The 67,198-nt window shown below is 31.9% G+C and overlaps 2 protein-coding genes across 5 annotated transcripts; one reads left to right on the top strand and one right to left on the bottom strand.

Moving 5' to 3' along the window:
• The first annotated feature begins 11,113 nt into the window (after window positions 1-11,113).
• LOC132725073 (deoxynucleoside triphosphate triphosphohydrolase SAMHD1-like) lies at window positions 11,114-24,633 on the top strand. The gene is made up of 9 exons (XM_060710066.1): window positions 11,114-11,207; window positions 13,858-14,018; window positions 15,813-15,928; window positions 16,264-16,334; window positions 17,590-17,775; window positions 19,053-19,235; window positions 21,194-21,289; window positions 22,077-22,181; window positions 23,616-24,633. The coding sequence occupies exons 1-9, from the start codon at window positions 11,118-11,120 to the stop codon at window positions 23,763-23,765; spliced, it is 1,158 nt and encodes a 385-aa protein (XP_060566049.1). The 5' UTR covers window positions 11,114-11,117; the 3' UTR covers window positions 23,766-24,633.
• An 11,719-nt stretch (window positions 24,634-36,352) lies between these two features.
• LOC132725083 (deoxynucleoside triphosphate triphosphohydrolase SAMHD1-like) lies at window positions 36,353-59,648 on the bottom strand. 4 transcript variants are annotated; one of them, XM_060710087.1, is made up of 15 exons: window positions 59,592-59,648; window positions 46,438-46,524; window positions 45,115-45,275; window positions 44,712-44,827; window positions 44,263-44,327; window positions 43,775-43,954; window positions 43,349-43,396; window positions 42,671-42,901; window positions 42,300-42,391; window positions 41,521-41,574; window positions 40,863-41,070; window positions 40,350-40,445; window positions 39,406-39,510; window positions 38,591-38,731; window positions 36,353-37,854 (listed from the first exon to the last, which is right to left on the bottom strand). In XM_060710087.1, exons 1-15 carry the CDS (start codon window positions 59,619-59,621, stop codon window positions 37,822-37,824), a joined length of 1,647 nt encoding a protein of 548 aa, XP_060566070.1. In that variant the 5' UTR covers window positions 59,622-59,648; the 3' UTR covers window positions 36,353-37,821. The 4 variants fall into 4 exon arrangements, with proteins under 4 accessions (XP_060566070.1, XP_060566073.1, XP_060566072.1 ...); XM_060710090.1 differs by lacking the exon at window positions 59,592-59,648 and adding an exon at window positions 57,569-57,654; XM_060710089.1 differs by lacking the exon at window positions 59,592-59,648 and adding an exon at window positions 49,817-49,964.
• Between the last annotated feature and the right edge of the window lie 7,550 nt (window positions 59,649-67,198).

Below are 67,198 nucleotides of genomic sequence, written 5' to 3' on the forward strand. Positions count from 1 at the left end.
AAACCATAAGCAAACAACAAATAATAACGTACCAAAATATTTATTGATATATGTGTAGGTAAACATGCATAGGTAACACAATATTACTTAAACATGGATGCCTTGTTGATCTTTGTTCTCATTTTCTTAATGTAAGAAATAACAGTGCAGGACAAAACCAATGACATACTGTGGACATAAAATCTCAATATATACATAAATTAAAGTCCTCATATAATCCAATAGCAAAAGAAAACAGTTAACCTTAAGCGGGATAATAAAAATGCATAAAATAAAAAAATAACAAAATAAAACAACAAAATTAATAAAAACAAAAAGAAAACAGGAAAAAACATATACAATGTACCTGAACAACAAAAAAAAAAAAGAAGACAATTTAAGGGGAGTGCAGGTGCGGCAAAATTGAAACATTTCACGAAATGCGTTTCTTACAAACTGCACAAAACTCGGGAAACGACTTATTTATAACATCCGCGGATGGATAAAATAAAACCTATCAAACCGGTCATAACTTTGCAAGCATGCATTATATGACTATCTGCCATTATGAAATAATTTTACAATATATAGTGAACATGTGTATCACGTTTGAGGTAAATATCTTTGAAAGTTTCTGAGAAATAGACTAATCAAATCAAATGATTAATCTGGGCTAAAAATCTGAGTTGAAACCAACGCCGACGCAAACACCGGGCGAAAACAGAGCTAAATATCACATATGCAGAAAAAAGTCTTTTTTTCCTGAATTTACCATTATATAACATGAAACATCCATTTTAATCACAAAAACAAAATTGCAAATGTAAATGAAATAATCATTGTTTTTTTATTGAAGAGCTTAACATCTTAGAGAAATTACCATCTGTGTTCAAAATATAATCCCATAATGTTTTATCGAAGTGCTCATACTTAAAGACTAGTACCTGAAATACCTTAAAAAAAGATTGTTTGGGTCTCTTTATCGAGCGATCATTGCAAACTACTTTCCCCGACTCCACCTGTAGTACAAGCTGGACAAGCCCAATACGAAATTGGGCAGCAAATATTATCATCGCTTAAAGGAATAGCGTTAATCTCCCTTATTTTGTCTTGTTAAAATTAACGTCTAAGTTTTACATACCACCCAACCACTGCCTTTGGTATTCATGCTTTGTAATTTGATTTCGTTAACATTATTGACAGCAAATTTGTCTTGTGCTAAAACACCTTCATCTTTTTTGAACAGATGTGAAGAGATCACGAACGATGTTGCTAGGATAATGACCAGGTAACTATAATCACCATAAAGTACATTAAACATCATACTCATAATACTAACTTTAGTTTAATAATATTTTATTGTATAAATATACACACAATATACAATTTCATAATTTTACAGACATAATCAAGTGTACATACAAAAGGGTTGGGCCAAAAGTTCTAACAACATTATCGTGGGCCCTTCCCTGAGGTTAGTCAGAAATAAGTTTATACTATTTGAATAAAGTTGTGTGATATCAAATAATTATCAATTTCAGTTTTAAGTTATTTTCAGGAACTAATTTTCATGAACTAATTTCAACAAATGTTTATATAAATTAATCAAATGAACATTTAACAGAGAAAAAAAATGGGGTTTATATTTAATGTAGGGCATACATAAGACATCGCAATTCTAGTATGTTTAAAATGACGTAGGGGGGTGCATGCTACCCTTCTAAAATAGTGCCCGTAAGCCGGTTTTAATAGTTAATGCTATATGCACCACAAATGTATATATTTTTAATGGGGTTTTATGTTTCATGTCAAAATGTTTTGACCTATTGTAAAATTAAATATATAGTTGATATATATAACTTAGTACCCCTTAGTTCTGTTGTTCGGAAATGTTCATTATATGCCTACATAGTGGCATATATAAAAACTGACTGCATGAAATAATGCCACTCAAGCCGGACTTATATATGGGCCCCGTAAGTGATGGTATGTGTGAATACGAGTATATATATATATATATATATATATATATATATATATATATATATATATATATAAGCGCGAACAAAAGAAATTCGTGTATATAGTCATCGTTGCGATGTAACATTTATCTATATAAGAGCAGTAACAAGTTAAATGTTGATGCTGCACATCAAAGACGCCGCCAAATGATGTGAATATTCACAGTTAATGTACAAGATCAGCCTTGTTACAGTTGAAAATCCGAAGCACTAATAATTTTTTCTTCATTTTCTTGGTATGTGCTCGTTGTTTAATAAATAAGTTGCATCTTTTTGTCAAATGCATAGTCACAAAGTAAATTAATGCCATGTATGAAATTCTGAAAAATGTTTGTCTGTTGCGACAAAGATTGAAAGGTCTTGTCGAAGCAAAATAAACTGGATAATAAGTAAAAATGAAAAAAATGGTATACTTAAAATAAATTCAAGACAAATACAGAGATAAAGAAAAATATTTCCGTTGCGCCGAGAATATGTCCATTTTACCGGCCTTATACGTTTTGTCGAACATTAAAGAATACGTTGGTTGCTGTGGTAAGAGTTTTCCACTTCCACGTTGAGAGAAGGTAAATGGGCTCTATTTAAAAAGATCCAGCATTTCTTAAAAAACACATTTACAGGTAAATCAAAGAAAAACTGTCTTTATCTTTAATAGACTGTTGCTGCACGGATTCATTTTTGTGCGCTACTGCATAGATAACCTTTCTAAAGGGAATCCACATTTGTAAAAGCTAAATCTTTTTCTTTTAAAAGTGTTTTATCTTTAGTGTCCTCTTTAAATTTCCATAACAGTGCAGTTCTCATAGGCTAAAACATGACTCATCTTCTCCTTTTTAACATTCTGGGAATGGTAAGCTATTTAAGTTGGTCAGTATGTCACATCAACACTTTACAGGTCATATTACAACTTTCAATCTTTACTGGTGAAGGAATACCTTAAGTGTCTCTTAGGTATTATTTTAGGCGCGTAAAACCACCAATATTCAATACGCTAGTTGGGGATAGCTATTTCACATAATAGACTCCAAAACCCCGGCAGGACTCGAACCTACAGTGATAAGAAGCAAAGTTTTGAAGTCACAGACCTTAAACACTCATCCAAACTTGCAGATTTAGTTATTTGTATGGATATTTAAGTGCCATTTTGTTCAGTTTTTCCTACCTATATGGCACATTATACTGTTTTACAGTCAGAGCTTTTTTAGGCAATTTACACGCTTTAAATCCGTTATAACAATATATCATCATATATGGTTTCTTAGAAAGAAAAATGTATTAATTGCTGAGGCTAAACGTGTCTCATTAATTATGACTTATTTGTAGATTATTCAATATAGAAGTATAAATCTAAAAACACAATCCTAGCTTGCTTTACACTATACCTACATTTTCTGTTTGTCATACAATTGTTTCATTTTAAAAGCAGAATGCAAAGCTCGCGTTTCTAATTATCATATTATGTTGTGACAATTTTTACGGAAACAATGTGCCTCTGTGAGAAGGGCAGGCTAAAAGGATCAACAGCACCAGCTGCAAAAGTGGGGATATAATTTCAGCATTGTACATGGGCAGGGAAATGTTTACACGTGTACAGTACTGTTGTCCGACTTTATGGATAGTCAGGCCTTGATCACAAAAATGATGAAAAAACATTGTGTTATTAGTGTCTTAACGTTCAGACGATTCATTTCATTTTAAAATGTTTTTGTAATAACTTTATACAAAAATTCTCTGGTAAAGTAAGTGCAATTTAACATTGCTTAGATATTTACCCTTTGCGAATGATTGTTTTTAGAACAGTTATTTTATAATATGTAAATACAATGTATATAAATCATATTTATTTGTGTAAAATATACTGCAATTTTAAATCATAATATCAATTAAAAAAATAATCATACAACTACTTTTCTTTATAAAGCTAAATCATAAGAACATTTAATGAAATCTGACTTAAAGTAAAAAATGATGTTATCATAAGTGGTTGGGGTTATATCTTTTACTTTTTATCAGTCTGAATTATAATGTATAGCTTATACAGTGTTGCACCTTTTTGAATGTAATGAACTTTTGTTTAAATGATTTAGATTAAATAAAGCATGTTTTTGTATAATGTATTACTTTGTTAATTATGAACATATTTGTGTAGGGTAACAGGGGAATTAAAATTTTCTAATTGATAACTCACATGATTTCAATATATGACATTTTTAGCATTTTATACTTCGATTTTTTTTGAAGACTTTCTTTCCTGTTGCAACACATATTTAGTAGATAACAAATATGAAAAAATCTTTTCTTAAGGAATTTGTTTGAGCTTGGGTCTTATTTTTGGCTAAAATACTTAGCCTATATAAATATCTATAAATCATCTCACAGTTGGCATGGATTACACTTGATAAATTTTGACGTTTTAAGTATAATAAATGACGGACAGATAACTATCACAAAATCTCTGTGTCATTTCTGTCAATTCTCCTAGAATTAAGGAGATTTATCTAAAAAAAATAACAAGCGCTTAATCACCAAAATTGGTTATCATTATATAAATATCGAATATCTATATTACCGTTATGTATAACTTGTCAAAGAAAATAGTACACTAAATAACATGTAACATGTAATGAAGCCCAGCCAATTTATTCACTTGATATATTGTACCTTATATATATATATGATAAATGTGAGGTGCTGGTAGAGGGTTATATTTATATCGACAAAACTTTATTCTCTCATGCAATTTTGACTGTTTTCATTTAAGCGCAATCAAAAAGAAATTCGTGTATATTGTCATCGTTGCGATGTAACTTTTAAACTATTTGATTAAACACAAGATTGCATACATGAATTTGCAAGGAATTAAGTTATAGAATCACTAAATGTAATCAAAAAATCTAGGCAAAAGAAAATCACAGAATCCTTCAAAATATGCTATTGCAAATATTTGTGATACATTTAAAACAAACTTACTGTTTTCATTCAATTAATCTGTTTTATACCTTAAATATTTATTATTTTAATGAATATACGTTTTGCCCGTTTTGAAAAAAATATTTCCGTTGCGCCCGTAGCACCAAAAAACTCTGTTGCGTTATACGCCTTATTCCCTGTCCGAATTTGGTTCCCGTCATTAGATTTAGTTTGGCTTATTGGCATGTTATTTATTAGGTAAATCAATAACTTAAAAAAAATATGACATTCAAACATGGCATAATCGCTTCAGTTAGACGCTTTTTTAATTCCCTAAAGCCCTTTGACCTGATGTCAATCAGAAAAGCTATTTTATTAGAAAATATGAAATCAGTGTGATTTGTTAAAACAAAGAAAATAAAAATTAAAATTAAACAAAAGCAAGACTATTTTTTTTGCTGAATGTCGATTCTCTAGCTCAACATTTGAAATTTTGAATGTTTAGCTGATTTTTGTTTGTCTAGCTCAACATTCGTTTGGGAATAACATTGTTAAGACACGATTATCGAATGTTGAGCTGAATGACGAGTGTCTAGCTTGACATTTGTATTTTGAATGTCTAGCTAATTGTGTCTAGCTCAACAGTCTTTTTTTAAAATTGTACCGAAAAAGTACGAAAATATCAAATGTTGAGCAGAATTTTGATTGTCTAGTCTAACTCGACTTTGAATGATGATTGCCAAATGTTGGTTGTGTTGCCAAATTATTGCACATAAATAAATAATAATTTATTTTAATTAAATAAAAAATACATAGAGGACCTTAAATGAGTATCGTTTTAACTTGATTTTAAATAAAGTTTTAGTATATAAAAATCTGGAAACAAAGGGATCCCTCGGAAGCATTTATTACAACAAAATTACATGAAAATTGCACACTTGGTTTGATTTGGTCTGGACATGAGGGATAATGAATAAGTTTAACATCCCTCACGCCTCCTTATCCCGGCTTGAGCGATACTCAATTCTCAACACTGAAAAGTGCTGGCATCAATGATCCCGAAGGACCAGAAAAATATAACAACACTGAAGTGAGGTACGGGCAACTTTTAACAACTGCCACACAGCACTTGACACCTGCTGTTGTGGAGTATAAAAATCTGGAAACAAAGTGATCCCTCGGAAGCATTAATCACAACAAAATTACATGAAAATTGCAGACTCGGTTTGAGTCTGTAAATGAGGGATAATGAATAAGTGCAAGATCCCTCACGCCCCCTAGCACCGGCTTGAGCGGTACTTAATTCTCAACACTTAATAGTGTTGGCATCAATGATCCCGAAGGACCAGAAAAATATAACAACACTGAAGTGAAGTACGGGGCAATTTTTAACAGCTGCCAGACAGCACATGACACCTGCTGTTGTGAAATATAAATATCTGGAAACAAAGGGATCTCTCAGAAGCATTAATCACAACAAAATTACATGAAAATTGCAGACTCGGTTGGATTGGGTCTGTACATGAGGGGTAATGAATAAGTTTAACATCCCTCACGCCCCCTTATCCCGGCTTGAATGATACTCAATTCTCAACACTTTATTAATAGTGCTTGCATCAATGATCCCGAAGGACCAGAAAATATAACAACACTGAAGTAAAGTACGGGGCAACTTTTTAAGCTGCCACATGGTACTTGACACCTGCTGCTTGTCCTTGTTAAAACAGTGAATATCAATTTATACAATACATAATATGATTGCAAACAATTTCTTCCTCTAAATGTCATTTTATATTCTTCATTATCAAGACAAAAGTTCAATTTAATCAAGCATACCACAAAACATTTTTTTTTGGTATATACTCGTTATGATTTGTGTACAATAAATTGTACTTTTTGGTATTTATTTCTTTAAATTTATTTTACTTTTAAATATGTCAGTTTAAAATTGCTTCAATATAAATAAACAGTAAAAGTGGCAATCTGAATTTTGATAATAACTTAACTTTATGAATGATTTGTTTCACATTAATTCACATTTATTAAGACAGTAGGTTAAAAGAATCATGCTTGCCTACTTTGTCTCTGAATTATTTTGCCCATTTTATCATACTTATCAGCACTTATTTCCTAAATTGTATATGATGTAGGCCATAGAAAGGACATTTATAATAAAAATCATGCACTTATATAGGCCCGAGAGAGGAATTTTAATATAACCATTAATAATGAAATAATATAATCCATATACCTTCATTTTTTCAATTATCCCCCTATACAGAAAGAGTCATTTACATAAGTTTTGCATACATGTGTGATGTGAGTCCCTGCGAGGGGTTGATATTTCGGGACAAGCAGTAGCTCATATATAGATTGATAGACTTAAAGCAGGGTTTTTATATTGAAAATATCGAAATATGCTTTATCATAATCATTATAACGAATGTCTTTCACAACGTTCTTTTCGCGCCATTGCTATGGTTAAAGTAAACAAATAAACTAGTAATCAATAAAATTTTCCTTTATCATACTGCTCACGGCCCTAGATAATGCAATAACGATTCACAATATAACAAATCGCCACATAGTAATATCTTTTGGTTTACCTTTTTTTTCCAAAAAAGTAGGGTGGGAGGCGGGAAAAAAGTTTTTATATACTAATGTCTGGAAGGTAAGATACTTTGTAAGCATATCTTCTTTTATCAATTGGTCCATCCCGATTCTGATAAATGTAGTGCGTACATAGTACTTACTAGGGAAATTAAATGAAATTCATCGCCAATTGTCTATATCCCACTATGCTTAAATACATAAAAACATTTGCCCACATGTGTGAAAACAATATAGCAGCCGCAAATTAATAAAATATCACGTTGCAATTGTTTAACAACACATGAAATCTACGCAAGGGATGAATTCTGGCGAGTGTCAAGCCGACCTTTGAAATAATCTGTCAATCATACATTCAGTCCCTGATATTTAAACATCAAAGGTGTCGAAACTCAACTACACTCATTTCTTTATAGATCAAAAGTTAAAATCTGTCAAGAAAATATTACACGGGTTAGATTATTGCCCATGCTGAAAAAATATTTTATCGCATAATTATCGCATGGTTTCGAACGTTTTCTTTGTCCTTACTAACCCATTATACTCAGTACACTTCAATGAGTATTATATATAGCAGTGCAGTTTTTTCATTGATTCATATAGGGAATAAAATTCAACTTATATATAGAAGTTGAGTTTTTTCGCACCTTGTATATATCAGTGCAGTTTTTTCACAGAGGCTCCAATGGGGCAAGGGTAACGAACATTCCCAGTAGCAAAATAAATAAATAAATGAATAAATGAATAAATAAATAAAAAAGATAAATGTATGTAAATAAATAAATAAATGAATAAATAAAATGTAAAATATAAACAAAAATAGTGAATTAAATTAAATTTTCTCTCATATAATCAAATGGTACATCCGCTGACAACAACAACAACAACAACAATAAAAAGAAAACATTATGCCATTGCGATAAAACAGTTATAGTATATGAAACTCGTTAGTTACGAGGATATAACACTGGCTGTGCGACATCTCAGATTGTTTCTGCAAAAATATTTTCTCCGCCTAACGGCCTCCCCTTTTTTTCTCAGAAATATCCCTGGATGTCGCCCCAGCCAATGTTAAATCCTCGTAACGAACTCGTTTCATGTACTATAACAATTTCATATGAAGATCACTGTCTGTACAATCACAATCATTTTGTTATACTTAAATATATTGATTCATTTGCATTGCGGCTTATCATTAATCTGGATTTATCATATAGATAAACGCAATCAACATGCATCGTTCCTGCACTTAAACCTAATGTCATAATATAAAGTTTCAATTTTATAAATGACATACAGGCGTCTTTACTTGGGGAATTTATAAGAATTAAGGTAATATAATAAGAATATTACACTTTGGTAAATAAATATAAATATTAATTTCAAATTTTGACAGTTATTAATATCAATTTATGATAAAAAAAAGCAGTTATATGATATTTTAGATAGAGTTTTATGAATTGTATATTATATCTGCAGTCTTGACTGTAAGAAAGCTGTTTCTCTTTATTACATTAAGTAAATTTTTCAGAAAATTTCAGGAAGCCTTCTGTTGGATGTACATTCACTTGTTCGGAAATAGTAAGATACAATCTGCCTTTCAAAAAGCCCTTATTTTAAAATACACAAGTATAGACTTTCAAACAACATGGCCTGTTGTTATGCAAAATCGCCCAGATGAAGTACTTTTTATTTCGCGCATGTGCAAACTGCGTAAGACAAAATATCATTCCGGAACATAGAAATGTGAAAGAGATTCAAATACAATTCAACTCATTATGGCGGTACATATAAATAGCATATCTTTAAACATAAAAAAGCAAAATACTCCTAAAGGCCTTGTCACACTAGACTGCGCTTTCATAGCGTTGCACGGATTTGTTAAATTTTACAAAGAGCCGTGAGATCGCAGATAAAATGTGGTATTTTTCATGACCTGGAGACTTCACGGCGTTCTACGGCGATTAAGGCGATGCTACAAAGCGCCCACGGCGTTTTAATTGAATGGCTATTTTCTGCGTTCAGACTGCGCTTCTGAAGTTAGCCACAAATGCACTAAAACCTTTGCCTCAACAAACAACAATTAGGCAAAATACTTTAAATTTATCGTCAGTATTTATAGTTCCCTCAACACCATATCAATCTTATATTCTACTTAAGTATGTGATAGGGGGCTTTGAAAGTTACTTAGAATATATCAGTGATATCTAAAGACACACATACTGAAATGAATACCGAGCTGAAAGTCTCAAATTTATTATTGTTTCACGATAAAGATACGGAACATGTGCATTTTATGCCCGATTCAAGTATTTTTTTTTATCAGTGATCACACAAGTCGAGCTTATAATTTAGAAGTTTAGACCACATTTTTACAATATCAAGTACTGTTTGAAAACATCGAGATAATATTTCGACCAATCTATATTTTGAACAATGAGAGTTAAAATATCATATGCCATTATACAAAGCATCTCTTATGGTTTCTGAAAACTAGAACTTCAAACCGTACAATGTTATCTCATAGGTATCCCTGTATTCGAAATTTGTGTTGCTTTAAGGGAAAAACACGATATATGAGCAATATTTCATATAAATAACATTTGATCAGAATAAAAACGACGTGCTCCGTATCATCTTAATATAGCTTTAATATGTCAAAAAACTGCAATTCATAATTAGACAAATTGGCAATAGTAACTCTATAATAGATCTACTTATTACATATATCTCCTTCAAACGACAAGAAAGAACAGAGGACTTGCTTTAAACTTCAGAAGTGTATCGCATATATGAAAAATAATTGAACTCAAATATTTTCAGAAATGATGTTGGGGTTTTCTTAATTTATAAAAAAAAAACGTGGGTAGTTTGAATATTTACGGATATCTCGTAAAAATCGGTTGGGTAACATCAAAGATATTGATAAAAAAAACATACTTGAATTGGACAATAAGGCGCGTTTTCTGTATCTTAAAGGTCCCGTGGTATCGCCACATTGCTCCATCTGATTACAGTAGATAATGATAACAAATTCTTTCACAGAATCAGTCAATAAATAATAGCTTAACTTACAACAAATTGAAACATCCTCCGTATCTTAATATTATTTTCGAGAGAAAAAAATCATGTAGCTTTTTCTTAACATATATTGATTTCTAGGTATTGCGCTTATATCAGCTTAAATATATTTTCAGTCATGAAACACAAAATAGAAATACACAATTATATATAGTCCAGTTGATTGAATTTCATTGTGAAATATGTAGTCATGTTAATGAAACATGTTAAAGACCCAATATGCCAAGATATGCGTTTATAATTATTTCTCGAAAGCTTTTCATTTCTAGTGTTTTATTACAGTTTCAAAAAAAAACACTCACTGGCCAATAACCTGAATCATCGTTTGTTTCTGTTGGTTTTTGGCAAGTGGAACAATTATACAGATTAAGTATTTTGTATGGAAGTAAAAATACCACTTTGTTTAAATTTCGCAATTTTTATACATTCAGCACTACTTTCTTCAGGTAATAAGAATCTAACACGTTCTTTAACCAATGCATTATGTGCTTTAATGTTGACGTTACAGACAAAACTATGGCAGCTGAAGGGGATGAAAACAGTTCAGTGAATCTTGAACAGCAACATCAACCAGATTGGCCAAATAACATATTCATGAAAAGAAAGGTATTTTAGCAATTGGGAAATTTACAAAAAGATATTTATGAAATTGTCGCAATAACTGTTCATTTATACAATTTCCTGTTTATAGAATGCTGCAAAGGTGAGCAAGGTTAAGAGGGTGTGAGGGAGGTTACATTTTGTCATTAATCATCAATTTTCATTATTGCTGCGCGCCCACAGGCGCGGAGCTATTTGTGTTTACTATATTTTTTGTCCATGGACCCGATTTTTATCAATAAATTTCTTCGATTTACAGCTAAGAATAAATTCGGAATCAAAAACTCCTTCCGATTTATATTATTTAAGTCAAATATTGGTTTCCCCTTCGGCGATTTGCAGCATGTCATTCTAATGATTGAGAACGAGAACAAATTCACGCCGAAAGCAGTATTATAGACAAAACAAAAAATCAACTTAAATTTGGTAATTTGTTTCTTGCATTTGTATCATCTACAGGAAATTATTTATTATTTTGTATTACACAGTGGATTATGTATGCATTGATTGCTTTACATGAATTTGAATAGCTATTAACATTGTGAAAGTCCGAAATTCTATTTATAGAAGTAGTTTTAGTCTTAACGAAACGGCCATTCGGGTCGCGCTATGATAATAAATTACGAACTGGAGGATTTTGCAGGAAATGAAATGCAATCATATTCAACGATAAATTGCACTCTTTATAAATTTATCGAAAACAATTATCATTTTGAAATTGTCTTTTCCGTAGGTTCTTTCCGATATATAGCTCCTATCTTTTTTACGGCCCTGATTGCAATTCTGACATTTTTTACTGTGAATATTTAAATTGACCCGTGTTTTTCGAAATTTTTCTGTAAGAAGTTGATTCTATTTTGTTTGAAGGCAATCAGTTTTATGGTGGTTTGAGTGGAATGTTGATTTGGCTAAAACTGTGATATTTAAACACCAGAAACTTTCGTCTGCAGATTGAACATGGGGTGTTATGGGTTTATGTGAATGTAAACACAGATGGTTTTCAACAAAATATTAGATTGATCTCCCAATAAATCAATTAACAATGGCTTTTTATATATCACCAATGTCAAGTAGCTTTTATATCTTTGACTCCCACGAACATGATGTCAGTGAATTTCCTCATAAATGTCTCAGTTACAGGTAACAGTCTTCCATTATATTAATAAAAAATAATGTTTCACCATATACTGCGTATAACAAACAATAATTCCTGAATTTGGTCTTTTGGAAATTCATCCCATTTTTTCAATCCAGTGGTATTTATCTGGAACTTGAAATATAACAACTGTATCTTAAATCCTAGGTATTAATGGACATTTTTTTTTTAATTTGACAAAAAAATGCATGTTATAGTACTATATTAGTCTCTTTTGTTACTATTTGTAACAATTATAATAAAAAATACAGACTGTTCATTTTGACTACCAAAGTTCATGATAAACGAGTTTTTTTGTTCTCCCATTTATCTATGATATACAATTCTGGTCCAATTAACCATTGACAACTTTATAAGAATATCTAGTCATCAGGTGTCTACTAGTTTGCATTTCTTGCTTGGACATCGTTTGATGCTTTGCATCATTTTTTTCTCTCGTTATATCATGATAAACCATTTGCCGCGAAACAAGCAAAGGACATTTTGAAAAGTAAAGTCAATAAAAAATTTTTGAGGGCTTATTTACATATGGATTTTTATATTACTTACCGTGATTAGTTGTTGATATGTGTAGAAAATGAGTAGCATAATAGGTTAAAAAGAAAATGTTTTTTATCATCTTTTATTACTGACTCCAGTAGTGACACAAACAAAACAATGTTGCCTTACTGTCATGCTACATTTGCAAGTCTTGTAAGTCTTGGATTACTTTCCTTACCAGGTAGGCAATCAGTGTAACCATATTTTTTAATATCAAATACCTGGCCCCTCGCTCATAGACAGTGCATACGATAAGTAAAATTATGCAAAAGTGATTTACAAAACATCAGGAATAATGTACAATAACTTAATTTGAATAGACCATGACCTGCATGTGCGTAGGATTGATTTGGAAAGGTATCTGCAATGAGCGCATTTTGCGCGCGGAGCTTTTCAATAGCTGCATTGCAGCAACATTTGTACTTTGTTGATTTTATAGTCACCGTGTTTTTTTTGTCCAAAATGACCGATTCATATGTTACTTTCTCAGAAGATGTGTATGCTTTAACTTTTGATGTTGCTATCAAAACCCCACAAATTTCACGTTGTGTCGATTTAATAAAATACTAGTAGGTGTTTTATAAATCCTAGTGTATAACTTCTAGGAGAAAATGTTATTTTTATCTTTTTGATATAGTGCTCATTTATAAACAAATTTCTGATAGTTTTCTATTTCTATTCATTTTCGTAAAATAAGTATATTTGTAAATATTTTGATAGTGATAGCCACACCATCAAATACTTCGTATTAACTTCTTTCAATGCTTAATAAGGTATGTAAACTTGCGTAAAAACACCGTAGCATACACATTTTGAAGTGGTTAATTTACCCCTTGTATGTGCTATAACGGAGTCGTAATGGTAAACACAGACGTACTTTGAATCGCAGAATTTTTTTAGTTAATGTCAACACAATAAGAGAGATAATAAGAGATTGCAAACATCTTTTCATTTTGCTAGATATTCAACGATCCGATTCATGGGACAATGGAAATACATCCGGTATGCGTGCGCATAATGGATACGCCTCAGTTTCAGCGACTGAGACACATCAAACAGCTAGACGCATGCTACCTAGTATATCCTGGAGCAAGCCATAATAGGTTTGAACACTCAATTGGGTAAGTACATTTTCGGAAGGATTTTAATGACTGATACATAGATGTATAATGTTAAATATTATCTTTTTACCAGTGAATAGTATCGCAAAATAATTATTATAGCAGTTTCGCAAAAATAAAGATAAATAAAAGTCCGAACGCAATTTAAAATGGATAATATAGTTTTACTTACCACGTTTGGTCTTATCTAGTACCTACGATGACGGTCTTTGCAGTCCACAGGTATATTGGAATGGATTTAATTTTTGAAGCATGGAGATGCACGTGATCTGTCACCCGTACATGAATAGTAAATCAACGTTGTATAGTTAATAACATGTATACTTCATGAACACATGGTAGTTTCAAAAAGGTATAGTAAAAGTCCAAAATCATAAAATTTAAATTTCTGACAAAGGTTATCTGGGACACTTGAAAAAGAAAATTATGAAAAAAGATGATCAAGAAATATACTCAGAAATAATTTGAAATGTGTATTTTTGAGCTATTTTTATCATAGCCTATGTCTGTCTTGAAAAACGGAGTTAGCAAATTATCTGAAATAATGCACAAATATTTGGTCTAGACCTTCATCAAATGGAACGTGAATCTCAAAAATATATTTCTAGTTCCATCATTTAAAAAAACCTAAGTGAAGTCCCCTTGAAGAATAATCAAATATTATTAAGAAAATAAGAATTCCTAAAGAAAGCCCAACACGGCAAAATTGAAAATGTATAGGCTCGGATTGATTGAGCCTGTTCATGGACGGTTCTGTCAAGTGCAAACTACGGTCCACGCCCTCTAGCACCGGCTTAAGCAGAATTCAACATATATCATAAACTGATACAATTTGGAATTTTGAAACATCCGCAGATATGTTCATATGGCGGTTATCATGCATGGAACCTTAAATGTCACACGTAAGTGCCATTCCATGAAAAGCAGCATATGGTCCCAAGGTAAAAAAATGCATGTGCCCTTAACTAGAAAACATTGAGCGGAACTAAATAAAATGGAATTTTGAAAGGGGATCAGAGGTTATGAAGCCTGCATATCACAGATAATACGTTAAAAGACAAATTTCAAAAGCAGGCCACATATCCTAAGGATGATTCAACAGTATTCAAATTAGGAATACTGGAACCACCCAACAAGAAAATAGCCGAATAGAAATGACTAAATTACCACAAGTACAACAATAAAGCCGTGCTGAACGATCTTTAAGGAACGGAAATATAACATCTCTGGTTGAATGTACGGGGTGACTTTCTACAGCCTCCACACGGCACAAACAATGCTGATGTGGCATGGATATAGAGAAAATAAGAATTCCTAAAGAAAGCCCAACACGGCAAAATTGAAAATGTTGCAGGCTCGGTTTGATTGAGCCTGTTCATGGACGGTACTGTCAAGTGTAAACTACGGTCCACGTCCCCTAGCACCGGCTTAAGCAGAATCCAACATGTAACACGAACTGGTACAATTTGGAATTTTGAAACATCTGCAGATTTGTTCATATGGCGGTTATCATGGAACCTTATCTTGTTTCAACTAAGTTGAAACAAGTTAAATGAAATAAAACACAAATTTGAAAGTGCTTGGAAGTCTGGATAGCCTGCTCTTTGGATACACAATATATAGGATCAACCACACACACTTAAATTGTATATTTGATGTTTAAATTATTATAATTTTTCTCCGCAGGAAACCTTTTTAACTTGTTGTAATGTTTAAGAGGTAAAGAAATTAAAATACCTCGTTTAATTTTTTTTTACATTTATTGTTGTAATTGAGGAAACTCTATCTACACAGGGTAAGTTATCTGGCTGGAAAACTTTTAAAAACTATCAAAGAACACCAACCAGAAGAAAACATTACAGAGAGGGACATTCTTTGTGTGGAAATAGCAGGACTTTGTCATGATCTAGGCAGGTCTTCTTTCCGTTGATGTTGTTATTTAACTTTTGTAATATTAACATATATAGTTTGAATTGCCCTACTCATTATTTAATAATGCAAGTACGAGTGAATGTTTTCCAATTTGTTTGACTTTTATACTTAACTAGGATACTATTGCCAATGGTTGTAATGTGAAATGCCAGATCTATGTTGTTGAACCTTTACAATGTCATTACAATTATCGTAATAGATATATTACTTGTACAGTTAGCAACATTGATACATTCAAATATTTTGATTTCATATGAGTTTTAGCAGTGATAGAATGCAGGTAAAGGCTAAATGTACTGTTTCATGCTTTTAGGCCAAGGACCGTTCTCGCATGTGTTTGAAAAAAGGTTTATGCCTGCGGTAGACAAAAGCAAGTATTTTAAGGTAATGTATTCTAATCATATCAGATATGCTCATTATCATCATGTGGCAGGGCATATTGTTTTTTTCAATAGCTACTTTTTTATATGTGTCTAAATTGTTATATTGTTTGAATAGTATTTTAATTTTAGCATTTGGTCTTAGAAACCAAATGGTCAAGAAAGTAAATAGGTAACACAATATAGGGTTAACGCACGTTTTTCCGTGTTATAACGTCTGCAGAGTCCCAAGGAACGGTTGGTGCCCGAGCCCGGTAGGGCGAGGGCTCCAACAGTTCCGAGGGACTCTGCAGACTTTATAACACGAAATAAACGTGCGTTGACGCTATTATAGCTTAAAATTTTCAAACAGATTCGTGATGTATAGTTTATACAAAACACAATTACATTAAAGTCTTGTGCTTGGACGGTATTTATCCGATTCTATGTTTTACGTATGCGTTTCATTTTTCCGGGGCCAACAACTTGGAAAATTCTCGGAACCGAACGAAATTTTGAATTTTAATTAATTTAACAAAGCTTGGCCTTTGGAGATTTATCAAGATATCATCAAGAAAAAAAAAAGGTTACATTACTCTACCCTCTACCCAAGACAAATAATGACCCTCAGAAATTCTTAGAATGATTTCAGATTGACGGTAGAAAAAAGATCAGTGACATCAGAATCGTTTTTTTTTTCAAGCAAACAAGTTTATAAAAAAATCAGGCACTAAGCATTATTCTATCAAAGAAATATAAAGAGCATTTATCAACATTAACATAAATAAAAAACATTTTCTCATATTAATTTTGTGTTATCTAGTTTTGTAAGTTAATCGGAGTGTTAAACTGAATGACAGGTAGATTCTACTGTCTTTGTTTACATTGACAACTGTCCGTTTCTTAGAAAGGGCGACAACCAAGGTTAGCACCGATGTCTATACGCCGTTTTTCCGGCATAGTTACTTGAATATGCGACTGAGGCCCTCGAATCAATAAATTTCAATATAACAAGAGCGCATGACTCTTCGGCAAACAGGCCAAATCGTCATCTTTTGTTTTGTTTGTTTACTGGGCCCTGTATGTATTGCGCATAGGTGAAACCGGGCTATAACAAGAGCGCGTGACTATGTAAACACATGGTTTTGGTCCCGTTATAACATGGGTAAAAGAGGGGAAAATAGCCAATTTTATGCTATAATATGAGATAAAATCCCCAAAGACACGCATGATAGGAACACACGAACAAATTTGCAAAATGTTTCATGTTCCTTTAACAGCATGAAGCCATGGCAAGGAAAATGTTTGAGGATATGTTGGACAGTAACGGTGGAGAACTTAAAAAGGACATTCAGAAGATTTTAGGAGAGTGCAACATACCAGACTTTCAGGGGTTCGAAGAACATGACTTTACTTTTATCAAAGAAATGATCGATGTACCTCCTGAGGATATTGAGAAAAGAAGCGTACTGACATTTTGTTCTTGTTGTCTATTTTTTAATTGCATGTTTATTTCTCTTTGAGATATATTGAATAAAAGAGATCGTGATGATACTTAAACATCTCGGTAAAGTATATGAAACATATTCTTAATTTGTATTTGTATTTTGTCCCCATATTTGAAAAAAGTCTTACGTTATTTTTAAAATGAGTATTACTTTTTTTTATTTTTTGTTTGGAAAAATTTTTCACGTTTTTTTAAAATAATAAAATTAATATTTTATAATATGAAACAAAAGGGTTTAAAAACCAGTTTAAAAGTTGATAAAAATATGCCAGCTTTTGCTTTTTATGTTACTTTAAAGAAAATATATTTCAGACGTGGCCATACAAAGGGAGAGGGGAAAACAAAAGCTATATGTATGAGGTAATGCATATCTTGAGGTAAGTTTTGTATTTTAAAAGAACCACAGATAGAATATGCATCTGAATTATTGTCCCCATAGTCAAACCAAAATTGATATGTCTGAAGAAAATTTGCGCAAGTTGAGTCAAATCTTACTGTGGACGCACATCCAGTGTTTCTAAGACTCTACACGCCAACTGTCAAAGCCCCTCTGAGGCGTTTTTTTAGAGTTGGAGGATGCTCTGGCGATTACATTCGGAAATGATGGTTTAATCATACTAAAACAATACTTGGACAGTTAGCTTTTCCAAGACATTTACTTGTTAATAATAAAGAAATCGAACACACTAAATATGAACCGGAATGAAATTTAAAACTCTATAAGTGTTTTCTATTTTTGTAATTGAAAAAAAAAAACTTTGTCATTACCATTTCAAGGGTCTCGTTCCTGGACAATCAATTCAATAATTCAATCAATTCAATAATTCAATCAACGCGGCATGCGATAAACAAAAAAAAATCATCCAACTGTAAAATCACATTTCGTTCTAAATGAGTGATCAAATAATGATCCGCTATAACACCGAAATACCGAACAGTTTTCATGCAATGTACAGTGAAGTTACTTCTATGGTTCTAGGTTTATTTCATTGTTTTGAGCGATTCGTTTACTCATGAATATATTTCCTCAACATGACTTTGAACTTTATTCGTTTGAAAGACTCTGATAGTTAGAGAACTGAAAAATAAATGGAGAAATGTAACAGTCGATTTAGTACTGAAAATGAATATATTTGACAATATCCATATGTTTGTGTTTTTTCATCATTTTAATGACTAATTTAAGGCAGACGAATAATAAAAAAAGCAAAAAGGATATTGTTTTTTAATAATTAGATTGTAGCTAACAAGAGAAACGGAATTGATGTAGATAGGTGGGACTATCTAGCACGTGATAGTCACATGTTGGGTATCAAGATACATTTCGACGGCAATCGATGTTTCGCTACTGCACGAGTTTTGAAATGCAACGGTTTAGAGAGAACGTTTGCCAGGAAACAGATATGCTACAGGGAAAAAGTGAGAATTTTGTTTTGTTTCGCACCCCCCCCCCCCCCCCCCCCTCAAAAAAAAAATAGAAACTTTTGAGTCCTAAGAGTCAATCGCCTAAAGTATAAAACCCTATGAAAAGTTTGGGGTTTAAAAACAATTTAAGTTCACCGTGATAAGATACTTAGTTTAGGTTTTTTTTTTATTTTTATTTTTAACATGCATTACTGAAGAATAAAAATTCTTTTAATTTAAAAATTAAAATGCCTCCTATAAAATTAAAAAAGGATAAAAAGCCATTTTTTTTAATTTCCATTTAATTCTTTTTAATTAAAAAAGTACATTATTCGTTATAATAAAATAATTTTGCTGTTCAAAAGGTATGTGTTTTTTTTTTTTGAACGACAATTAACAAATACAAGAAAGATAAAATGTATTTTTTTAATCGAAACTTAATTTTATATTTAAAGGGGAAGCCATGGTTGATAGTAGTTTTACACAAGGAGGACTTTTTCAGACGGCATATCTACATAAACACACTCTGCTTCGCATGTGTTCGTTACTAGTATATGTTTAAAAACACTAAAAAAAACATTTCTTAGCAACACCTGCGTTAATAATTGTTTATGGTTATAAGGATTTTAAAGGTTGTTCACATGATGTGATGATCATCCGTCATGAATACATGATTTTGGAAAATGAGTAAACATTTCTTGGTGTAATTTGAGAATGATTTCTTTACCGATGTGTATAAAACATTTTGACAAGTGTAACATTAAAAATGTCTTTCAGTGTATGAGCTTTACATCATATTCGTATTTACTTTAATGCATAGTGAAAACATAAAATATAATATGTATTAAATTTGGTTACAAATTTGGGGATAAAAATTTACAACATATAGCTGCAATGAAAATGTTACTTACTTCATGAATTTGTGGAAGGAAAAAAACATGTATTGTTTAGAATTGACGCATAACAGTGTCTCTATACAGATATGCAGTTAAAAATGGTTATGTTAAGCTCAGTTTGCGAGACTAGGTTATGAATTAGTAATATTTGTCAAAATTGCATTAAATTTTCAGGATTTGTGACGCCCTTAAGGATGCAGATGACAAAATTGAAATTGCTGAGAAGAGGTAAAACATAAAGTTTATGGATATGTTAAATCAAAGGTTACAAGATTCTATTGATTTTTAGGCCCAAAACAAACACTATTGGTCATAAAACGTAGGACCAAAGACAGAACAACATCACATTTTATTTCGTTCTATTTTCGGCCTTAAGATTGTTGATATAACCTTATAGGTGTGAGGAAACTGATGTTGTTAGTGCTGCTACTGCAGAACCACGAACACAGTTAGAATTCGAATATCTGAGATATATTTTGTTTCCAATATACTGACAAAAACAGTTGATACAATATTAAGATATATACATTTTTACATATTCATACTATATAAGCCTGTAAAAATCTACACTTTAATTGAAATCTAAGTGAATATAGCGAATTTGTAGAATTTCAGAAGCAGTTGACGACACGAAAGCGTTTACACTTCTAACAGATGACATGATCCTTACCATTTTAAATCCTCTATTAAGTGTTACACCATTAAAAAAAGCTGGTAAAGAGGATCCTACAAAAGCTAAGAAAATACTCGACAACATTTACAAGAGGAACCTTTACAAGTTTGTGTCAGAATTGCACATTCCGGTAAACAACGGTTTTATTATAATATCGTTTAGTTAAAGTTAAAGAAATATAAGTTCTTTCTGAAAGGCTTCTCTCAATTATATATAAATTTTAGATTATGATTTGTATTTAAAAAGATTATCTGATGAAAATAATATTCATAATTATATACTTTGCTTAATCATCATTAAATTTTTGTCTAAAGTAAGTATTTTTAAATAATGTAACAAATAATTAATCTAATTAAGCAATTTATTCAGACGAAAAAATATATAATTCTTTAATAATTATTCAGACAGAGAAGTTTAATTTAGACCAGGTTAGGAATGGCATAAACAGGTATTTACAAGGCGAAGACAAATTCCCTGTTAAGGACCTGATCGAATATGACGTGAGTGGAACCTTCATTTCTCAAAAAAAAAAACAACGTTTATACGTAAATTCTTTTTTGAGCGTAAATGATGAGTTGACATACGTAAGAATTTAAATAACTTCACATTTGGTCATTATTGTGTTCACATTTATATCTTACTATGCAAGAAAAATTACATTATTCATTATCAAGCATTGATGAATCAAGACTATAAAAATCAATCTTTTGAAATATTTTACTCAATTTTACTGATTCCGCTGAACTTGAGTACAAATGCATGTGCATAATGTCACTTTGAACTGATTATGCTAGCACTTTGAGGTTGGAAAATAAATCGCATAAATATTAGCCTTTAGTTTTTTAATTAAATAAAAAAGTGCTAGATGTATATCATTTGTATTTTTAATTTAAAGGCAGGCTTTGAGATTGGCAGTTATATCTACAAAAGTTAATATTCTTAATTACTTTGGTTATTATATATTGTTGCACGTTTCTCAGCATGATTAACTATTCTACTTGTGTTAATTCATGATAAAAATGATTTAATAAGCTTTGAATAGACGAAAATCTTACTCGGCTCACCAAGATATTTTGATAACGTCATTCTTTTAGTAAAAATTGCTTCCTGCCTTAATATTGCAAATTTTCATTAGTTTTCATAAACAACCACAATCGAACCGAGTATGCAATTTGCGTGTATATATGGTTGGTTTGTTTGTTTGTTTGTTGCGGGGGGGGAGGCTTTTTTCGTTGATTTCGATAAGTTTTAAATATCAAAATTGTGCATGTATACCAATCTTTGTAGGTTGTAAGATTAGACTACGGAATGAAAGACCGGAATCCTTTGGAGGAAATGCGATTTTACACTAAGGATAAGCCGAATGATGGAATAAAATTTGAGGGGAAACAAGTATGTACTCAATTCATTTATTCAACCAGTGCAGACCAAGGTATGCTGACATACATGTGCTGTCTGATCATTGTCGGCTCTGGTCGCCATTCAGTCAGTCTGATTTTGAAATTTTGCCTAATATTGATGAATGGTTTTGTCCGGATAGAAAGATGTACAAGTTATTTCAAGTTATAAGCGTGTTGAGGGTTAAACGATGATAGTATAATATTGTTAGACGCCGCGTTCCTTCGTCTATTCAATAAAGGGGGAAATTTTAGTCTTGCTTTTGTGCATTTTTTGTTTTGACAAAATCACACTGTTTTCAGATTTTCCAATAAAAATAGCTTTTCTGATGTACACATGTCAACGAGCTTTAAGGAATTAAATTAAACATTTAACTCAAGTGAAAGTATCATGTTTTAATATCATATTGTTTTTATCATTTTCTAATTTTATAATGAATAACGTGTCAATCAGTCATTCTTAATTCAAAGGACGGGAACAAAATTCGGACAGAGAACAAGTGGTATGACTAAAAAAATTTTTCAGCGCTTCCGTTGCAAGGGAAATACTTTTTGCAAAACAGGCAAAATGTATGCTTATTCGTGAAAAATAATTAACATTTAAGTTATAAAACAGATTAAGTGAGTGAAAAAGTAAGTTTGTTTAAAATTTATCACAAATATTTGCAATAGGTTATTTTGAAGGGTTCTGTGACGATTGTTCTTTTTTGCCTAGTTTTTAAATTATATTTAGTGGTTCTATACCTAAATTCCAGGCAAATATGCAATCTTGTGTTTACTCAAGTAGATTAATCATCTATAAATAAGTAAACAATACGTAACTAAGAATTGATTATATTTAACAATTTATTCATAACTATTATTTGATATTACAGACATATTTTTGCTATTTGTAAAATAACAGAACAGTCCGCCCTCAAAATCATTCGAACATTATGCAATTCGCAATATTTATGGACATATTCTCGGTGCAACGTAGAGCTTTACCTCTGTCTCTATCTTGAATTGATTTTATGTATACCAATCATTTTATTTTTACTTGTTATCCCATGTATTTTGCTCCGACAACACCTTTTAATCTTTGTCATAACTGACAAACATTTCAGAATTTCAGACATGACATTACTTTGTGAATTTATACATAAGGTTCTATTTTTTTTCACAAAAATTTGCAACTTAATTATTAAACAACGAGCACATACCAGGAACATGAAGAAAAAATGATTAGTGCTTCGAATAATGAACTGTAACCGAGAACAATAGTCAGGGCTGATTTTGAACATTACCTTTGACTGTTCTCATCATTTGGTGGCGTCTTTGATGTGCAGCATCAACATTAAACTTGTTAGCCCTGGTAATATGTCCACTTAAATGCGAACTGTATAATATTTTGTTATCACATGAAATGCTGTTTATTTTATATATTTAGGTTTCTTACCTCTTACCCCAGACATTCGAGGAAGTTATCATTCGTATCTACTGTAAACCAAGGATGGAAGAAAACGGAACAGATGAACCGGATCAGAGTGATATTGCAAAAATCCGGGAAGCAGTTAACAAATTGCAAAAGGAATATTGATAACATAGGAAATATAACAGTATATAAAATACTGTAAACATGTAGATGGTTTCAGTCAATTCAGTTAAAAGAACCTTTGCATCAAAAATGCTTAATCCATCAATTCAACAAAAATGAATTAAAAAATTTAAAATGAAACAGGTAAGAAAATCTTTATAAAAATCAAACCACCTCCAATAAACAAACAACAACAATGACCCAATGCTTTCCAAAAAATATTTAGGGAGTTCTTTATGAAATTACACTCGGTAATTGCACGTTTTAGCTAGATCCTGTCCTATAATACTAAAATTAGCTTTATAAAAAAGTAAACAATAGAGACATGTACTCTGCGATGAAATAATATGGCAGCATTATTTAGGTGTATTGAATAAAATTGATAAATACTTTTAAAGATTTTAGTTTGATTTGGTAATGAGTTGCATCTAATAATGTTTGTGAAGAATACAACTACTGGTGTGCTTCTATCGAAATAAACATTAGTTAAATTAAACTTTTTTGTCATATTTTGGAAAATAACCTGAAGCAAAAACTGAAAGGAAACAGCTTAGCGATATTTAAATGTTAAGCTTGTATATGATTCATATTTTTGAATTTGTGAATTGTAATTTTGAATGTACTCGAAACATATCATATTGTTTTGATAACAAAAACAAATAACTGTGATATCGATAATAATCTACTTTGGCTTAATATAGATTTGATTAATTTTAAAATGAATGTACTCACATGCATGTATGATTTTATGACAATTATATTAAAATTATGTGTATATCTTCATATAATATCTGACTAATATCTTGATCTCTAATAAGATTTATTGATTTGTTGTTGATATCAACACATTTTAACTGATTCTTGCTTTTTACAATTTTGTTTGTAATATTAATATACGCAATAAAAATTTTCACATACAAAGTGTTCTCTTGTAACGTGTTTAAACGTTTTCTTATAACACATAGATTTATACTCAGATAACATGTGTGTACAACATGTGTACAGCTTAATTTATTGACATGTAAGTTACTGCTATGTAGAGCTATTTTGATATAATGTTTAGTGTTTAAGCATTACCCCATCAAGTGTATATCAATCTCGTCTTCAAAACACTGAAACATATTTGAATGCTACAGAATTATTAAGTTTAAACATATTTTTATTCAAAGAATTGTACGTAGTAAACAGTAAAAATATTGTTAAAGTTTTTGGCTGAAAGCTTTAATGTAAGGTGGTGGTTGTATTTGGTAAATAACTAGGCAGTACGAGGGTTGTCCAAAAAATTCGTGCACTGCAGTTATTGTCGAGAGAGTTATTAATAAAAACAAAACAAAATATATATCACTTGAAAGAGAAATATGTCTCAAATAAGAAAACATAAGAAAAAGTCGAGTAACCAGCGTGTCGTGTAAAAGAACTGTCATTGAGTTACCTTAGTAACGTAATACCGGCGCACGACAAAAAAATGGGTTAGTTCATTACTGTAATTGTATTCATTGTTTGTTGCTTGTAAAGTGGTATTTGCTTTTTATGTTATAAGTTGTTTTACTGTCAATAGAGGAATGATTGATGCAAAGTATTGTGTAGTTTTTATTGTTTTTATGCAACGTACATGTAGCATATTCCACCAGTGCCGGAATATATTGGACAAATGTCGTCACATGCGCCGGCATTACGGACAGACGTCTGCCTGACCGGTTGTCATCGTCTACCGACTCTCTTTCTCTTCCACAGAGCGTTTGTGCCATTTAAAAACCAGCCTACGTTACACTGAACTTGTCCCGCTTACCCTTTCAAGTTCTTTGTAGGTATCTGTTGGTGTTTTACCAATATTTGCACGAAATTTAATGATCATCCGTATTTCCAGACGTTTAGCGACTGACATTTTCACGTAATTACAGTATTGACGACCACACAAAAATATTTGTTTACGACTCTTACAATAGGGCAAATGACTCCATATTTTCTAGTGACTTTAGGAATACGTACACACACTTTTCCCTGAATTTTAACGTTAATATGTAGTGTTTAAAGAATACCGTGATGCATCAAAGTAATGAACTAACCCAATTTTTGTCGCACGCCGGTATTACGTTACCAAGGTAACTGTATGACGATTAGTTTTCAGGACATGCCGGTTACATGTTTTTCTCTTTTGTTTTCTTATTTAAGATATATCTCCCCTTCAAGTGATATCAGGGCTAGGAATCAATACTGCGTCATATCCTACAAAATGTAAACAAACGCCGCCATCTTGGAACGAAAAAGGTATGTTTTTGTTTATAACTTTTTTTTTTGGGAAAAGGCCAGAAAACCAAATATATGCATTAAACAGACGCTCCACTTTTTCAGCTTCGTTTCGGTATATGTTTTTGTAAACTATTTTGTTTTTAAACAAAAGTTATAGGAACTTGCAACTCGTTAAGCGGAGCAGAAATTTTTTGAAGTTTTGTTGGATATACGAACGCAGTTTCATATTGCTTTATTCCCTCGGTTTTTTTCCTTTCCAAATCAAATTATATACTAATTTTAGAGTTTACCATAAACTTTCAAAAATATAATTTTGCATCATGTACTTAGATTTTCATTAAAAGAAATGTTTTTTTCCGAGAAAATAATAAATATGGTACGAAAATGATACGACGCAGTTTGAAAAATAAAATTTGATACGGAACGCAGTTGTATTTTTGGCATTCCCTTTTCCCCAACAGGGATAATTTTGGCAAATATATGTTATTTTTACCGGATAATCACTTGTGCTAGATAAAAATAACTAAGATTATTCGCAGTTTATAGCAATGTTCTGATGCTTTTGATTATTTAGAAAGCTTGTGTCATGTCCAATTTACATTGCAGAAGCTACTTTTCAGTTAAACATAAACATGTTACTTTATTTATTATAATATCTGAAATAATTACTTTTATTTTCCTGTATGTTCAATATTATCCGTATTTTTTAGCAAAAATTTAGAAGTCTAAGAACTTGAATCACAAAATTCATTTTGGCAAGCTACGCTCTTAGTAAACTATGGGTCTGCATGTTCTAGGTGATGACTGCTTTTTGTGGTTTTATTTCAAACTTTCACTATACACTTTAGTTTTACAAGGGTATATAAGGACCTCAGGTGCGCCTTTGTGCATTATTTCAGGCAAAAAATGTTACACCTGCCCCAAAAACCTTAGCCCTTCGAAAGAAATTTTAGAAAAGTCCCCTAAATGGGGTTTTAAAAATTACAGCAGTTTTTTGCAAGTTATTTAAAGTAAAAAAACATTAAAACCAAACTCCCCCCTCCTCGGACACCCTCCTTTGTTTTTCCCTCAAATTTTTTAACCCTGGTTCTTTAAAAACGCCGCCGAAAGTTTTAAACCCCGCCTTTGTTTTTAAAAAATAAAATTTTTTAAAAAACAATTTTTTTAAATTTTTTTAAAGAAATTTAACCCTTTAAATTTCTTTAATTTGAAAAAATTTCCCCTTTCTCCCTTTTAAAATCCCCAAATTTTTCCCCTTTGAAATTTTGTTTTAAAAAAAGGGGTTCCAAAATTGGGGCGTGAAATAGCAAAAGGAAAATTTTTTCAATAAACCAAGGGGTTTAATCCATTTTGACAAAATTTTCTTTTCTGAAAAAAAAATTTGGGGGACAAAACAACTATTATCAAATAAAAATTTCACTTTTTGTATTTAAAGGGATGTTAAATGCCTTCTCCCCCTTAAATCTGTGGAAAATTCCCGTGCGATAATCCCGACTTTTAAAATTTCCCATCCCGGCCCTTTTAATTTAAATTTTTAGGGGGAAACCCTTCCCCTTCCAAAAAACTTTAAACTCCCGTCGTGGGATACATTTTTTAAATTTTTTCCCCCTTGCAAAGGGAAAATACCCCTTTCAAAAACACACCAAACTTACTTTAGGGGGAAAATTTAATTTTTTGTTTTATCTTTTGTAACCCGAATTTGAAAATTTAAAGTTTTTTTATGAAGAAGAATGACACTATAGTGCGAATCCAGAAAATACATTCCGTAGACATGTTCTCATCGTCGATAAAGAAATGCAATACGACAAAATCAGCGGTAAAGTTCCACGGCGCTGAACATAAAAATAATTGAACGAATCTCATACAGAACTTACAAAAATATATCGTAGCCTACCCATTTATAATATAATTTTAAAAATTTATTGTTCAGAATAATTGACCATTTTTCCTGATCATGTATTAAAAGAGGAATAATATTTTATTTCAAATACCGACTTAGGTTTCAAATAATAAAGCTCATCTGTTCTCATCAATTATAAAAAAAATTAATTCAATAAAATCGGCGCGAAAAAGACATACGTAATAACGGAATTATCGCAAATTGTTGTTAATTATACAAAGGCAGCCATGCAATTAGCGCATATGAAAAATGTGACCAGCCCCATTAGTTTCGAACTCATGGGAAAAAGTTTATAGGCATGCTAAGGCAGCACTTAAACACGTGCGTTGTAATATGGGTGTGCGATCACGTGTTCAATGTATTTGACACACCTTTTTTCTGAATTTGTAGTTGTTTATGACAGGTGCTAAAAATGCGACCGGAAAATGAAGCCTTCATAGAATTTTCCATTTTCGCGGGACCAATGAGTGACCTCTGCTCTCGACTTAAGTTGTATAGGTCACTTGTTCGAATTTATAATGATAAAAAATTCACAAACAAGGAATGTTGTTGGACTTTACTTGCATACTTGAACCAATATGCAGCCTGCAATGAAAATACAACTGCGTCGTATCATATTTTATTTTCAACTGCGTCGTATCATTTCGTATTAATTATTGTTTTCTTGGAAAATAAACATTTCTTTTTAATGAAATTTTAGTACATGATGCAAAATTATATTTTGAACTTTATGGTGAATTCTGAAATGAGTATATAATTAGTTTGAAGGAAAAACGATGGATAAAGCAATATGAACTGCGTCGTATCCTCAAAACTTCATAAAAATTCTGCTCCGCTTCGAGTTGCAAGTTTGCTATAACTTTTGTGATACAAAATAGTTGTGCAAGCAACATATACCGAACGAAGCGGAAAATAGTGGAGCGTGTTAAAACATATATTTGGTTTTTAGTCATTTCCAACAAAAAGAGTTATAAACAAAAACATACCTTTTTCGTTCCAAGATGACGGCGTTTGTTTACATTTTGTAGGATACGACGCAGTTTTGATTCCCAGCCCTGGATATATAATTAATGTTTTTCTATCAATAACTCACACGACAATAACTGCAGTGCACGAATTGTTTGGACAACCCTCGTAAATACATTGAATCATAAGAGTAAATATAAAATCAATATTTTTAATGTTAATGAAAGAATTACGGGAAAATAGTTTAAAATATATGTGTGAACCAAATAAATAAGAAGGATAAAGATGAAATTTAATTTGATTGTGATACATGGGAGAGTTTAAAAGAAAATGACTTAGGAAAGAAGTCGCATAAATTGTTGTACTCTCATCTGATGATTTGGTGTTCTGTGGCAGTGCATTCAAGACCGTATACAAGAAGGAATGATAAAATGATGTTCGACAATAGATAAGATAATATCAGAGGAGTTTATAAAGGCGAATCGGTCATTTTGTCGTGTTTGGGGTAGAGAGTGTAGGTAATGATGGCATAAAAGATTATTTTGAGATTGCAACGCCCTATTAACAAAGGTTCCCATCATAGGTCATAATAAAGCTTTTTATGAAAAATTATGTCACTTGTAAAGTAAAAAAAGATATAATACCAGCTTAACACCCCGGGTGGTTTTCTTTTTTAGGAAACTCTTGCGTCATTTTACCATATAAAAATCTGTGTAAGTCAGGCCCTTTATATTAATACGTTTTAACGTGCGTTTGACCGATTTACTGCATTCTTACCATGGGAACTTCTTTTTAATAAAACACGTGCCTCAAGTACACGTACTAACTACATGTACACGTGTATTAATTTTCAAGATGGATTGTACATGTACCGACTTTTTTGTCTCCATTTACTTGTATGCGTATAAATCCTCAATGTCCCATTTTAATATTCATAGCGCCTATTTGTAACATCCAACGTATGAAACTTCTTGATAAGTGTTCATGTCCAAACAATCTGACCAATACACGAAAATGGATGAGGGCAGCTTTATCTCTTTATCAAGTTAAATCCACGTATTCAAAAAGAATTTTCCGGATTTAAACCGATTACAAATCATATGAAAAAGGCAAAGCCTCAAAGCGAGCTCGATGTACTTTTAACGAGAAAAAGTATGAAATAATCGTTCATTTTTATTTTACATTTTCCGTTTTAAAATTGTCATTCGGTATTTTATACACTGTTTCCGTTTATTCTGGTTCTTTCCTATTAAATGAATAAAATTAATGTATTTTATCATTTATGCTACGTGAAGAAACATTTTGAGAATAACGAATTTTGAAAACGTTGATAAAACTTTCTTTGTTTATTTTATTTCACTCTACAATTTTTCAAGCGAAATAAAGATTATTAAAAGTGAAATAAATGTAAACTTATTTGCGACATTAAAATAGCGTAGTTTTACACGTGCTGTTTGGCGCTATATTGGGACGTCACGTAAACAATACTTTAAACGTCTGTACAGCGTTAACGAATGAATAAAAGCTATTGGTGATCGGATTCATTTTCTTAGTTAGACCATTTCCTTTCATTCTAGATAGTTTTCACAACAAAATTCGACAAAAAATTGTTTTTATTATCAGATTTTTCAAACAAAATGGCGCCCTCAATGTGAACATACACAGGGAGATAATGAGAACGGCCAGTGCATTGTTGTAGAGTAATACTTGCTCCGGGCCTTCTTTGTTTATATAGAAAAAAAAATCCGATTGTGTTAGAATGTTTTGTTTGTTGAAAAAAGAGAAGGTAAAAGTCGGTTAAAATAATCGTTCAATTTTCATTTTACATTTTCCGTTTTAAAACTGACATTCGATATTTTATACACAGCTTTCGTTATTCTGGTTCCCTGTCCATTTAAGGTTCCCATTAGTGCGCGGGTGACCAATCTACACATCCGTTTTCAGTCAGAATTCCGCAGTTTTTATCGTTATCTTTAAATTTGAAAAGTTGCGATGTGTCATATCAGTACTTTCGGACGAAAGTTTTCAAAACCATCAATTATAGCAGGTACTTGCGTTACCGTAAGCTTTGCAAGCAGGCCTTCGGGCCTGCTCTTCATGCACACTATAAATACAATCAATAATATGAAATTAGGCAAAGACTATGACCGGGGAAGTCGTTAAAAATTATTTTCATTCTTTCCGTTTTAAAGGTGTCAATCGGTATTTATTGCATCGCTTCCGTTTTCACTCGGAACACTCGACGATTATTATTAATCCGAAAAGTTGAGATTTATTCCGTTATCGGAATACCCCGCCTATTATGGTTGAGTTGCATTGTAAATGGCGCCCGACTAGAACTGACACTGAAATTTTCATTGATAGGTATAGAATTTTGTATATTTTTCAATTGATTTTTATTTGATTTTCATTTAAATATACACGTGTAGTCTATAGCCGGGCAAGCCAAAGCCCGGACCCGCTTCGCAGGCCCGGTCTTTGACTTCCCCGTATTAATAGCGAGCTCGACGAGCTGGCCCGAAGGGCCTGCTCGCAAAGCGAGCTTTACGGTAAGGCGAGTACCTGCTAAGTGATAGTTTTGAAAACTTTCGTCCGAAGTACCGAATTGGACACATCGCAACTTTTCGAATTTAAAGATAACGATAAAAACTGAGGAATTCTGACTGAAAACGGATGTGTAGACTGGTCATCCGCGCACGTCTATGGGAACCATAATTGAACAGGGAACCAGAATAACGGAAGCTGTGTATAAAATATCGAATTACAGTTTTAAAACGGAAAATGTAAAATGAAAATTGAAGGCGCCATTTTGTTTGAAAAATTTGAAAAATAGAAACAATTTTTTGTCGAATTTTGTTGTGAAAACTATCTAGAATGAAAGAAAATGGTCTAACTAAGAAAATGAATCCGAACACCAATATCTTTTATTCAGTTGTTAACGCTGTACAGACGTTTAAAGTATTGTTTACGCGACGTCACAATGTAGCGCCAAACAGCACGTGCAAAACAATCAAGTACGCTATTTTCATGTCGCAAAAGTTTTAAGTTTTAAATTTATTTCACTTTTAATAATCTTTATTTCGCTTGAAAAATTAAAGAGTGAAATAAAATAAACAAACAAAGTTTTATCAACGTTTTCAAAACTCGTTATTCATTTAACGACATGGGCGGAGCCATATTTAACACAGTACGTGTGACGTCACACGCACTCTTCACTGAATTTGAAATATAAATTAAAAATGAGCGATTATTTCATACTATTTCACGTTAAAAGTACATCGAGCTCGCTTGAGGCTTTGCCTTTTACATATTATGAAATTAGGCAAAGCCTATGAACGGGGAAGTCGTTAAAAATGCTTTCATTCTTTCCGTTTTAAAGGTGTCATTCGATATTACATACACCGCTTCCGTTTTCATTCGGAACACTCGACGATTATTTTAATCCGAAAAGTTGAGATTTGTTCCGTTATCGGAATACCCGCCTATTATCATTGATATACATTGTAAATGGCGGCGCCCGACTAGAACTGACACTGAAAATTTCATTGATAGGTATAGAATTCTATATATTTTTTAATTGTTTTTTATTTGATTTTCTTTTAAATATTCACGTGTAGTCTATAGCCGGGCAAGCCAAAGCCCGGACCCGCTTCGCGGGCCCGGTCTTTGACTTCCCCGTATTATTTTATTCTTTGAAAAATAAAAATTAATGATTTTTGTTTCGAAAACAAACGTCTTATACTATTTGGCCATAGTGATGCTTCTCCAATGAAATATTTAATGATAATCCACTGATGGCATATCGTACGGTTTCACATGACATTTCATACGTTGCAAAAGCCCCAGTTTTACAAGGATTGAAGCACCCTAGGAAAATCTTCTTCCCGGAAAAATATATAGGCCTGGTAACATAGAATGTATTGTATCGCATCAACCTTTCTCCGTAACTGCTAATCCGTAAGTCTATATATAGAAAAAATAAATTCGTTTCAATCCGTTTGATCATCGCATCATGCAGTGATTTGTATTTGATTTTTCAGCTGTTACACACCAGTTGCATGCTTGATTTGTCATAGTGCACAGTGCGATATCTTAAATAATGGGCACTTTTTTAAAAAAAGTGTGCGTGATTTCAAATAAAGCAAAGATATGTTAGTTCATTGGTTGTATAACCGTGACCGTAGACAAGACAAAAAACAACAACAACAACGAACCAAGAGTCACCGGACTATATTAAAATCAGACTGGAAAATAACGAATAAATTCAGATTAAGGATATATAATGGAATATGATCTTCAGTTTAGACACAGTTTTGTCGGGAGCATGGATGTATGTGTTTTTTAAAGTTTTAATCATTTTTCCTTAATGTAATTTAGTACTATGAGGCTCAAGTTGTGGAAACTTTTTTCCTGTATAGCAATTCTCGTATATTTTTTCCCCTGAGAAAATACTTAATAATCGTTTTCATTAAAATAAATTTCAAAATATATCTTTTACAATGTGATTAAAAAATTATTATCCAACGATGGTTAGCTTAATGTTTTAGATGTATGTGGTCATTCAACCAATCAGAAACATCCAACACATTTCTGATTGGCTCTCACGTTTTTGGGAATCAAAGTTTGGTCATTTACATGTTCTATAACAAGTAGCCGGGGTTCAAATTTGAATATTTCTATTTACCATGCGTTTAAACAGATATACTATATCGAACTCTACTTTAATGGTAATTGTGTTTATATAAAAGCACCTGGGTGTTATTCCGTAAGTATATAAACCATAAATACCTTTACATCACTTGAAAAATACATTTTGGTTGATTCATCCATTCCAAAAATATTTTTCCCTCAAGAGTTACCTTGACTTAAATTCAACAGCTTGTAATTTCATTAGCATGTCCATGTTTTGACTCTGACATTGTGCAACTAGAGAAAAACAGAATCCCCAAACGAAAGCCCAACACGACAAAATTGAAAATGTTGCAGGCTCGGTTAAATCGAGCCGGCTCACGGACGGTACTGGTAAGTGCAAGTTACCGTCCACGCCTGCTAGCACCGGCTTAAGCAGAATTCAACATTTAAACACGAAAATTGTGAAATTTTGAATTAAGAAACATCGCAGATGTGTTCATACGGCGGTTATCATGGAATCTTCAATGTGACACTTGTAGTGCCATTCCATGAAAAGCGGCGTATTGTCCAAAAATTAAAAGAATGTATGTGCCCTAAACGAGAAAACAATGGGCGGAACTAAATAATGTAAACTTAAAGACCTGCAGACTGCTAGGATGTGTATTATACACCTTGAATTTATTGACGTACTATACATTTTTTGCAGACGTTGAGGTCTGGCAACTTCATTGGATATCGCAAATACTCTGTATATATTTTTTATTCCATTGCGCAATTGTATTAGTCTAGTGATAATGTGTTATATCATTACTGTTGACAACAAAACCAAGTTTAATCATTTTAACATGATTGCCCAGTTAAAGTTGTAGAAGGTCGCATGAAGACTTTGCGGTATTCACAGTCAAGATACCTCAGTCAAGTTCCATGATGATAATTTGATGATGTGTTAATGTAGTGATGTACGTACAGTGCATTTGTGCACTGCAGAAAGTATCTGGAAGACAGCATGGCATGGTTTGCACAGACATTTTGAGGGACATTTCTATTCCTTAACCACATTTGTTTCACTAGATCAACAAGAGAAAATGCGACATGACACTAGGATGATGGTGAACTATATAAAAGGATCAATATATGAGGGATGTGCGAAATGTATTGCTTATTTCTATCTGGAGACTTCAGAATTCATGTTAGCTCAACAGTGTTCATATCATGCCCTCAAAGTACTCCCCGTGGCTAAATGCAAAGTTTCAGCCGATGTATCCAGTTCTTTAAGCGTCACGGCATGCTGATTTGGGTTGCACAGTAATAAGGTACTGATGAATGGCAGATCCAAGTGCCTGTCGGGACTTGTATTTCCGCCCAGCAAGGAAAGGTTTCAATTTCGAAACAAAAATAAATCACATGGGGCAAGGTCTGGAGAATACGGGGGTGAAGCAAAACAGTAACTATTTCTTTTTTCAAAACCGCCGAAACTATTGCGGAGGTATGAGCGGGGGCATTGTCATGTAGAAGACGGATATGTTAAAAACCAGTGTCAGGGCGTCGTTTCTAATAAAACATTTTTTCAGTTATACTTTTGCCCTTTTTCAACGGCACTTTTATTGCGACTCCTTCACTAGAGAAGAAAATTGCATACAAAACCTCATTTGCACTCAAAGACCGTTTGGCAATTATTGGGCGTTTGTTGTGTTTAGTGGCCCAGATTTTCTTTCTAATTTTTGTGACGGGCTCAAAATAATGGAACCAAGTTTCATCACCTGTGACGACATTGGCAAACTGTTTTTTGTCATATTTTGGAAACATTTGAAGCAGCTTTTTGGCCACCTTAACCCGTTGCCTCTTTTGCTCATCGGTCAACCGATGTGGCACCTATCTAGCAGAAATCTTTCTGACTTTCAAATGCTTCTTCATAATAAAGTGAACCGTTGACAGTGTTATGCCTACCTTTCGTGCAATATCACGAACTGTAAATCTGGCATCTCTTCAATGATATCCTTTATTTTTGAAACGATTTCGTTACGAGATGCAAATTTTGGCCTACCTGATTTTGGTGCATTTGTGATGCACTCTACACACCAGACTCAAATTTCTTTTTCCATCGCCTAACTGTGTCATAAGACACACAAGAAGGCCCATAAGCAGTAGCAAGTTCAGTCATCAACTGCTTCAAACCGCAACCCAGTTTTGAGCGAGCTTTGATGTAATCCCGTATTTCATCTTTTTTTTCGACGCTTCTACCAAACATTTTTACTACTGTGGTCAATGACTGCGTGTGTTTAAATGGCAAATTGTATGTCATACACTTAGTCTAACCGTTGTGTGGTTATTGAATTTCAATAACACTATCGTCTGAAGTAGCGTGAGTGTGTCTGAAGTAGCGCGGGTGTGTCTGAAGTAGCTGGAGTGTTTCTGAAGTAGCGTGAGTGCATTCAGTAAGCTGCAAAGGGAGCGTAAACCCCAGCAAGACCTAGCATGTACGACAGATGATTAGCCAGGACAAATAGAAATGTTTTAAAATGCATTGAACATATGATTAAACATTTGATAAATGATTGAGTAAGTTGTAACAATAAAAGTTACATCAATTTTAAAACAAAAACAATTATTGTATATCACTTAAGGATACATTATTTAAACTGAGTATTTTATATCAGGCAAAACAATATACCGGTATCTCAGTTATAAATGATTATTTTTGGGAAACAATTCAGAATTAGTTTTAGCCTGTTTGGAGCTTAAAACGTTAACATTGCTATAACACGACTGGAAATCAGGAAATTCAAATGGAAGCATAAAATTATCACATGAACACTGTTTATTTTTTCTAAATTTATTGACAAAAAGTAGAAAGCAAGCACGAAACAAATTGAATGTAATAATGAGTTGCATTTAACTACCATCTACTTTACATCAAATTTATCACAGAAATATAAATAGATAATTTTCAAAAAAATTAATAAATAAGTATAGGATATTCATTTTTTTTATATAAATACAATATTTTTTTTCATCGAGTGGTATAAAAAAATATTTCATAAGTGGCGGTAGTCACGAGTGAAATGCGATAATTTTTATACCACATTTATATTATAATTTGAATACTTCCCCTTTATTTTTTTAGCTGGATTTAGAAAAAGTAACCTGGCAAGACACCAATGAAAATGTATTTTACAGTGAATACACGGAAAACGAAAATGCTCATTTTATTCCATCAATATTTATCAATATTTCTCAATATTTCATGTGTAAGTATATAATAAATGTTTTACTCTTGCATACATACACTTTTTACGACAACTCTATATATAAGGTTTCAGAAACTAAATACCAGCGATTCAAAATTTTTTACATGAATAATGGTCGATTAAAGATTTAGCTTTCTCATTCATGTTTGCATTTCAAAATGTCATTGATAGAAGAATAGTTTATATTTTATCTTAAAAATAAAAATATTGTCTTCTTTCTTTTTATAAGTATAGTCTACTTTCACTGGCTGTGAAAATTCAAAGACTACAATACATAAAGACATCTCATTCATAATAAATTATTCATATATTCATGAAACATCATAATAGGTCGAAAACTATAGAAATAACATACAAATGTTTATCAGCAGTATAGATCTAGATCCAGTTGGCACTGCCTAGAGTCTGACCAATTATAAACTGTTGGTAGCTCGATTTTTGTATTTTGGCATCAAAATGTCTTGCACTGTTGTTCTTGTTGCTTTTTCAAATACATATATGTAAACTATTTATCAAAATACAAATCTAATAAAATGGCACAATTCAAACATTTAACGAAATATTTAACGAGATTAGTGTTTTAACTTAATATAAAGTGGGTAAAATAATGTTTTTACTATTGCAGATATACAATGGAAGCCACTTATGGAACTTCAGGCGAATTATCTCGCCTACCATTTTACATAACGTGTTTTTATCTAAATTGTATATTTATATTCTTTACTCTCAACATTTTACTAGTAAAGTTAACACAAGAAAATGAATCTGTACAAGAATATGTATGTAATAAGGTCTTACACTTTTTAAAAAGCATTTTCTTAAACTTTTCCTGCAGCTTCGGGCATTACGATGTTTTATCAAATTAAATACAAGTACTTTTAATCACACCTGCAGTGTCCTATGTTGGAAATGATCAGAAAACCATTGCATATGTTAGTTATTTATAGATTATGTGGAAACAAAATGATTTATAAAACAAGTGTCTAGTGTCATCCATGGCAATGCCGTTATATTACTCTTATCTTTTACACTGTCTGATGTCGGTTCTTATTGTGGTTGTCTTTTAATCCCCGTCAGTCTGTCTCCGAACTCCACCCTATATGAAGAAAATTATCTGGCTTAAATATTTTAACACTTATATTTAGAAACAAGGATAGGAATAAAAAGAAAGAATGATATTTACTGGACTTTCATTTCATAATGTCCGACTTGTTTCAATTACATTAGCAGGGTATACGGTAACCCTAAACAGACAGAAACTTAAATTTGCGACCAATTTAGATCAAGGCCAGCCGTGCAGTCTGACAAGGTTCACATACTGTTGGTAGTTATTTTTAAATTAGTTAATTCAGAAAGTTAAGATATTTCATTTACATTAAGCCTTCACCTAAACCTGGGTTAAACCAGCTTTGAAATGGAATAGCCAATACAAGGCTTAGGCAATTTCAATATCAAGATACAAAAATTAAACAACCAGATCTCATTTTCATTAACCCTTAACCTGCTGGGTTTGTCCACCTTTGAATTTGGAACAGCCAATGCAAGGTTTAAGCATCAAGATACAAAAATTGAGCGACCAAAAGTATAGAGCCTGGAAGAAGGAAGAACTGGACGAATATAGGCTGGTAGCAAACGATTAATTTTGCCACCATAAACATAAACACGAAATATTTAGTTACAACACATTTTTGTACGTTGCTTATCAAATATATTGGCAGAATAAGAAAGGATAAAGATTACGATTACGCGTATAGAATGAAATTCAAAATCCAATTATGTAAGCAATATCATTGCTTTTCCAAAGTATGGGCCAATTAATATAAAGTGATTACTTTGGGTGGCGGAAATCCTTTCTGAATACACCAACTGTAAAATGCCTTTTTGACATTTTCTACCTTGGGATCCGGTCCATTTACTTTGCAGTAGATGCGTACTAATTGTTCTGCGAATGTCTCTGGTAGAACATAAGACACCTAGAAATAGACACAACAAATTCAATTGTGATGATTTTAGTTCTCGCCTTCTTGGTTTAATATTTGTTTTAACTCCTATTTACTTTTCATACAAGTAATTGTTTCGCAACTGAAGAGCTAAGAGTGTATTTTCAGTCATATTTTTAGAAAAACATCAAACAAAGTACGCCCACTTAGCTCAAGAATGAGAGCACTGGACTAGCAATCCTGGGACTGCTGGTTTGATTCTTTGGCGAGGCGTAGTTTCTACGTGACAATTGATCGCAAACATTTAAATAGTCAGTCACATCAAAAAAAATGAAATTACTGGTTACTTATCAAGGATTGCCGGTTACGTAGATCGGCCGCCGAGGTATAACTAAACAAGTGTTAAAACCGGCATAAAAAGTATTTTAAATAAAATGTTAACATTTGCAGATATACCATTATAATTAAGTTAGTATTACTGCAATTTCTATTCCATTTGTTTGACTTTAATTGGATTGCAATATAGTTGTTAACTTATGAATAAAGTATAACTAAAATGTTGATATTTTTGTACTTTTGGCTATTTTATTGTTATCGTGATTAATATTGGTGTAGATTTATCTTTCCTTTTAAAGTAAATTATGTTTATTATGTAACTTTATATTTTCTTATTGTCTAGAAATATAAATAAAATAATTTAGATCTACCTGATGTCTTTCTAGCTTAAGTGCTTCATTCGGTTGGTCTTTCCTGTAAAACCGCACCTTCTCCAATGGGTCTTTGTCTTCCATCCCGTAGTCTAAATTCACAATCTAAAAAATTCAGATCAAGATTCCCGTCAAATACTCGTACATTTTAATGTAAGACATCTAGTTCCTTTTGGTAGTTTGAGACATCAATAATGTAAAACGATGGCAATCAAGTGATTCTGTGTATAGGTCCTGGAACTTTTGTAGCTTCTAATTTAAACTTTTATTCAAGTCGATAAATATGTACACTTTTTTATTTAGTTACATGACTGGAATGCGATAAGTAAAACCATAGTCAATCATGAGTATTAAATTACAACACATAAAGACCTTAAAACCTGAGGTATATAATATAAGAGCTTTATATCCACATAAGTAAGCAAATTCTAAAACCATTGATATATCCACGACTCGGCACATATACTAAGTTAACTTCCTTAATCCACACTAAAATTACTTTAACATAAGCATCTAGTAAACTTGAGAATGCTTATAATGAATAGACGTGTTAATATGGCACGTCCAAAGGAAGTTTTGTGCTACCATTTTGGGTTAAAATTCATGTTCACAATACCCAAAGCTTTCTGAAGTAAAATTATAAAAAATGGGTTTTTTAATTGTTTCTGAGCAACACAGCTGTGACAAAAAAGAATGTAATGTAATTTCTATTCAAGGTAATATTATCACCGATTCATCAGAACGAGATTTGGCACAAGAGAAAAAAGAGTAAAATGGGACATACATAAAGATGCACTAGAAATCTTTACAGCGCTGTTAAAAGTTATAAATAGTGTTTTGGTTGGTATTAGTGGGCGTATGAGAAATATATTTTCCATTATCAATCATGAAAATTGTCACCATCGTAGAACTGATTTGTTTGCAAAAATAAAACCATCACTCACATCATATTCTATAAATTTTTCTTCAATGGGAAACCCATCTTCTGTAAGGGACCTCACGATGTGTTCCTTGAATTCGTGTTCTATCAGCTCTCCTTTCTTGACAATAAAAACATATATCTTTGAAACCTAAGATACTTTTGTTTTAATATCTAGAACCTAAAAGTTCTGAAAAAAATGTTCTAACAAAATGTACAGAGAGCTGATATATAATGAATAATCAATACTCCCAGAATTTGAATCATGTCAGCCACACAGTTGGGACCGTTGGCAGCAGCATTTTAGATTTTAGTATTTATATCAAAATTTCTTTAATCACTTTCGGTCAAGAGGACATTCTCGTTACACAAACTTTATAATTTTTTAAGATAAAAAAACATTTAGGGGACTCTTTTTGACAGAGCTATTAAACACGTATGTTTATAAATAGTCAAGTTCAAACAAGTATAGTTAATTATTTATTTAAAAAGTGAGGTAATGAAACTTTCAACAAAGGCTTTAAATATTTGTACATACCTTAACCTGCGTTTGAGAAACAAATTTGTACAGCTTTCTTTCAAATATATCATTTAATATTGACCTAGCTGTAGTAAGACCATCTGTTTCAGACTGTCGTGATGCTATACCGCGAGTCGGGGGATAGAGAATGGAAAGGATTATGTCATCTGTCAACTGTGTAAACGCTTGCATGTCGTCAACTGTATCTGAAATGCTACAAGTTTCCCTTTTCATTGGACTTTCATGAAAAACAAGAGTTACAAAATGAATTCAGATACTTAAACAGAGCGACTCTTCAGAAAAAGTAAGTTATAATGACAGAGTGTTTCAACTTCTGTTTTCATCGGAATGCGACCCGCTTATCACAAACACCTGTTTAAGCACTTAATATTGAATCTTAACAAAATGATTTCAAATGTGTAGATAGAAATAGGAATTCAAGAGTAACACCTTAAAAAACGAAGATAAGTTGATAAACATATCGTAGATAACTTCCATCAAGTATAGCAACTAACTGATTCAATCTAATTAGATAGTTTAAGTTTTTATTCTTTGGGATATTGAATGAAATTACCTAAGGAATAGTGCCTTATGTCAAGTGTACTCCGTGATTTAAGTTTGAAGGTTGCCAAATGATCTTTATTTCTAACCCTATTTTTAAAATTAATAAATTTACCTTTTTCCAGCCAATCGAATACTTTCATTTGCAGCCACTAGAGCATCACATATCCTGAAAATGATATCGTGATTCTGACCTTTGTGAAAATGTTATTTGTTAACATGGAATCGCTAACTATAGGATGTAGTAGGATACAGCTATTTAATTGATTTAATTGGGTTTCATCATGTTTAGTATTTTTTGTTGTTTTTCAATATATTGTAACAAAAAAAATATGAGAACAAAAAACAACAAGCCAAAGGCGACGTTCACAGAATGCAGCCCCCGAACAAACGAGCCACAACAGCAGGGCACCAAGAAGCTCCGAACCAAAAACAGAAGAGGACACAGGGATGTTGTTAGGAGTGGAGGGACATGTCATTTGTGAAATGATAAGAACTAAAAAGGCCGATATGGAAAATTTAAAGGGCAAGGTCAGTAAGGGAAAAGGGGACAGGGCAGACAATAGGATAAGAGGGGGGATGGAAAGAATATACTGACCGTAAACGACAAATTAACATGGAAGGACATCACAAAACGCGCAAACATTCAAAATAAAACAATTAAAGCAATTGTTATTTCAGTAAACATTTTTAAGTTGTAAATTCTAGCATGAGCGTAAATACGTTTTGTATTACAAAAAGTTGAAGTATTTTGTATTTTGAAGCCGTATATAAATTTAATTTATAATCATCATATAAGCATAATAATCGTATTTTCACAAATTTTAATTTTCTGTATCTTTTAACTTTAAAACTGCCTTTTGAATTATAAATTTAAGTATTTTATTTACGTACATCATGCCAATGATAGAATGTGTTTTATGTTGATATGCCTGTTTATGTAGCGTCATTCTAGTGTAGAACATGTCGTAGAGATTCTGTGCTTCCTTATGAATAGATAATAAAATATATTGAAATGTTAAACCGTTTTCTTATTCTTGAAGTGTAATCCAAGAAAGCTGCCTTTGACACATTTATAAAGTTTCCTACACTTTTATTTTAAATTACACTTTTTCTTATTTCACTGCGCTGGCTTCCTTATCATTTTAACTACATATTATAAATATTTTTTCGTTTCATAAAAATGAGTATTACTAAATGAAATGTATATTTGAAACTTAACAAATTTAATAGAGTGCGTTTTGTCGACTTGCATGCAACTTTACCTTTTCTCTATAACATATTTGTTTTCTGGGTACGATATCTCTTCTCGAGTCGGTAGATTCATTTTCATTACTCTCCCCATTTGGCCCACTTAAACCATTGACTCTCAAAACTCGTGCAGTGGCAAAACATCGATGGTAGTCAAAGTTTATTTTCACTCCTAGCATATAGCTATCACGTGCCAGATAGTCCCACTTGTCTACGTCAATTCCGTTCCTCTTGTTAGCTACTATCTAAATATAAAAAAGACATTAATTTTCCTTATTTCCTTATTTTTAATAATTTATATACCTACATTGTAATATATTTATTATCATTTAATATTAGTTATCAAAGATTATCACAAAAACAAACGATATTAAGATATGGTCTTTAGATTAGTAATAAAAAATTATCGAGCATTTTTTGTTATAAATATAGGATGAACATTTTCCCAAAATCAAACCAGTCTAATAACAGATCGAGTTGAAAACGTGCTGAAAAAAATGACATGGAAGACAGTTAGCAGAAAGACCGTGCGAATATTGATGTTTTCTGTGCGGGCGATCCTTTAAAATTAGCCCGGTCTATTTTAGACACTGTAACAAAATGGAGTGAAAATAAAAGAATGTGTAAACAACAAGCTATAAATGTTGGCGGTTCAGTGATTTTGAGGAACTGTAATAAGAAGAAATAATTACCTCATACATATAGCTTTTGTTTTCTTCTCTACCTTTATATGGCCAAGGCTGTAATATATACAGGTTTAAAACTATCAATATCATAAATATTATTATGCACAAACTGTAGATACATTATTAATTTGATTTTGTTTGAATACGCGAATGTTCTAGCTTATGTAGTTATAAACAAATGTGAAATATTTTCAAAGAAAAGCAACTTAGGAATTACAAAATATTTCTTAGCGACTTTTAAATATGAATGTACAAAATGTTTGCAGCTATCTTTCTTAAAGACGGAAGTTCGTTCTTTTTATGTAATGCTGTATTTTTTAAATTGCAAAGGCAAAAAACAACTATAAAGAATGCACTTACTTTATTATATCTATTTTAAATTATTGCAAGATTAAATTATTATGTGCATATACATGTGTTTATATAAACTACCCCTATCTCAAGATCTTTTGGTACATCAATCATTTCTTTGATGAAAGTAAAGTCATCTTCTGTGAATTCTTCAAAATTCGGTATGTTGCATGCGCCTATAATCGCCTGAATCTTATCTTTGATTTCTCCATTATTTTTGTCTAGCATGTATTCGAACAGTTTTCTTGCCATAGTTTCATGCTGCAAAAAAAATAGAATTAAAAATATGCATTCTTATGATTTTGCTCAAAAATACACTTTTCTTATTTTTAGTTTCTTTTTCTTTTCTTTCTTTTTTTCTTTGGTTTTGATTAATAGTGGGGGTTGTTTTGGTTTTTGCATTTGTTTTTTATCGTGGGGGGTAAAAATATATTAATGAATAATACTGAGAATATATTCCTACATATTGGTATACATATATTATATGACGCTGAATATATTTTATTACGTTGTTGAGCATATAATGAATAGTTCCTTTTCATAAGGAATGTTATGGAATGGAATTTTACCTTAAATTCTTTTCTCATTTTAGGCATAAACCGCTTTTCAAAGACGTGCGAGAAAGGCCCTTGTCCTGGATTACAAAATATACATAAAAAATTATTTCATCAATACTTTGTTCAAGCTTAGATAAATAAAACATGTTAGTTAAGCTTCCGGTATATTTGTTTTGTTTATAAAACGTATTTCAAACAATGTGTAAATAATAAGCTTATTTAATGAGGAAATTGCACAATTTTCATTACCGCCTTTCAGTTTCTTTCCCTCTTCTCGAGGACACTTACAAAGTTACAGAAAAAATGAATCAGTCCTAATCGCCTATCAATATGCTGGCTCAATTTGACTGGGATGCTCGCTACCGTACAAGCCTTGCAACTCCTTGAACATAAAAAGGTCTTTCATTTAGATTCAAGAAACATCTAAAGAAAGAACAACATAATAGCGGTTAATGAAGTACCTAAATCGTGACAGAGTCCAGCTATTTCTACACACAGTATGTCTCTATCTGTTATTGGTTCTTCCGGTTGCTGTTCCCGAATAGTTTTTAACAATTTTCCGGCTAAATAGCTTACTCTGAAATCAACATTTCAGTCCCAAAAGTAAATAAAAACATAAACAAATATTTTGTTACGATATTGGATCAGAAATACATATCTCCGGTTTGGCATGAACATCATTTGAATGTTTTAGAACTTGATAAGCATTATAATGGAAAGAAAACGTATAACCAGGAGTTATCAAGTCATCCACTGTGACATTAAAACTTCATTGTAGTTTTTCAAAAGTTCTATTCTACATGCATTTGTAAAACAAAAATATTTAAGGGTTTAAAAAGGGGTCACTTTTGAAAATATACTTACCCTAATGAGTGTTCAAACCTATTATGACTTGCACCAGGATAAACTAAATAGCATGTGTCTAGTTGTTTGATATGACGTAAGCGTTGGAACTCTGGCGTGTCAATAATTCTCACGCATACTGGATGGACGTCAATAGTTCCATGGATCGGGTCGTTGAACATCTAACACATACAAACAAGTTTTTTTTTAAATGAACACCAATACTTCAATGGATCGGGTCGTTGAGTATTTACCACAAAAATTAATAACATTAATTCAATGAATAGGTCATTGAATATCTAACACACAAAATAAATTTTAAAAAAATGAATGCAAATAGAACAAAGGATCGGGTCGTTGAATATTACCACAAAACTTAATTGGACCGGGTCGTTGAATATTACCACACAACTTAATAACATTAGTTCAATGAATAGGTCATTGAATAGCTAACACACAAAATAAATTTAAAAAAATGAATACAAATAGAACAATGGATCGGGTCGTTGAGTATTTACCACAAAATTTAATAACATTAGTTCAATGGATCGGGTCGTTGAATATCTTACACACAAAAATAAATTTTAACTAAATGAATACAAATAGAACAATGGATCGGGTCGTTGAATATTACCACAAAACTTAATAACATCAGTTCAATGGATCGGGTCGTTGAATAATACCACAAAACTTAATAATATCAGTGCAATGGATCTAACTGCCTTGGAGAAAAATAACGTTTTTTTTATTATTTTTTATTTATTCATTTATCGTACATGTCACTTTAAATACTTGAATGTGTTTACAAAATGTCAATTCCATCTTTTTAACAAAGAATTATTTCTAAGATTTATAAAAAATCATGTGACTTAAAACATTTTCTTAGATTAGATCAGAACCTGGAATATGGAAGATAATATGCAGAAATGGCTCGTGAATAGATAGATGTATACATGAAAACCCAGATAGAACCGCTAAGAAATAAATGTTTACATTAGAATTGTCTGGTTGTTTAGGTTTACAAGTTAAAATGAAGATCTGACGATGTGTGTTGATTGTGATATATATTCACAAGGTAAAATGAAGTTATACAGGTGGGAAAATTTAGCGATGAAAGATAAATTGGCTTCCGCAAAGCAATTGGGCGATTGAAACGGTATAAAATGAAAACTTGAAGCGAAAGTATTTTTCGTTTGTTAAACTGTTTGTCGTTGTTATAAACACGTTGCTGCTGAAATGATTTTTCTGAATATCTGAGTATTACTGTCTTTCTACATATTTTACTCATGGATTTGTATATTTAAAGATCTTGCGAAAAGAATGGTAAACTGACTTTGACAATACCTTTCTGTTCATAAAGATGTTATTTGTTGACATGGGCTGCATTCTACCTGACACTTCAGTTCCGGCGGCCGATGTAGCCATTTTTAACTGTACAAAAGAGATAAAAAAAAAGCTATATATTGTTTCCCCGACAACAGGTGAATCATTAATAATGAACTTTATTCGATTTTATGTAGTAATGCAGATAATGATTATTTTTGTAATTCCATATTACACGCTATATTTCATAATTTTCGGTATTCAATAATTTGACACCGTTTATAACCAGACTTTAGTAATAAATCGCGATCAAGGATGAGTGATTGAAAATAATCAATTGGCCAAGATTTAAAAAAAATAACGTCCTGGAAATAACCGATCGCGGTTTGCTACAATATTGCCGATGTAACATTTTTTTGGCTTGAAAGCATGACAGTAAGACTATCTTAATTGCGTAATTACGCCATTCGTTTCGCGTTATGTACTATATATGTTTATTTGCGTTATTCAGAGGAAAGATCCATCAAAACATGTAGCCCTAGATCTAGATTTATATCATTTACACGACTCGATATAATTCTGTAAATTTAAAGACATACTTGCTCAAATTTAATATAAAAAATATTGATAATTTGTACAAAATTTCTTTGTGAATATATAATAAGCATTATTTGACTGCACGCAAAGTAGATATTTTATTTTTCAAATTCTACACGCTATAGATGGTCACGATATGAATAGTGTCATTAAAATACTGGCAGTTTTTTTTTTTTGGAAAACTTTTTCTTGATCTATACAAGGCAACGCAGCTTCCCATTCATTGTTTATTCATTTTATGTTATTCAAATTCATATTCAGTAAAAATAACATGAATTTCAATTAACTAAAATATTTTACTCAAGGATGACCATATCATATCTTTAACATTGTTTCTAAAATTTCTGCTTCCATGTCTTTACAGCAGATTCAAGTCAAGTCAGTTTCGAAATTTCTGAGTGTCATGTTTTGGGGTTGGGCACGGTTATTGGATTGTTTTCTTGAGTTTCTAAATCTTCAATGTTAAGCTGTGTTGATTATTGATTATGTCATATAAAACTTAAAATCGCGTGTGCAACGGACTACAGTTCAACACCAAAAGCCATCTTGAAAGTCACTATGTGTTGATTACGTCATTCTGCACGTGCGCTCATTCACTCGTTATAATAATACCGAGTAGCAAGGCCAAAATTATATAATGACCTAAATCCTACCATAGTGGCATTGAATAACTCTTTACTTTATATAGTAACATAGGTATAAATACGCCTTTATTCGCGTTATTTCGCGTTACTATGCCCTTTTTTGCGAAATTACGCTTTTTCGCATTATATACTATGCTCCTCTTAGTTCACGGTACTTATCGCTTTGAAACCTGAAAGAAAACAACAAATGAAACTTATGGTACAAAAATTGTCACAATCTATAACATATAGGTACTTTCTGCTTAATGCCACAAGAAAACAACAAGATATTCAGTCAAAGTTAATTTTAATGGACCAAACGTAGACCATATGTCGGCCATTTTGAAAACAGTATGTCATCATTTAAATCACGATAATGGTATTCAGTTTTTTCATGTTTCGGTTAAAATTTATACATGTTACTTTGCTTGATTTTAAATATTAAAATTCAAAATTTATTTTTTCAACTAACAAGAATATTTAGAAAATGATAATTGTTTCAGACATACGCACAAATTTAATGTACTGTTATTGCTTTTTGCAGAAATTTATAAAATGTTGTTCTGTTTTACGTAAACATCTAGAGATTTAAAATATTTTGCACAAAAACTTTGTTGCATGCGTGTATGAATAAAATATGTCAATTCTGACCAATTTTAAAACTGGTAACATGTATTATGCCATTACCGTGGAATAAGTGATGGCGCGGAATTAGTGATGTTGAGTATAATGCCTTTCTAATATTTTTTCTTGATACTATTAGGCTTTCGTATTTTTCAGTGTAAAGATATAAACAAAAAGGTCCTTAACAAAGGCCAGAGAGCTATGAATTTCAGTATAAAGTGGAAATATAAAAATGTCGATATTTTTGTTTGCTTGTGATAACTTTATATCAAATACTACGTCATTGAAAAAAATGACTAATAAGAGATATCGTTTGTCTTTATCTCCATAAAGATAAGAAACGTTTGTTCAAATAAAGAAGTTGATAAAAATGAATAAAACGAAGCCGTAGTAGTGGTGGTAAACATATCATTAAATGAAAGCACTTCTACTGATTCGTATTTATCAATTAATATATCGCCTTGCACATGATTACAAAATTAACAATGCATTTTTCATGTGTCATTCTAATATCCCACAAAAGATTATTTATTAGCTCCCATAATCTGGATCGCCAATCTATTTAAAGCTGGAGACTCCAACACAAATAGAAAAATGTGTCGCACATGAAAATGTCTAAATATTTGCACAGGCTTTGAACAACTTTATTTGTACAATGTTGAGTCATATTGTGCGGTTAACATGATATTTTAACCGTTATTGCATCTATTTTGTAAGAGAATCAGTCATGATTTATGCATGTTAACTAATGCGCTTGTTTTTCCTTCTTGTTGTTTTTAAGCATCATGCCTCTAGTTCCATGCCAATATTCATGAAAAAATTTAAAATGTGTTTAAAAGTAAAATACTGTGAACAAAAGTTGTTGTAGACATTGCAAATGACACTTAAAATCTACGAAAATTATCCAAAGATATGTCGAAATATGTTGATGAATACTTCATATTCAGTCATTAATTGCATATAGCATGTGAATTATTTCTTGAATTGTGAATACTTTTCTTAAAATCTTAGTCCATTGTTCACGAGGTTGATTTCTTTAAATACTCTTGCTCACCTGGAGGCATGCAGCTTTAATGTATTTGGTGTAAATTATTATCTTTCATAGGGAAAATAACATTAATGTAAAAACTTTGAACACGTTGAGGATATAAACATAGTGATGAAATTTTCATCATTTTTTTTTAATTTTATTTATCTATTCATTATCAATATTTATTATCAAAACCATCATCAGGATTATCATTATCATCATCAACATCATCATCATTTTCCTCACAATCATATTCTTCTTGTTATTACAAACCATTTATTTTTGTTTTCAAAAAAAAAATCTTATCTTCAGAGCTCAAATCGTGTAGTTCATCTTAATGGTTACCAATCATAAAAGCAGAGATAACAAATATCTAACATTTTGTATAATAAGTACATTATAAGAATCGCCCAATATAAATTGATTGTTGATACTTTCATATATCAACAGATAGAGAGAGATAGCTATGTACAGATTAAAGACAAGAGTTAATTATTTTTTCAATAAAAGAGAAGAAAAGTGTTACCAAAGATGAATACTTTTTATTCCAGAATATAACGTTCTCGTTTGCACTTATTCCTCATATCTATAAATAACCCAAAGTGATGCTGAGAATTTTACCTGAAGTTTCCAGGTAAATGCTAACACTTGAACCGTAAGTGGCGCTATAATACAACAAGGAAAAAACAATATCCAATATCTAACAGGACGGTTAATCATTCAAAACGATTTAATATGCATTTATACGCATTAATAACCCAACTAGTGCGTAATATTTGTTAGTGCTTATTAATAGAAATTTCAACAATTAATTGTAAGAACACCAAAGGAAGCGACAAGTAGGGAGGGACCTTATTGTTAAAATTCCTCTTAATGAAAACTAACTTACTTAGTGTTTAATCTTATTTTACCACGCTGGATCACCTTCAGCCTATATAGAAAGGAAGTTTCATTAATCAGTTTGTCAATAAAAAAGCAAAGGTAAGAGTGCATATTATTAACATCGTGTACCTGAAAAATATCGGACGTGAATACCTAAGCGTTCTCTATACGAGTTTCCTTGCTGGGGATTTGAGGACAATGCCAATGTCCAGAGGGTTTGAGGACAATGCCAATGTCCTGAGGGTTTGAGGACAATGCCAATGTCCGTCCTGAGGGTTTGAGGACAATGTCAATGTCCTGAGGGTTTGGGGACAATTCCAATGTCCTGAGGGTTTGAGGACAATTCCAGGTGAAATATACTGTAATGACCCATATACAATGTGAAAAGAGGAGTAAAACTTTATTCTTGTAAATGTGTGCGTAAATTGACAAATGTTTAGATGACAATCATCATCCATTTGCAATTGTGATCAATCTATGTTAGTTCAAAATGATCAAAATGTTAGAGGTGTGTCTATATTTTTTTCACGGGATTATAAACAAAACGACCCCGCCACAAAAAGCGGTAATTGGTGAACCTTTACTGATTTAGACATGAACAATATCTTAAACAGTATGTCGCCAATGGCTGGTTGTCTATGGTTTATGAGGGCGAATCCGGCCTTTCAGGCACTGAATGCTGCTTTTGCTGTCGATTAAGGACCCGCAGATGTCAACATTCAAGCCCTGAAAAACTTAATTTTAAATCACAAAGTGGTGATAATGTACCACGAAGTATAAACAACAGATATGAGTTTTGAGTCAAAAGTATGTCACTGCACGGTGGCCAATGAGAAGCTGAATGTACAGTAACCTGAGACAATATGAAAAGGAGGTTGCCCTGATAAGACTATTATGCCATCAAAGGGTATGGCTTTCAAGCCGTTACTCTCTGTGCTAGGGGATCACGCACCCTAGCACACTTTCTTCGTCGTTCCTGCCTTCTTTGTGGGGGCATCCCCACGGCATTAGTCAGGATATTGACAGGTAATCGTGTCTGACGCACAATAGTGATAGTGTGATTGATTAATGTAGAAGGAGGAACACAAAACAAGCATTTCGAACTGACAATTATATGAAAAAGCTTTAAAAAACACACTTGAAATATGACTTTATAGCTTTGTGGCCAAGTTTGCCATTAAAAGGTATAGAAAAGATTAAGAATTCTCTCTTACGACCATGGACCTGACATTGACATTTACATTGTTTTAAAAGAATGTGGAAATATATCTATTAGCAAATATAGAGGTCAACATAATTGCAAATGAAATAATTCATATAAAAACTAAAGGAATTTTAATAATATATATGAATTCGACGTTAATTATCATTCTGCAAAAAGTGAATACACGTTATTATGCATCTTAAGTTTTCAGTTTACCTGATTTTATCCTTGATCCAACTGATGCCGAACAAAAACATTTTAAATCACATAATCATATTTGCATAATTTTCAAAATACAAATGTATTGAGTAATTTTGATGGGTAGTGGGCAATGAAATAACACACTTTTTATCCACATGTAAATGTACGTCACACTATTTGTCACTTCACAAAATCAATAAATATTGATGAGATTGGTATATGTTAACGTTACTTCAATTACGATTTTCTTAATTTCACGTGATTAACTATGGTATTAAAACGTCCCCGTTGAATGATATTGTAAACTAGCTAGAAATAAACAACCGGTCACGTGTCAATCTGTTTGACACTTACCGCCTTGCCAATCCACTTATTCAAAGGAAGTGAAGAATACAAATTTTGCAATATTGATTATTGAGTAATACAGTGGTAATAAAATTTAAACTTGAACTCCCTGCTGTTTCAATTTAAAAAAGTCGTCTAATGATATTTTAAAAAGAGGACTTTTGTACATGCGCTTTTTACATTGAATTATTAGTCCCTCATAGTTTCGTATATTCGTTAAAGATACAATTCACGTTTTAAATACTTACTGCTTTAAGTCATCTTAAAATTACTGTCTTCTGGGTGACATAACTTGAATTCACGTCTATTTATACCCTTGAATATGATAAATTGTAGTCATCGTTATTGCGTTTTTGTCCAACGCAGAATGCACATGCTTGAAATGAAACCTACGTTACTATGGAAAAATCGTATAGTAAAAAGGTCTATATGTATAGAAATTGCCAATTTAAACATTCTGCTAGATGGCAAAATATTAGTATAATTGACGATATCAAAATAAATGATAAAGTACAAACGTTTAGCAAAATGATAACCAAGAAAAATGTTAAAGAATGGTTTAACGAAGAATGTATTGAAAAAGCAACGTATATAAAAGACGGCGTTCAGACATTATTTAACATTATTTTACACGGATTCATTAAACAGACTGCACCAGCTTAAACGTGACTACAAAATGGTCCCTACAAGATAAGTGTAAATCGTGCAAGAAAGCATAATTGTGAACCGTGTCGTGGAATGTACACAATGAGAAGAAGAAGCCCCCGCAAGTTCTGGAGAAATTTTAAGAATGTCTCTGGTTTAAGACTAGTAGTTTGTCAAAGATATATCAAACGAGCAATTGGGTGAACATTTTAAAGCATTAGAACATGACCATAATACACCGGATGATGATATTGAAGACTTCTTATGTAAGTTTGGTGAACGTGATGAAAACAGTACATATGAGGAACTCAACACAAAGGAAGTGTTAAAAGCATGGTAACCATTAAACAGAAATTAATCGCCTGGAGATTATGCAACTTTAATTGAATATTTAATTGAAACTTGTGGTCTGTTAAAATACAGCTGTTAACCATGTTGTTTAACATTATCTTTGAATCGGGGCAATTCCCTGCAACTTTGTCAAATGGAGTTATCATACCACTGAAAGTTCATGAAGCGAGTCCTAGATGTGGAGTTATCGACAAGTAGCCACGGCATACATGGTGAAACGGGAGGCACCCACTAGTTCTAAACAGAAAAGTTCGAATTGTTAGATTTTGGTTGAAACTATTTAACAATGAACAACGGAACTGTACTGTCTAAAATGTATATGAATCAATGTTGCAAACCGCTGGAAATGGACAGCAAAATTGGGCTACCAAAGTGATGAATGTGGGTTTGGAGAAGTATGGCTTTATCCGCATTCGGTAATGTGCATTGTACAATAGACTGGCAAAATATTTCATAAAAGCGTTTGAAGAAAGTATTACTCTTAGATGCAAGCTAATCAAAATTCTGAATTCATATTTGATCATATCAAATGGCCATTATAATGATGTAACCATAGTTGGCATAATTGGACATGACTGGTTAGATGTATCAAAGCAGAATCTCTTAAATTTACTACTAATGTAGGCTTTGTACTTATCTTCTTTGCATTCATTTCTTGTATATGCTCTCATAACATACTTTTATGCATGCTTGTAAAATCGTATTGTTTAATAAATCTGATGTTCATATACGATTTATTAATAAACTTATGTTATGTATTTTTGTGTTATTCTTAGTCCGATTTGAGTGAAAAACATTGCAGCGCTTTTCAATTTGCGTCATTTTGCACAATAAAATAATTATTAAAAAAAAAAAGAGTGAGCGGGTAATCTGAAAATTTGCACACATGTTATTGGTGTAGACCTTCATAGTAAATGAAACATTAATTTCGAAAAATTATTTCCAGTCCCGCCATGTCAAATATCCTCAGTGGAGTCCCTTTTACGTGACATAATGACCCTCCATTCATAAATGGTGAGCGCAGAGGTTAAAGTCAAAATAACCTGATAGTTAGCCATAATTGTATTCAATATTATATTTTACCTTGCAAAAATAATGAATTATCCACGTTACCTACGGACATTTCTATAAATATCGTTCGGAATGTATCGGTTAATTTCAATTTTCAAAAAGAGTGAGGCAGTCTTTCTATAATTTAGGAAGTTTTTACAGTTTATCCTTAACAATTTTCATTATCACTTATCAATCAGTCGACAATATGATTGTCAATCTCTTGAAATATATTACTAATTCAATCTTTCAAAGTTTTCCCAATCTTCAAGTATTTCAAATGGGGTCTTTTTGCTGACCCTGCTGGCAACAGCAAAAATAAGCATAATGTCATTTTAATATTCATATTCTGCTTTTAGTTATATAAGCAGGGAGCGAAACAAGATTGTTTTAAATCTAAAGATCCTAGGATATACAACTGTCGTAAAAATCTTCATATTTCCTTAAACTGTGGCTGAAACAACATGCAACGGGAAATCATCGTTTGAATATTTCCTCATTGTATTTTTGTAGTTATTGTAAGGTCAATGATATTATGTTAATACCGATTGTTTCAGTTTATTTCGGTGATATCTTCCGTAATATCTGAAAGGCTGTCAGATAAAAGAAAAAGTGTTTTATCTCTCCACTTTTTTTGTAATAAATTTCTAATTTTATTTATTTATTTATTTATTTAATTAATTAATTATTAATTTATTAATTTACATGTATTTATTTATTTGCTTGTTTATTTATTGTACGGGGGTTTCTTTTTACATTTTTCTGCAAATGCCACACTGGAAACGTTCCTTGAAATACATACTAATAAATATGTAATATGTATATTTATTATTTAATGTTGCTTAATACAAGGAATTTTGTATCAGATTTTACTGAGTATAACTATTTGTCAAATGTCTTATGGATTATGCAATGTATGTCTCTGATAGGTTTAGCTAAAATAGTGATACATGTATCATCAATACGTATTTTTGAATAAAATAGAAAACATAGCATTTTGTCAATATTTAAAACGATGATGAATGTCTCTGATAAGTTTAGCGAAAATAATAATACATGTACCCTCAATACAGGAGGATAAATTGTTTCATGTAAGTTTCCTGGCTATATCTTATTCGCATCGTGTTTTTTTATATGACATGTTTCACCCAAAATATTTTGAAAACTAAGAAATTCTTAAAATAAATCTTGCAAACAAGAACAAAATGAGCGTTTTAGCTGCTACCAAGTTATAGAAAGAACTATAAGTACAAACCTTATTTTATTATGTATGCAGTCCGTAAAGTAGAATTCAATGAAGGGATTTTGCTATTTTTTCGTGGCGCAGAAATTCTATATAATAACGTAGCAATAAGTGGGACAATAAAAAAAAAACTATTACATAATCTACGAGTATAGTCAGACGATACAAAACAATGAAGACAAACTTTTTTTTTCGCCCACAGGCCGGTCTAAAATAGTTTATTTTCCTGTAAAATTTACAGGGAAGAGAACTGAATATAAGAAGAGTTTTCATTGGTCATTTTAAAATTACAAAATGAAGTCTGTCATTCTAAATGAAATGTTAAAGATAGTTCTTGTCGTTCTAAGGTAGTTCTAAACTAAAATGTAAATGACAATTCTTGCCATTATAAAATAAAATGTAAAGGATAGTTCTAAAATAAAATGTACAGGATAGTTCTTTAACTATCTAGTCAAATTGCTCAGATATTTAAGTTCTTTTTAACAACACTTCCTCCCACAAAACATTTTACACTGCATTCAGATCTCATTATATTTTCTAGTGAACAGTTTATTTTACGTAAGAACTTACAAGATCTCAGTTTTAAATGTTGTCCAATATAACGAGAATAATATCAGAACTTATCAAGAACCCTAGTTTATGATGTTCAATAATGTTAAAAAATATATCTATATCGATTATATGATTGTTGATGTGTTCAATTGATATAAAGTTTATAATTTTCATATATTTTCATATATTTTTACATATTAAAACAAGTATTTAAAAAAATTATAAAAGTATTTAAAATTAATTGCCTACCGACTGCACAGATGTTGGTATTAGAACCGAACCGGACCGAAAACACTATAGGTTTGTTTAGAAACACATACATCTTAAAGTGTTCCATTTTTCAAAATTAATAACCCTACAAGAAATTGTTATGTCATTGTTATGCAAGCTTTGCTAACATTTCTTTATGACTCTGCATGGAAAACTTAGAACTAACATATGCAAGTTAACTAGTTTTACCTTGGCCGAGTATCTTTTTTAAGATACTTCTTGTGATAAAATGTTTATTCACTAATTATATGCCGCGTTGTAGTACAAAGAAGTTTTATCGCAAAATAATATGGATAGGAAACTTGCAATGTGATTGTTTTTACATATCAGTCGACCATTAATGACTAATGGAATGTATAAATAATTAATAAAAGACCATTCTTTCTCGTTAGCAGATGATAGAATATTGAAACAAAATCTTAAAGAGATTTAAATTTTAATGTAAAGTACTAAAAAATTAAATATGTTGCAACTGTTTGCTTGACCTTTTTTAAAGTTTGATCTGTTAGACAACATATGTAAGAAAGTGAAAAAACATCATTGTAGAATAACTTACAAAGCTTATAGATAAGAATGTTTTGGCCTTCAATGTCAACTAACTGTTCAAAACTATAATTTTATATGATATACATGTACGTATTACAGCAGAAACATTTTAAAACGAGCGCATGTCGTAATTATCTTTTACAATTATGCTATCAATTTTCTTTCAATATATAAAGCGTTTGATTAAACAAAGGATTTAAACTTTGATTTCGTTTTTATACTTTGGGTCCAAAATTAGAGAACTCCATTTATTGAGAAATCATACATGCACAATATATATCGATAACAAATGAAACAGTTTCAAATTTCACTTACACATATACACATATAATACGATGTTGGTAACCGAATAGACTATATCAAGTTACTTTAGGAGGACATTATGGTATTACATTACATTATACTATTACATTTATACACATTAATATAAACATATATGTAGCTTTTCAAAACCAAAGTCTATTTGCAAATAGTAAATTCTCCCAAAAGGTTTTGTGATAATTGTTTTTCATGTTTTCATGCTTTGCTTTTTTATTTTATTTTTTCGTCCTTTCTACCATAGTGTCCCCTGCAAAATAACCTAAACGAAAAGTGTATACAAAAACAAGTAAGGTTATTACGTGGGTGATGGTTTGAAAGAGACAAAGTGTTATATATTCCGTCTTTATATATATATAGTAGAGCTATATATAGTAGACGGATTTATTAACACCATGGGCAAGGATTATCTCAATCAAAGCACCATTGCATGTCTTCTAACGAAATATTTGTACAATAAACGGTTTTTTATGTGTTATAGGCGTAGTCTTATAAATATGACGTTGCTTTGAGATATTTCACTTCTTGGCAAAGCAACGTCAAATCGAAAATACTCACAAAACTATAGTACGTTCCGCAAGAAAAACTTGTGGAAAGATATAAAAACAAAAATCAGCATGTAAATGAATAAATTATGAGATGTCCATGAACAAAAAGTAAAAAAGAAATACCTCTTAACAAAATAATCACACTGCCAAACCAGGAAAACTATGTTTAAATCCTTTCATTTAATTAAATTCCTTATACAGTCGATAAACAAATGGCCGTCATTCTCAGCGCTAAATCTTATTGGCTAAAGTATTATACAGGAAAACATCACCTGTTAGGATTTAACAGGCTGGTGAAAATGCCCGATCGGGATTATGACATAAAAAACATATGTCTATAAAAATTAATAAAGATTTTTATTTTAAACTTTGTTTGTTTATTGTGCATAATATATGACATAAACGGAAAGAAATATAATTGATTACTGTCACTTATATGAGAATTATTTCCCCCTTTTATGTTTTAAGAACACATATTTTTGAAGTCCTTGTCATATATGTAAAGTATAAAACAAAATAGGTTAAATATCTTCTTTATGCCCTAATTCATTGCGCCAACACAGAATATTAAATCAAAATATTTAGAATAAAGGTACTGGCGCAATAATATTAAGCAAAATGAAGTTGTTGGTCACATTTATGTCAAGAATTTTACATTACAATGTAATTTTTATGATTTTCAAATATTTTGCTTCCTGGAAATAGGAAAAAGAGATATAAATAAAAGAAAATAAAAGGCAACCAAAATCTTTTTATTTTGATTTCTATTATATATAATGCGAATAAATTAGAAAGAAATATTTTAATTATATTTCTAGAAATATGATTTTCATGTGATAAGCCCAATCGGGCATTGTCACCAGCCTGTTTAAGATTGACTAAATCTCTTGTTTTAGCTCAAATATTTGAAGAATATGGGGAGCTATTGTAACCACCCAGGCGTCGCTGTCGGCTAGCTATAGTAGGAGATCACTATCCAAGGCCCATACCTCTTATGTGTGACAGAAATATGGCCTGTTTTGAACTTAAAAAATTCTAAATTTCTACATTAGTCAGGCTCTTGTTTTACTATCAAGCACTGAGAATAGTCGACCACACTGCTCTTGTTAATAGATAAGTAGCTAGATTTAACAATCTCTTTCGAAGAACTTAACTATATAGCCAATGGTACTGTAAATAAGTTACAGGTTCTAGAAGGAAAAATGCGAGAGTTAAGGTTAATCATCGCGAAGATCTTACATTTTGATTCTCACGACTATTAAGTTAAGCATGCGACAAATTCAACGTTGAATGGCGACAAAAGATTCATGCCAACATGTAAATTCTCGCTACTTTATCTAAAAGATACAGAAGGGCGACAACACTTTTAGAAGAAATAAAATCTTGCATTTCAATAGGTATCATTTAATTGGCCCATGGAGGACACCGTATATTTCAGCTGCACTAAATCACATCGATTATGTAACAACGTATTTATAAGATTTCAGTTTTCAGTTTCATTCCAGTAATGTTGATAAACAGATGAAATCTTAAAAAAGATCACAGCATATACTGCTAAATAAAATACCGAATTATTTGAATTGTCTTGCTATATGTACGTTGTACTACAAAATATCAAACGTTATTCCTATGTTTGTATTGTTGTTGATTCTTGATGTTGTTGATTACAGAGATTAGAGATTAGTTGATTTGCTCTCATTAGAAAAAGTAACCACTGTTAACTACATGTATTTTTAAATAAAAAGAAAACATAGCATTTCGTCAATATTTAAAAAGATAATGACTGTCTCTGGCAAGTTCAGCGAAAATAATAATACATATGTACCCTCAATACAGGAGGATAAATTGTTTCATGTAAGTTTGCAGGCTATATCTTATTCGAATCGTGTTTTTTATATGACCTGTTTCACCCAAAATATTTTGAAAGATAAGAAATTCTTAAAATAAATCTTGCAAACAAGAACAAAATGAGCGATTTAGCCACTGCCAAGTTATAGATAGAACTATAAATACTAACCTTATTTGCAGCTATTATGTTTGCAGTCCATAGATAAGAATATTTTATTTCAGTCTAATTCACATTATATATACACATACATTCTACAGATCTAACTAAAACATTGATTTTAGAAATATAAGAACTAACCTTATTGCAGTTATTATGTTTGCAGTCCATAGAGTAAATTTTCGTAAAGAAGAATTCATTGATTTTGCTATATTTTAGTGTGCAGAAATGGATCTTAAGCTACTGTATAATATAACGTAGTAATAAGTGGGATTATAGAACAGATGTTACACAATCTATAGTCAGGCCAAACCCAAAAAAAAACACGAAAAATATTTTTTATAAAAAAATCTATTCGCAAAATATGCCGCGTTGTTGTACCCATTTTCCAATTTTATTGCATGAAACATAATAGCATACAAACAATATGTTCAATGGACAAAACATGAGATGAGCAATTAGAGCTTAAAAAACTGACAAAGAGAGACAAATTTCAATAGAATATTATCAAAATATCTTACCTTAAACAATTTTAAAAAATTTACTTCTAAGTGTTCCAAGAATTTTTATCGCAAAATATTTTGGATTGGAAACTTGCGAAGTAATTGTTTCTACAGATCAGTCGTCCATTAATGACTAATGGAATGTATTAATAAATAATTAATCATTAATTAATTAGTCTCGATAGCAGATGAAAGAATATTGAAATAAAATCTTTCAGATATTTAAATTTTAATGTAAAGTATTAAAAAATTAAATATTGATCAATGCTGCACTTCTTTGCTCGGCCTTTTTGATGTTTGATTTGTTAGACAATACATGAAAGAAAGAAAAAATAAACGTCATTGTGGAATGCTTTTTAGAGCTTGTAGATAAGAGAACTCATGATTTTTCTGCATGCTAGGAAAGAAGTGTAAATATATAACAGCCTGTTATCACATTGATAAGAGGGTTATTGTTGATAGGCAGGCTGGCATCGAGTTATTGATAGGCAGGCTGGCATCGAGTTGTTCTTATCAAAATCAACAAGTTCAAATAGTAGAACATTTCTACAAATCTTAGGCCCGGATTTATACTTTTTAAGGGCACACTATGCATCAGAAATTATGGCATTTTTCTTTGTTAAGAAAAAGGGCAAGCATGAATTTCATAACGTTTAAATAATGGCATTTTTAACATAGATTATTAAGTAATCTGAGATAATACGTACAACTTCTTACAGAATTTCTTATGTATTTAGCATAAATAATTTTCAAATCTAATACCAGCATGGTTACTCAAATACCATCGAATTCATTTATTGCCAGTAGTGATGTTGGTGGGGGGTCCCAATTCTCTGTTCTCTTATTCTCTGCGTTTTAATCTGAAGTAGATAATCCTCCTTATAACATAATCTATGTAGATAATAACCTGTACTGATTAGGCAATTAAAATATTGTCAGCATTGTACTGATTAGATAATTAGACAAATCAATAACTATCGGATTAAAATCGATTGCACAATAAATGCGGTCATTATTGTAGTAATGATTAGACCAATTAGAAAAACTTTTGAATTTGACTTTGGCATACGCCTTTCGCGGACAATATAAACATTTATTACCCTTCCAGATTTTTACCGCCTTTTTGATTGGATATTGATCACCCGAAAGAAATTGATATTACCGAGCCAGACGGGTAATATACACATTAAATTTCCCCGATTGGTACCCCACGTTGTAAACAACATGCGCCGTGCGATGCGCGTACGGTTTGATTTTACGCGATATAAATACCGATTTACAAGCACTTTTAAACTGTCAAATGATAAATATTTACCAAAATAGAGTAATGATACATATTCTCGTCAGTATAGGAAACAAATATGACCTTGTGAAAGCTTGATATTAATTCCAAAAAAGTGCGTTCAACAGACTACTCCTTTTCTCTTGTTTACATCCGTTATGTTCGAAAGAAAATACGTCATGTATTTATGTGACGTCATGTTATGGTGAAGGGGTATCCTAAAGGGAATCTTATTTCGACGTTTCATTTGAAGTAGCAATGATTAATTTTAAAATCGTCTTAACTCGGCACGGGAAGGGTAATAAAATTATTATTTTTGTTTTGAAGTGATATATGTGGATATATTACCTGCCAAGATAAAATATCACCCTCGCCTTACGGCTCGGGTGATATAAATCTTGACAGGTAATATATCCACATATATCACTCCAAAGTAGTGAATAGTGAAAATGCCGAATAAAAGGACGATATAGCTATATTGCGAAGAATTACTTTCTTTTCAAATATACAACTAATAATTGCTCTGTTCTTATTCTTCTTTTGTTTCTTAATAGCACATTATGTGGCATATTTATTGCATTTCAATTTAACGTTATATACATGTAGTTGAAAATTGACGATATTAACATTTCTTTGTTTGAGTAGTGCATTTGTAAATTAAATTAAGTAACTTCATATTGATAAGATACTAGTATTCCATTAAAATTAAACCTGATTAAACATACTTTTTATGAACATATAAATAACGTATGAAGTTTAGTAATTCAAGAACTTATCATGAGCTACTGGACAATGGGTCATTTAGAAAGCGCGGACAATATAGACATATAGTGAAAATGCTAACGATATAGATATAGAGGGAAAACGTCGATGATATGATATAGTTCAAATAAAGGGAGCGTATATGTATATACTATATAAGGCAATGATAAATTAAAAAGTGAGCCGGCTACTTGTTTATAATAAAGTTCTTTAAATTTAAAGAAAGTATCTTAAATTCAATATACAATTTATTTATAAAGTTATCTATATTGATTCCAGTAAGTAAATAAAAAACATTTTGCTATAGGTAGTAATTACCAAATAACTAATTCACATATCCGCGTCATTTAACGCACGCGACTTGTCTTACATGGGGGGTGTAAGACAGAGTTTTCTAGCACCGTTGAAAACGGTAGATAATCCTGTCTGAGATGCAAGAAAAGTCGCGTGCGTTAAATGACGTCATTGACGCGCGCCTTTTATGAATGAATCGCCTTCTTAGGATGACGTCATTTTTCCGTTATGAATGAAGTTGTATGTTCATACGCTACTATAAGAAAAAAGTGCGTAATGAGAATATCAGTTTTCATAATTTCTGTTCCGAAAATAATTGACATGCAATATGCAAGAAAAAGAATCAAACACCGGCTGTTGGTACAGACGTGAATATCTAGCTCTCGGGTAACTGTTTAGCGGAAACTCGGCAGAGCCTCGTTACCGCTGTAAACAGTTACCCTCGAGCTAGATATTCCGGTCTGTACCGGCAGCCGGTGTAAGATTCTTATATTCTTGCATCTCAGACCGGATTATCTACCGTTTACACCGGTGCTAGAAAACTCTGTCTAACACCCCCCATGTAAGACAAGTCGCGTGCTTTAAATGACGTCATTGACGCGCGACTTTTATGAATGAATCGCGTTCTTAGGATGACGTCATTTTTCCGTTATGAATGAAGTTGTATGTTCATACGCTACTATAAAAAAAAAGTGAGTAATGAGAATATGAGTTTTCATAATTTCTGTTCCGAAAAAAATTGACATGTAATATGCAAGAAAAAGAATCAAACACCGGCTGTTGGTACAGACGTGAATATCTAGCTCTCGGGTAACTGTTTAGCGGAAACTCGGCAGAGCCTCGTTACCGCTGTAAACAGTTACCCTCGAGCTAGATATTCCGGTCTGTACCGGCAGCCGGTGTAAGATTCTTATATTCTTGCATCTCAGACCGGATTATCTACCGTTTACACCGGTGCTAGAAAACTCTGTCTTACACCCCCATGTAAGACAAGTCGCGTGCTTTAAATGACGTCATTGACGCGCGACTTTTATGAATGAATCGCGTTCTTAGGATGACGTCATTTTTCCGTTATGAATGAAGTTGTATGTTCATACGCTACTATAAGAAAAAAGTGAGTAATGAGAATATCAGTTTTCATAATTTCTGTTCCGAAAAAAATTGACATGTAATATGCAAGAAAAAGAATCAAACACCGGCTGTTGGTACAGACGGGAATATCTAGCTCTCGGGTAACTGTTTAGCGGAAACTCGGCAGAGCCTCGTTACCGCTGTAAACAGTTACCCTCGAGCTAGATATTCCGGTCTGTACCGGCAGCCGGTGTAAGATTCTTATAATCTCACATGGGCTTATCTCACACTCAACGTGCAGCACTTCTAAAAACGTATTCCTACACATACGCGATTCACTCCTATTTAAACAAAAATGAAACGTCAAAAGGTCAAGATGTATTAAAAATGTGTGAGCTTATCTGGAATCAAAATAGATTGATATTAACTTTCACACTGCACTGAGCCCTACTCTACAGTACCTAGGTCCGCCCTTTTCAATTTCGATCTGATACTAAAAATAGCACACTTTAAAATATCGCAAAATTCTTCGTAAAATTGGATATTATGACACTTGGCCTGAAGAACATCCATGTTTTCTGTTATGATAACGATGCTTCTTGATGACAATCTCATTTTGATATATTTTAATTTAATATTCGGCCAAATAACCGAATAAGTAGAAAAATCTTTGCAAACGGTAAACGCTTTTTGGCAACCATTTAAGTATGGACTGAATTCCTTATACATGTAAACACTTATATTATGACACTTTCCGACTTTAATATTGATGTGTTGTATCATGATAACCTTACTTTTTAATGAGGGATCTCATATGAATTCATTTTCATTGAATTTTTCACACATAAACTTGGTCAGTACAATTTTTTGCGGACGTACGTCAGGCGCCTAAGCTCCGCCCCGCTTTCAAAACTATGGCGTAGCAAGTAGATCTAGTTTCACTAACATTTATTGTGTCCAGGTGAGTGAGAAAAATAATCAATCATTGGGTTAGATAGAGGATAGGGAAATCCCAACCCTCGGGCAATCGGTTCAATTCCATCGGGAACTCGCCAAGGCTCATTCTCGATGGAACCGATCACCCTCGGGTTGGGATTTCCCTATCCTCTATATCTAACCCAATGATAGATTCTATTAATCTTGCTGCTTTTATGTCATGCCTATAGTTGCTACTAGTTTTTATTTGTTTGGGTCGTCAGACCAAACAAATAATGGTAGCGAAATTTCAGACTCTAATGCTGTTAATTGCAAGTGCCGAAAGTAGTCCGCTTTTTTGAAGCGGTTACTTCCCTTTATATGTAAACTAACGCCGAAAAATTCAGGGGAGATCACTGCGTAAAGATGGTCAAATGACAGGCGCATTAATTTTCAAGCAAAATAATTCCCGGATGGTCAACGATTTCTAATATTGTTTTATTCTTTATAAATATACATGCTTATAGTAAGCTCCATGATTATTTACATCTGTGTTAAACAACATTTAGCGTCGTTACAAACCCTATTATAGAATAATATAGTTTTCTTCAGGCGGATAACAAATAAATTCACCGTGGCCGAGGGGTTTGCACGTTCTCTTAGAAAGCGAGAGGTCTGGAGTTCAAATCCCAGTTAAGGCAACTTTTTTTTCAAATTGTTTAAGTCAAATAAACATTGGATTGAATATCGGTGTTTAAATTAGTCTTATAGCCAATTTACTAAAATTAAAACGCTGGAAAGCATTGGTGGCACTTTACAAAAACAAATTGGTTTATAATCTCACAACCTTCACTTTTCTGACATTCTGAGACCCAAACAAATTCAGCACCTTCCGTGCTTTGATTTTTAAATGTTTTTACTTTCAGATCTGTTATATGTTAGTAAATATGTTTTATGTCTCTGTTATTGTCGGTAAATAGCTTATTAGCTAATGTTTCTTGTAATATGTAAACCGACTTAAAATAAAGTATCTTGTATCTTGTACTTCAGTCTGGGACAGCTTCAGTATAATATTTCTATTAAATTTTGTTATATTTGTTTTTTACATTTATTTTCAATATAAATCTAGGACCAAAAGTAACATGTATTATATTTATGGTCCCAGTATACATATGTAAAAATAGGTATAACAAAACGCAATAAAGTTCAATGAGATCAGGTATATATTAACATACGTACCTGATGAGATATATTGTACTTTTATATTTTTCCAACTTCCTAGATCTAGTAACTATTAATTTTTGAAATATAAATGTATAAAAGTAATATATACACTATTTCTATAAGTTCATCAGCTCCAGCTTAATCATCAATCATTTTACACTCTATATCTATATTCTACATTATTTTTCAGCGCGTTAGGCCCAAAATTTAGTGGAGTATTGCCGTATAAAAAAGAAAATACGCAATAAAGATAAAACTGCACCGTCTTATTCGTACCCAATATATTTCAAACTAATTTTCATGTGTTTGCTCGCCGGAACATTTTCCTTGCATTGTATGTGATAAACAATATGAGGTTAACATATAGACTGCTCAAAAATGTTTCAAAAAAGGTACAAAGCTATTTCTTTTTTAGTATTTAAATTCTTTCTGTGCTTGGTGTTGAATTCGTTTCATATTCTGGTTTCATGTCCATGTTCACTAATTCTAAGAGAGGGATTAGGAGAAGTAAAATACTTTTTGAAGAGGGTTGTCATTTCCATTAAGTTGTTTAAGGGGTATCACTTATTAAGCTGGTTTAAAATTGATTGTCAAATGATATGATGTCAAATGATATGATCATCACCCTCCATCTGACATAATTTTCATCCATTTTTCCCCTTATTCTTAGAGAAAATAATCTACATATTACAGACTGCCCTTATGCTTTATTTTACTTTTTAGCTCGACTATTCGATAAGAATAAGTAGAGCTATTGTAGTCACCCGAGCGTCGGCGTCTGCGTCGGTGTAACCACTTATGTTAAAGTTTTTGTAATAGTTCAAATATTTTCAAAGTCCATTGACATATGGCTTTGAAACTTTGCACACTTGTTCACCATCATGACCCCAACCTGTAGACAGGAGGAGGTAACTCTATCAAGCATTTTGACAGAATTGTGCCCATTTTTCGACTTAGAATTTACGTTAAAGTTTTTGTAATAGTTCAAATATTTTCAAAGTCCATTGACATATGGCTTTGAAACTTTGCACACTTGTTCACCATCATGACCCCAACCTGAAGACAGGAGGAGGTAACTCTATCAAGCATTTTGACAGAATTATGCCCCTTTTTTTCACTTAGAATTTACGTTAAAGTTTTGTAATAGTTCAAATATTTTTCAAAGTCCATTGACATATGGCTTTGAAACTTTGCACACTTGTTCACCATCATGGACCCAACCTGGAAACAGGTGGAGGTAACTCTATCAAGCATTTTTGACAGAATATGCCCCTTTTTCGACTTAGAATTTACGTTAAAGTTTTTGTAATAGTTCAAATATTTTCAAAGTCCATTGACATATGGCTTTGAAACTTTGCACACTTGTTCACCATCATGACCCCAACCTGTAAACAGGAGATGGTAACTGTATCAAGCATTTTTTTTTACTATCAAGCACTAAGAATAGTCGAGCGTTGCTGTCCTACCGACTGCTCTTGTTTATGCCCCCGAAGGGAGGCATAATATAATCGCACCGTCTGTCTGTCTGTCTGTACCACTTCATTTGTGTCCGGACTGTAACTTTGTCATACATTGAGGGTAGTCCTATAAATCTGACGTCGCTTTGAGATATTTTTGCTTCTGGGCTTGACCAAAATAACCCATAACAAGCCGAAAAATTGATATATTGGGCAATATGAGGGATTTTTAAAAAAATG

The sequence above is a fragment of the Ruditapes philippinarum genome, unplaced genomic scaffold (genome assembly GCF_026571515.1).
Source record: "Ruditapes philippinarum isolate M1 unplaced genomic scaffold, ASM2657151v2 ctg640_1_1_1_1, whole genome shotgun sequence".
In the NCBI taxonomy this organism is placed as follows: domain Eukaryota; kingdom Metazoa; phylum Mollusca; class Bivalvia; order Venerida; family Veneridae; genus Ruditapes; species Ruditapes philippinarum.

Bases quoted from the DNA above. Each gene is read 5' to 3' on its own strand.
- LOC132725073 (XM_060710066.1), top strand. From the start codon at position 11,118: ATGGCAGCTGAAGGGGATGAAAACAGTTCAGTGAATCTTGAACAGCAA. The intron at 17,776-19,052 runs GTACTGACATTT...TTTAATAATTAG, and splicing joins AGGATATTGAGAAAAGAAGC to ATTGTAGCTAACAAGAGAAA. The intron at 22,182-23,615 runs GTATGTACTCAA...TTATATATTTAG, and splicing joins TAAAATTTGAGGGGAAACAA to GTTTCTTACCTCTTACCCCA.
- LOC132725083 (XM_060710087.1), bottom strand. From the start codon at position 59,621: ATGGACTGCAAACATAATAACTGCAATAAG. The intron at 45,276-46,437 runs GTATTGTCAAAG...TGTATGTGTTAG, and splicing joins ACATCTTTATGAACAGAAAG to ATGTTCAACGACCCGATCCA. The intron at 42,902-43,348 runs GTAATTATTTCT...TTTTATATTTAG, and splicing joins ACAAAAGCTATATGTATGAG to ATAGTAGCTAACAAGAGGAA.